The 70405-nt window shown below is 45.0% G+C and overlaps 1 protein-coding gene across 5 annotated transcripts; it reads left to right on the top strand.

Annotated features, from left to right (window-relative positions):
- Positions 1 to 17371: 17371 nt before the first annotated feature.
- PTGS1 (prostaglandin-endoperoxide synthase 1) lies at positions 17372 to 42146 on the top strand. Of its 5 annotated transcripts, none has more exons than XM_023198603.1 (12): positions 17372 to 17390; positions 17646 to 17732; positions 18064 to 18285; positions 24418 to 24534; positions 24952 to 25092; positions 25294 to 25437; positions 27770 to 27951; positions 28063 to 28146; positions 29928 to 30174; positions 32831 to 33117; positions 36963 to 37110; positions 38635 to 42146. In XM_023198603.1, exons 3-12 carry the CDS (start codon positions 18267 to 18269, stop codon positions 38988 to 38990), a joined length of 1725 nt encoding a protein of 574 aa, XP_023054371.1. In that variant the 5' UTR covers positions 17372 to 17390; positions 17646 to 17732; positions 18064 to 18266; the 3' UTR covers positions 38991 to 42146. The 5 variants fall into 5 exon arrangements, with proteins under 5 accessions (XP_023054371.1, XP_023054369.1, XP_023054372.1 ...); XM_023198602.1 differs by lacking the exon at positions 17372 to 17390 and adding an exon at positions 17494 to 17546; XM_023198601.1 differs by lacking the exons at positions 17372 to 17390; positions 18064 to 18285 and adding an exon at positions 17460 to 17546.
- The last annotated feature ends 28259 nt before the right edge of the window (positions 42147 to 70405 follow it).

Raw genomic sequence — 70405 nt, 5'->3', positions numbered from 1 at the left:
ATATATATATATATATATATATATATATATATATATATAACATGAAATATGTGTTAATCAACTGTCATGTTATTGGTAAGGCTTCTGGTCAACAGTAGGTTATCAGTGGTTAGGTTTTGGGGGAGTCAAAAGCTATATGTGAATTTTTGACTGTATGGGGGTCAGTTTCCTTAATCCCTGCATTATTTTTATTTTTTTTGCGACAGAGTCTCATACTGTTGTCAGGTTGGGGTGCAGTGGCGTGATCTAGGCTCTCTGCAACCTCTGCCTCCTGGGTTTGAGCGATTCTCTTGCCTCAGCCTCTTGAGTAGCTGGAATTACAGGTGCCTGCCACAATGTACAGATAATTTTTGTATTTTTAGTAGAGAGAGGGTTTCACCATGTTGGCCAGCTGGTCTCAAACTCCTGATGTCAAGTGATCTGCCTGCCTCAGCCTCCCAAAGTGCTGGAATTACAAGCATGAGTCCCCATGCCTTGCCACCCCTGAATTGTTCAAGGGTCAACTGTACTAGCTGTTATCCACTTGAGATGTAATCTACTTCTCACAATTCCTCAAAAGGGGAGCTCTCTGTCTCTGGGCCTTTGCACATACTGTCTTCTCTGCTAAGAACACCTTTTCTCTGGGAAGACCCTGGGGACTGAGTTAGGTGCCCTGCATGTACCTCACCTGCCTCCTCTTCTCCTCTTTCCCAGGACTTATCTCATGGTCATTGCCCGGTCAGTGGTCAATGCCTGTGTCCCCCATCACAGTGTGGGCACCTTGTGGGTACAGAAGCTTCTGTCTTATTCTTCCTTGTTCCAGGTGCTAAGCACAAAGTAAGCACTAAGGAACTGGTTATTTTATTTTTATTTTTATTTTTGAGATGGAGTCTCCCTCTGTTGGTCAGGCTGGAGTGCAGCGGCACAATCTCAGCTCACTGTAACCTCCACCCCTCGGGTTCAAGCGATTCTCCTGCCTCAGCCTCTCAAGTAGCTGGGATTATAGGCGCATGGCACCATGCCCAGTTAATTTTTGTATTTTTGGTAGAGACGGGGTTTCACCATGTTGGCCAGGCTAGTCTCGAACTCCTGACCTCAGGTGATCCACCCGCGTCAGCATCCCAAACTGCTGGGATTACAGACGTGAGCCACTGCGCCCAGCCAGCAGGCACTGGTTATTAAGTTAAACTTTGAACTCCGTGCTATAGGATGTAACTAAAAAACTAGATTAGACTCAGAAAGGATTTGAAAATAAATAATACAAATCTGGTGAAAAGCCATGGCCAGAACAGGGGCATTTCCTCTACTTCATAATGACATTAACCATTTAAATGCTAGGTTCTGTGCCACGTGCTTATCCATGCTATCTCTTTTCTCTTTTAAAGCCCATGCACACAGTTATCTCCATGTTAGTGATGAGGGTTTGGCCATTTAGGGAGGCAAAGTGACTTGCTCAAAGTCACACAGCTCGTAAGGGCTGAGGCGGGACTCATGCCTCTTGGAGGAGCTTGCCTCCAAGAGCTTGTCGCCTCTGGAAACAGTGATGCTGGCAGGGAGGGTGATTGCTGCTTACCTGACTCTGAGGGCCCATTGGGCAGAGAAAATGACCTGTGCTGTGGGCCCTGAGCAGCAGCAGGGTCAGCGGGAGACTGAGGAGGTGGATTTCAGTTTCCTGGGTCCAAGAATGCAGACTGCCTGATGGGGTGGCTGCAAATGAACTCTTGCCTTGCACGTCTGCCACCCATGTGCCTCAAGGTCCAGGCCTGGGTTAAGATCCCTCCTCTCTGTCTATCCCCAGTGCTGTTGGGGGTGGGGAGAGGGGTTCTGGGGAAAGAGGAAGGAAGAGCCAGTCCAGCCAGAGGTCAACAGGGGAGCCAGAGGAAGAGGGAAGGAAGAGGAAGGAGGGAGGGCTTGGAGTGTGCTGGGATTCCCAGCTCCCTCCAGCGCCTGAGTTCGTGGGTTCTGAGAAACAGGACACTCTCTGGGTTGGAGGTGGGCTGCCTGAATTTAACCTTTTGGGCAGATGGGGCAGAAATCAGGGCCCCAAACAAACTTCATCTTGAGACCCAACTGGAGAAGGACCCTGGCCTGGGGGCCAGGAGCCCTGGATTCCAGCTCCTTCGCTGTTTCTTGTTCTCGGGCAAACTCCTTCCAGCTGTAGGCCTCAGTCTCCAGATCAGTTGAATGGAGGTTTGGGCTCAATGACTTGAGGCACCCCCTACAGAAAGGTGGGAAGCTGGGGCTCAGAGAAGGACTGAGGAGGGAACTGGAGGTTGGGTCAGGATGGGTGCTAGTGGTGCCTGTCCATGGGCCTAGAGCCTAGTTCCGCAGCCACCCCACCCCCTCCCAGCTTCTCCTCTGCCCACCACACAGACCACGTGGCCTTCTCTTCTCCTTTTCTATATTCAGATATCCTAGAGTTCTGAGGAAGGCCCAGGCTGGCACCCGGGAACTCTGAGCTGCTGAAGGAGGCAACTCTAGCGGGAAGGTTTGCAGTTAGAGATACAGCAGGTCACAGGCTTGGGAGGAGATAGCTGGGTTGCAGGAGGGGCCACCCTGAGTGCTGTGGGAGCAGTGAGGGGTCTTTTTGTTACCCTAGCCTGCCTCTGGCCCAGTAGCCACCCCCCCAGCACTGGTTACTTCTGGAGTCTGGACTACCCAGCTGGCTGATAGGGGTCAAAGGGGGGAAGGTGAGTGGGAAGGAATGCAGCCCTGGCCTTGTCTGAGAGCTCACCCTGACCAGCAAAGTCATGGAGGCTGTGCCTGGCTGGCTGGGGAGCCTGTGGCCAAGGGTGCAGTGGCTGGATTCTATGTTCAGTCTAGACTAGAACTTGGTTTGACTTGAACTGAATTTAGTAGAGTTAAACTGAGTTGGGTTGTGTTGGGATGGGTTTGGTTGGGTTGAGTTGATTGGAATTGAGTTTGATTGACTTGGGTAAGGTTTGATTTGGGTGGGTTGAGTGGAAGTAAATTGAACTGAGTTGAATTTACGATAGTTGAGTCATTAAACCCCAGCCCTATCCCTCACAAGCAGCCACTCTCTGGTGGGAGGCCAAACCCCTGCTTCCTCCTCTCCCCTGGGCCTATGAGGCCTTCCCCCTGGTGTTCTCAGAATGGTGCCTGCAGTCCTGACCCCAAGAGGTGGAAGGGCTGGGGTCAGTGGTGGATGACTCTCATCAAAGGGACACCCAGAATCTTCTTGGCTCTCCTCCTCCCCACCCTCCAAACAATACATTTTACTATGAGAGAGGTAGAGAAAGACACAGAGAAGAGAGAGAGATGGAGGAAAAAGCGAGTCAGTGAAGCACTGCTCTGAGACAGTAATGGCATGGCGATTGATACTTCCGTTCGCAAAGATGGCTTCTGGGGACAGACACTGTTGTTTTCCTACCCACCTCCCAGCCTGATGCTCAAATCTCCTTAATCTGGGTTCAGATTCTGGGCTCTCCAGCCTCAGGAGGGCCTCATTCTGATTCCCCTAACTCCGTATGATCTGGGGCAGGCCCCCTCCAGTCTCTGGGTCTCAGTTTCCCTATCCATAAAATGAGAAGATTGGCCTCAGTTTCCTCCAGCTCTATTGTGTCTAATGCTAATTTTGTGACTGGGGAAGTAGCTTTAGCTCCTGGTTCTCAGGCAGTCGGGGCTGACCTAGGGCTCCCCTGGTGGAGAAAGGGTGGAGGGGATGAAGGGACAGGGGCATCTCCGTTCAGGAGGAATAATTCCCCACCCAAAGCTTAGAACACGAAGCAGATTGTGCCGGAAACAGAGACAGAGGGGGAAGAGTCAATGAGAGGAAGACAGCAATACAGAATTATTGAAAGAGGAGGGGAGTCCAAGACAGCCACACACAGACAGAGCAGAGATAATGAGAGAGAGGGAGAGAGAAAGAGAGTGAGTGAGAGAGTGCAAAGCTGATAAAGGCAGGCAAAGGAGGACTGGGCCACAAAAAGGAGGGAAGACAGTGCCAGGCAGATGGAGCAGAGAAGCCAGGGACAGAGTTTTCTGCTCCCTGGAGGTCAACTCAGACCCTACTTTTCCCTGCAAGGTATCCAGTCTGGTGGTCCCTCTTCTGCTCATCAAATCTTCTTTTGGAATTTTCCCTGTCCCCCAATCTAAATCTCCTCCAGACCTCACCTCCCTAGAGGTGGTGTGGGCAGAGGTGAAAGCCCTCACAGGCCTAAGGCTTCGTGGCCTTGGGGCTTCATTAAAGGGTAGTAGCAAATGGCAAAGTCAGGGAGGAATAATAGTTATTATATGTATGGGGATGTGGTTAGAGTTGGGAGAAGAGCAAGGAGAGGCAAAGTCTAAAGAAAAATCTCCCCTTTCATTAGATCAGGTATTAACTCTTGTGTTCCATTTCCCTACCAGATATCCTGTCGTTTAGGGATAAGCATTACTTTTTGTCATTTAGGGAATGACAGGATACCTGGTGGGGAGGTGGGAGGAAGGTCTTTATTGTTGGAAGGAAGGAGGAGATATAAAGGAAGAACTGAGCTGGACAGGGATGAGTTTAGTTGAGTTAAATTATGTTGAGTGTAATTGGTTTTGTTTGGGTAGAGTACAGTGGAGTAGAGTTGCGTTGTTGTGTCATGTCAGGAAGGGTTGGGTCAAATTTATTTTAGTTTGGTTGAATGAGTGGAGTTTGGTTTGGGATTGGTTGAGTGGAGATGAGTTGGTTTGACTTGAACTGAATTTAGTAGAGTTAAACTGAGCCAGGTTGTGTTGGAATGGGTTGAGTTGACTGGAGTTGAGAGTTTGATTGACCTTGCCTAACGTTTGATTTGAGTGGGTTGAGTGGAAGTAAATTGAACTGGGTTGGCTTGAGTTGAATTTAGGATAGTCAAGATGCATTGAGTTGAGTTGAATTAAGTTGGGTTGGTTGGGATAAGAAAGTTAAAAGACTCCTAGGAGACAGATCCAGGAGAATCGTGCCTCAGGAAGGTGGTGTGAGATTCCAGCCAAGAGAGACCTGGTGAGGGGAGGTGTCCATGGCTGTGATCTAAGCAGACTGTCAGTACGACATGATTTGGCATATAAATGATTTATCTCAGTGCTTCTCCATTTTCTTTTGTACTCTACACTCTCATTGGTAATGGAGGCTCATGATTGCATGGGAAGAAAGCAATATCAGAATCTCATTGCATGTGCATGTATGCTCACATGTGTGTGTGTATGTGTGTGTGTGTAATTTGAAAAAATACCCACAGGTGGTTCCTTTTTTATTTTTAAAATTAATTTCTTTTTAATTGACAAATAATTATGCATATTTATGTGATACAATGTGTATTAGTTTGTTTTCATGCTGCTAATAAAGACATACTCAAGATTGGGTAATTTATAAAGGAAAGAAGTTTCATCGACTCACAGTTCCACCTAACTAGGGAGGCCTCACAATCATGACGGAAGGCAAAGCAGAGCAAAGGCACGTCTTACATGACAGCAGGCAAGAAAGCTTGCAGGGGAACTCCCATTTATAAAACCATCAGATCTTGTGAGACTCACTACCGTGAGAACAGTATGGGGGAAACCACCCCCATGATTCAATTATTTCCATCTGGCCCAGCCTTTGACACATGGGCATTATTAAAATTCAAGGTGATATTTGGGTGGGGACACAGCCAAACTGTATCAAATGTGATTTTTTTTTTGAGACAGGGTCTTGCTCTGTTGCTCAGGCTGGAGTGCAGTGGCATGATCGCAGCTAACAGCAGCCTTAATCTCCTGGACTCAAGCAATCTTCCCATCTCAGCCTCCTGAGTAGAACTACAAGCACATGCTACCATGCCTGGCTAGTTTTCTTTTCACTTTTTTTTAAGAGACAGGGTTTCACTGTGTTGCCCAGGCTAGTCTCAGACTCCTAAGCTCAGATGATCTGCCCACCTTGGCCTCCCAGAGTGCTGGGATTTACAAGCGTGAGCCACCGCTCCTGGCTAATGTGATGTTTTGATCTGTGTATTTGTTGTGGAAAGATTCAATCAAGCTAATTAACAAATCCTTCACTTAACTGACTTGTAATTTTTTGTGTGTGATGAGAATGTTGAAAATCTTTTAGCAATTTTGAAATATATGACAGATTATTATTAACTGTGGTCACCATGCAGGTATAATAGATCACTAAAACTTCTCCTTCCTAACTGAAACTTTGCATCCACTCATCAACATCTCTCCTTTCCCCATCTCTCCTCCTCCCCACCTCCCTCTGCCAGCCTCTGATAACCACCTTCCTATTCTTTGCTTCCATGAGAGTGACTTTGTAAGATTCCACATATAAGTGAGATCATACAGTACTTGTCTTTCTGTGCTGGCTTATTTCACATAGCATAATGTCCTCCAGTTCCATCCATGTTGTGAATGTTTCCATCTTTTTAAAGGCTGTGTAGTATTCCAATGCGTCTACCTACCACATTTTCTTTCTTTCTATTTTTTTTTTTTGAGACGGAGTCTTGCTCCATTGCCCAGCCTGGAGTGCAGTGGTACAATCTCGATCTCGGCTCACTGCAACCTCTGCCACCTGGGTTCAAGCGATTCTCTGCCTCAGCCTCCCGAGTAGCTAGGATTACAGGCGCCTGCCACCATGCCCGGCTAATTTTTGTATTTTTAGTAGAGATGGGTTTTACCATCTTGGCCAGACTGGTCTTGAACTCCTGATCTCGTGATCCACCTGCCTCAGCCTCTCAAAGTGTTGGCATTACAGGCGTGAACCACCGCACCCGGCCACCACATTTTCTTTATCCATGTATCTGTTGATGGACACTTAGGTTGCTTCCATCTCTTGGCTATTGGGAATAATGCTGAAATGAATCTAGACTTGCAGATATCCCCTTGACATACCCCAAAGGTGATTCGTAAATGCCTCCCAGGCTACAGCATGTTCCAGGGGAGAGTCAATATCCCTCAGAATCTTCACTCTTGCCGAGAAGTTCTGTTTGGATGAATCCTTGGCTGGAAACAATTTTTTTAAGGAGAATGAAGGGGAGCATAAAGGTCAGAAAGTCTCCCCTCTCCGTTTCTTAACCCAATTCTTAGGTAGCAGCCTTTGAAGAAAAGAAAATGTAATATTTATTGAGCACCTAATATGTGGTAAGTATTTTTGCTTCCATTGTTGTATAGAACACTCACAAAATATTTCTATTTTATAGTGGGGGAACTGTGGCCCAAGGAATTGAAGCAACAAGGCCAAGGTCACACAGCTAGTTTGATGTAAACCCAGGTCAGTGTGTCTCTTTTTGCCAAGAGAGTGACAGAAAACCATAGATGGTTTGGGGTGACAGAAACCAAAGGATGGTAGGGGAAGTGAACGGGAGTGATGAGCTAGGGTGGTGGTGGGGTGCTGGGGGACTCAGAGTGAGGGTCAGAGGAGACTGGGGTGCAGACAATGTGGGCTGAATGGTCTGTCAGAGAAGAGGTGAGAAGATAAGGGAGTGGGCAGTCCAGAGACATTTTGCAGGTGGAGGTCTGGTCATGGAACCTGTGGCCTCAGCAAGGCAGCAACAGGTCAGGTGCTGGTTTGTGCACCTTCAGCACTTGGGAATTGAGACCCTCCTAAGAATCTGGCAAGTGAGTCCCTGCAAGGAGGTTCCCAGCATTCTCCTCTCTCCTTTGTCTTCTGTTCCTGAGGTTCATCCCATCATCTCGGAGCTCCTTGACAGCTGAGGACTCCCAGGGCCTGTCTGGAGGTAGGCCAAGATGTCATGTTCTGAGTGTTTGCAGGATGGGTGCAGTGGAACTGAAGGAATCACAGAGCAGCGAGGTCACTCCTGTGTGCTGGGTGTTGGGTGCCCCTAGGAGGCTCCCAGTTTCTGTCCTGAGGGTGGCCTGGGGGAGGGGTTCAGGTTTGGAGTCTCTGGGGTGCTCACAGAGCTGGTGCTCCTCTCCTCCGGAGTGGGTGGTTGTGGGCAGCCAGCTGCACGTCCTACTCACCACCTGGTTCTTTCTTGTGGTCCTGTGGTCCTGGCTGGATGGCTGGGCCTCCTCCTTCCCCAGTGCCTTGATGACTCACATACCCCTTCCCCACCACAACACACACATACCTCCTCCCAACACAAGCACACCACACTTACCCCACACGACCACTGGGCAGCCCCACGAGAGAGTCCCAGGTTGGATGGAGGGAAGACTGACTCCTCCCAGCTGTGGAGCTGGGGCAGCTCTCCCCGTCAAGCTGCTCTGAGGGGCTGGGATCAGGATTCCAGCAGCTCCTTCATTCACTTGCTCATTCTCGGCTTACAATATGTATATTTGTGGGGATAGCATGCATAGAGAGAAGCCAGAGCCTGAAATTTTAGAACTGTAGTTCAACAAGCAGAAATCTCCAGCCAAGTCACCTCATCTCTCTTTGCCTGAGTTTCCTTATCTGTAAAATGTACATAATGCTCTCTTGCAGGGTGATGGAGGGGATCAAACAAGATAACAAAAGCCAAAGTGTGTGTGAACTGTAATCAGAGTTTATAGTTTACAAACATATAAATAGTCATTCATTCATTCACCCCATTGAACAAAGGCTGATGAAATCCTTGAGCACCAGGCAGTGTCCTAAGCCTCCAGGCTTTTACAAGCATTAACTCATTTGATCCTCCTGAAAACCCTATGAGGATGATGCTATTATTGCCCCCACTTTATAGACAAGGAAACTGAGACACAGAGGATTTAAGTAGTTTGCTCAATGCCATCTGGCTAGCAAATGGTACAGCTGGGATTCACACCTAGTCCTTTTTGATCGACTCAAGAGTATTCCATTCATTCATTTAGGGAACATTTATGAAATACTTTCTCTTTTTTTTTTGAGACAGAGTCTTTCTCTGTCACCTAGGCTGGAATGTAGTGGCACGATCTTGGCTAACTGCAGCCTCCACCTCCCGGGTTCAAGCAATTCTCCTGCCTCAGCCTCCTGAGTAGCTGGGACTACAGGCACGTGCCACCACGCCTGGTTCGTATTTGTATTTTTAGTAGAGATGGGGCTTCAGCATGTTGGCCGGGCTGGTCTTGAACTCCTGGGCTCAAGTGATCCTCCCTCCTTGGCCTCCCAAAGTGCTGGGATTACAGGTGTGAGCCAACACACTCAGCCAAATGCTTTCTCTATGTGTGTCCCTGGACCCATGGAAAGGAACCAGAGTTGGTGAGTTGGTTGAGGTCATCACCCAGGGGCAGAGGTAGCCTCCTGAGGGTGGAGATTGGATATGCGGGGTACAGGAAGGGTTGCAAATTTTGGTTGTTAGCCAGCTAAGATTTCTGCCCTGTGCAGGACAGTCCTACACACGTTGTCAACAGAACCCCATTGAGAAAACATTCAAGAAAAGAGCACAAGCTTTGGAGTCATCCCAGACCTGGGCTGAGTCCGAGCCTTACCATTCCAAGACTGTGTGACTTGGACAAATCGCTTTATGTCTCTTAGCTTCAGTTCCCACCTCTGAAAAACATGATTGAAGACATTATATATGTGAAGTACCAGAAGTATCTAGCATGCCTTGGTTGCTCAATAAACATGAAGGTCTTTTCCTGCTCAAGCAAATACCAAGAAGTATGGAGAAGAAGCAGTTTTGGCTTCCGGCATCCTTGCAAACCCCTTTCCCTCTCTTGTGAGGAGGTCTGAAGCAGGCTGGGTTCTGGACATGCAAGAGCACTCTCACCACATGGCCCTCCCCCTGCTCTCCATCCAGGCCCAGGGCCCAAGGCCAGTAAGGCTCCTAACCTACCAGCTCTGAGGCTCCAGGCAAAAGCCACTTCCCCTCTTGGAGCCCTGGATTCTTTGTCTGTCAAATGGAGAGACGCAGTGCTGATGGCCATCAGTTGTTCCTGCCCATCTGGCATCCCTTCCCTCTTCTTTGGGTGACTGCAACCAGTTTTCTATTGGGGAACATCTTGCTCCCACTTTCAGTTGTCTGGGCATGTGGTCTGGGACTGGCCAGTCAGCATGTGGACATTCCATCTTCCTGTTCACAGCCATTGGTTCAGGTACAAGTGTGTGAGCTATCCCTGGAGCAATCACAAGTGTCCCAGGAACTCCTGGTACCAAGAAAAAGGCTAAGAAAGAGGCATTCTCTTCCCATGTGGGATTGGGGCATGAGAAGAGCATAAACCTGGAGGTGCCTGAGACCTCTGTAACATCACTTGGGGAGAACCTGCCTGAGGATGAAGCCAACAAGAAGAAAAGAGAGGGGAAAAGGAGAAGGAGATGAGAGGGAGGAGAAGAGAGGTGGGGTGGAGAGAGAGGGGGGCAGGGGTGGGTAGGAGAGAGAACCTGATATGATTTCTGGATATAGCCTTGCCTGTCCTTGGATTTTCAGCTTGAGAGAAAATACCTCCCCTTCTTTTGCAAAAATTAGTTAGAATTGTGTCTGTTGCTTGTAATAGAAATAATCTTCACTTATTCAGGGGCTAAAAACACTTATGTTGGCCAGGCACGGTGGCTCACACCTGTAATTCCAGCACTTTGGGAGGCCAGGGCAGGCAGATCGCTAGAGCTCAGGAGTTCAAGATCAGTTTGGGCAACATGGTGAAACTCTGTATCTATAAAAAACAAACAAACAAACAACAACAACAAACAAACCAAAATCAGCCAGGCATGGTGATGAGTGCCTGTATTCCCACCCACTTAGGGGGCTGAGGTGGGAGGATTGCTTCAGTCCAGGAGGTTGAGGCTGCAGTAAGCCGTGATCATACCACCGCACTCCAGCCTGGGCAACAGAGTGAGACCCTGTCTCAAAAAAAACAAAACAAAACAAACACAAAACATCTACATCAAAAGATTGCTGAGTAGATCAAAAGGGAAGATAATGTAAGCAAAAATGTTTCTCTATACTGTATATGGCTGAATGACGATAAGTTATTAGTGAAGTGTTAAAGCAGGAACACACATTCCATGCAAATGACGAGTCAGTCAGTCCAGTTCTGTTTGAAAGACTTGAGAAAATGGACTTTTACGGTTCTTGCCTGAGAACAGAAGGAATTTTTGGAAGTGCAAATTCTTGTGCCCTAAATTTTCAGTTCATTGGGTGCAAGTTTTCTAAGGATGGGGTGTCCTTGCATTGGGTCACACTGTTTCTTATGTGACTTGTTCCAAGGTTGCTTACTTTACAAGAGGCCATAGTACAGTGAGGAAAGATACCTGGCCTGTTGGGGCAAGTCCCTGCCTGGCTCTGAGTCTCTGATTTTGTCACCTGAGTGGGGCTGGATTGGGCCTTCGAGAGAGCAGCTGGCTCTGACCCACTGTGGTCCTGCTATTCCCAGACCTTATCCTGGGACAAGAGAAGTCTGCTCACCTCTGTTGTCTGCAGCATGCGCTGGTTACTGAATTCTCCAGAGAAGCCACCCGTCCGAAACCACAGCCCATGCCAGAAAGAGGCTCTTTCTGGAGTCTGGCAGACATTTCCAACTCACTGTCTCTTCCCTATCTGTTCCAGAAATTCGATTTCTCAGCCTGCTTTGCAACCAAGTGAGGCCATGTGACATGGTTCTGGTGAAAGAAATGTAAAGTGGAAATCTCCTGGGGCCGTCTCTTCTTCCCTTTCCAACCTTTTCCTGTTTGGAACATGGGCATGAAGTGCTAAGTGCAAGGACACAAACTATTTTGAGGATGACGGAGCTGAAAGATGGAAAGAATCTGGACTCCTGATGGCGCTGCTGAGATGCCGAGAAGCCACAACAGGGCTGGGTTGCTTACCTTTGGACTTCTTGTCATCTGAGAGAAATAATTCTCCCTCCTTTTTGGGCTTAAGCCTCCATATTTGGAGTTTTTGATATATGTAACCACATGCATTCCTGACACACCAAGCTAGCACTTGCCTACAACCATTCTGTCTCTTTTGTTTTTTTAGAGAGATGAAGTCTTGCTAAGTTGCCCAGGTTGGTCTTGAACTCCTGAACTCAAGCAATCCTCCCACCTTGGCCTCCCAAAGTGCTGGGATTACAGGCATAAGCCACTGCGCCTGGCCACTATTCTCTCCTAAATTCTTTCTAGGTGTGTAGTCCAACTTTTTTTTTTTTTTTTTTCTTTCTTGCATCTGGGGCCATAATGACAGAATTGGAGTAATTTTATACTTATTAATTATAATAATTCTACCAGCAATCATTATTTACTGAGTGCCTCCTGAGTGCCAGGAATTGAGCTAAGTGATTTTATCCTCACAACAGTCCCAGGAAACAAATACTGTTATTTTTCTCATTTTCAGATGAGGAAACTGAGGCTCAGAGATGACAAATGACTGGTTCAAATTCACACAGCTAGAATTGAAGCTGGCCTCTGAACCCAGGTCTGCCTTACACCAAAACTCCTACTCTTCATCCTCAGCATGCCTAGTTCACCATGCTTAGCTAACAGGTAGGGAAACTGAGGTCCAAGAGGAAGAATTACTAGCCCAAGGTCACACAGTAATTTCAGGGGGTCATTTTACAGGAAATCAGATCAACTGGGTACCTGTTCCAGGGCTCTTCCTATGATATCCTGCTGCTTAGCAAATGCCAGGGTCTGAAGTCCAGGCTGAGGTCTGGGGATGGTGGGAGCTATTGAAGGTTCTAAACAGAATTAGGAGAGTGTTCCACATGCCAGAGGAGGGCTGTGGAAACACTTCCTCTCCCTTCCACTATGGTGGAGAAGGAAGTGGGGTGAGAGGACTGATGTTTTACAGCCCATAAACTTCCTGAGCAACGTCTCCTAGCCAGATAATGGCTCTTTCCCCTGGTTTGTCCGTCACAGGTGGCTGAGTCCCCTGATCCCAGGAACTGATATCTGATGCTCTGCAGATTACACTGATGGCGGGGGCTGGCTGGGGAGGATGCCATGGCATGACCACTCAGCCATCCTGTGCCAATCATATGGTGCTGGCTGTCTAGTGGAGAGGTCTGTGGGGCAGAGGGCCCTGCAGTGGAAACTCCCCAGATGAACTTGGGGACTCTCCACTTAGGGTCTCCCACTTGTTTATCTTCTTGGCCCATCCCTGGCAGGATCTGGGTGTTTGTTTAAGGATTCAGGGTTTGGGATCCAAGATAACCAGCGATGAGTGTCACAGGGAGTTATGCTTGTAAATGTTGAAATCATACAGGCCAGGGCTCAAATCCCAACTCTACCACCTATATGTAGCCTGTGGTATAGGCTATAGCAAGTCAGTTAATTTTCCTGTTTATAAAAATGGGGACAAGAGGAAAATCTACCTCATGGGGCTGTTAGGAGTTATAAAGGAGATGATGCACCAAAAACCTTTAGCATAATGTCTGCCATATGGTAAGTGCTCCAGAAGTGGTTAAAACTCCTCCCACTTTTCTTCCTCTCTGCATAATCTAGGGAAATCTTTGAGCCTCATTTTCCTGTTTCGCAAAATGGGGATCATGATACCTTCTTCTTCCAGCTATTGTGAGGGTTTCAACGAGAAAGGGATGTAAACACATTTGGTGGGCCGGGTGTGGTGGCTCATGCCTATAATCCCAACACTGTGGGAGGCCAATGTGGGAGGATCACTTGAGCCCAGGAGTTCAAGATCAACCTGGGCAACATAGTGAGACCCCTGTCTCTACAAAAACAAACAAACAAACAAAAACAAATAAAAAAATTAGCTGGGCATAGTGATGTGCACCTGTAGTTCCAGCTACTCAGAAGGCTGTGGTAGGAGGATCACCTGAGCTCAGGAGATCAAGGCTGAAGTGAACCAAGGTCGCACCACTGCACTCCAGCCTGGGCAACAGAGTGAGACCCTGACAAAAAATAAACAACAACAAAACCAAAACATTATTTTGTGACTCTCAATTTTCAGCTTCTCAGCTGAACTATATTCCCCAAATTGGATCCCCCACATCGCCCCATAAGCAACTACCATCCTAACAGAGCATTTCTGTTCCCTTTTAACTTCAAATACTGGTTGGTTATGCTGGGCCTTGGGTACAGGTACCCGATATTCCAGAACAAAGGGGTTGGGCCTTGAAACCTGACCCTTACTAGTTGTGCATCTTGGACAAGCTGCTTCAGCACTGGGCCTCAGTTTCTTTCTCTGTAAATGGAAGTGATAATACTGACTTTATAAGGTTGTTGAGAAAAATCACATTTAACAGTGCATTTAAAACACAGAGCATTCTGCCCTGCACATAGTAGATATTCAAGAAATATTAGCCATTATTATTATTACCTCCAATGGTCAACCCTAACCTGGTTCTGAACAGGTAAAGAGGAGGAACCCTCTTGCTCAGGTAGGGAGTAGAAGCAAGGGCCAGTAAAGAACTAGCATTGAGCTCCTACTGAATGCTGGGGATGCCCACAGGGACTATCTGACTTCATCCTCACAACTCTTGCAAGAGTGGCATTATTAACCACGTTTTTACAGTTGGGGAAACTGAGGCCCACAAAGGGCAGTTCACTGCTTAAGGTCACACTGAGAGGTCAGGTGGGGTGGAGGACTGGGATTTGAAGAGATGTTGGATTGAGTCCAGAGCCTTCCTGCCTGACTGCGAAGCTGCCTGCGGAGGTGGGGCCGGGTGGGGCTGGGTCCATGAGTGATTCAGGTAAGAGTCAGCTCTGGTTTTCCAAATAGTGGGTGGGGCCCAGCAGGAGTGAGGCCTCTCCAGAAGCATTACAATCCAGGCTGTAGCTAGGGTGAGCAGGAGGGCACATGATTGGTGTGGATAATGGGGAGGGGGCTATGTAAAGAGAAATCTTACCTCTTGTCACCAGTGGGGTATAGGGAAGGAGGTCCTTGCTGCCTTAGCTGGAAAGGGCTCAGGGCCTCGGGTGAAGCTGGACCTGTGGGACAGTTGGGGGCGCTGGCCCATGGGACAAGCTGGAGAAGGCAGGGAAACTGAGGTAGGCAGTGATACTTTTGGTGGTCATCACAGCAGATGGGTGATTGGCAGTCACTTCGATGAGGCTAGTGCTGGACCTGTTTTTTTAATGCATTCACTACTCCTTTAGATACTCATTCACTTCTTTGTTCAAGCAACCAACATTCCCTGGATGTCTTGTATCTGCCAGATCCTAAGCTTGGCCTTGGGGCTACAAGAGTGAGTAAGACTCTCATAGCCTCATAAGGTTGGGGGAGCAGAGGGACAGTGTGATCAGGTGTGGCACTGCTGTGGCCAGGGAAGGCACAGGGGCTTCCTAGAGGAGAGAAAGGGGAGGAGGAGGTATGTTAGAGGAGGCCTCCCAGGGGACATGGGAGGTGGACTTGCCTTATGAGTGGAAGCTCACCATCTTGAGGACTAGCATGGTGACACCAGTCCCAGACATTTAGACTATAGGCTGCGCAGTAGGGAGCAGGAAAAGGTGGCCCTGTGCTGTTCTCTCTTTCCCAGGTCTGGTGCAAGGGCTGCCCCAGACCTCTCCCCTATGTATCCAGCTGTATGCTGGGGCAGTTGCGGGTTCTGGTCCATGGGCCAAGCTGGAGAAGGTTTGATCCTCTTCATCCCCTGAGGTGGATCAAACACAAGAAACCCAAACCCAAATCCAAATCCCACCCACCTACTCATGCCAGCTCCCCTCCCTGGGTATTACCACCAGCGTTGAGCCAGAAAGCTAGGTGTCTTCAGTACCTTTCTTCCCCTAAGCTCTAGTGCTAAGGAGTCACCAAGCCCTGGCACCTTTGCCACCATTTCTGTCATCTGCCTTCTCCCCACTCCATGCTCTTGGTCCTGCCCCATCCCTGGAGGGCTGCCCCGGCACCCTGCCTGCTCTCTCAGACTCCATCCTCTCCTGTGTTGAGATCTGCGGTGCCGGTCACAGAGCCTGGCTGCAGTGAGGGCTCAATTGCTCCATGCTGGAACTGGACCAGTCTTCAGAGACCTGCTCATTCTGTTGTTCAAATGGGGAAACAGAGGCCCAGTGAGGCCTAGAGGCTTGTCTGAGGTCACACCATGGAAGAAGTGACTTGAACTCACTTCTGATTCTGAGGCGAAGGCTCTTCCCATCAGTGCCAGGGCCACACAAGTGTTTCTTGTTTTGAGTGCAGATGGGTGGCTTGGAAGTCAGCAGGAGGCACAGGTGTGGTGACTTGATGGGCTCAGGGCCTAAAGGGAGGGAGAGCCTGGGAGTGGAAGATGGAACCTCATTCAAGCCCATTTCTCCTTTCTTCTCACCAGAAACTCCCCCTTTCTTTGGACAACTGGACCCCCACACCTCCACCCTGTCCCCATCCCTTTTGCTGATAATCCCATCTCCTTGCCCTGTAAATGCCAGGGGGCACTTGGTCTGGGGAGGTAGGGAAGGCTGAAGCCAGTCCTGGCACCCTGAGAGCCCCAGGCCCTCCGCCTGCTCCACTTCTTCTCCAGGTCTGCCCTGGCTTGCTCTGTCTCCCTAGGGCAGCTGGCTTTTGTCCCAGGGGAGCATGGGAACAGCTTGGGTGAGAATGGGGGAGGGGCTTCCCAGCAGATCTCACCTTTCCCACCTGGCATAATTTCTACCCTGCACCCAGCGATGCCCAAGAGCCAGCACAAGAACCTCTGAGCCCTCTTGCCGGCCTTCCCCACTGTGGGGCCCACAGGATGGCTGGGTGTGCTGGAGTAACTGAGGGAGATGACTTGTGGGTGCCAGGACCAGGGGACTTTGGGTGATTTTGGGCCTATTCCTTCCTCCTTCTAGGTGTTTCCTGAGCTGGAGAAAAGGAAAGCTGGGTGCTGGGATTCTGCAAATTCGGTGGTGGATGTGAGACTAGCTAGAGCATGGACCCTGGCCAGCCCTGGAATCTGAGTTCAGAGATCTTTGGAAAAAAAAATGCCTTCTGATAACTGAGCACCTACTACATGCTGGGCACTGCACCAGGAGATTTGTGTGCATTCTCTCATTGAATCTTACAACCACCCTCTGGGATGGTTTTTGCTATTAAGCCGAATTTGTAGATGAGAATACTGAGGGCTAGAAAAGATAAGTACCTTGTCCAAGGTGACATGGCCAGTAGTAAGCTGTGGAGTCTGGATTTGAACTAGGCTCTCTTGGACTGGAGCCCGATCTCTTCATTTCTGGCAGAGACCTGTGGCTTTAGAGGGCCAAGACCAACCCATGGGGGAAGTAAGTCCTTCCTGTTAGATCTGTCTAAGGAGTAGTGAGTTTTTCATGTAGAAAACCACATGCAGGCCAGGCTGGACTGCCCCATTTCTAGCCCCCTTTCTTGTCTGCGAACTGCGCCGTTTCTAGGCCCTTTTCTCTACCCTTTTCTGTAGAGTGTGTTAGACCCATTTTACAGAAGGGGACTCTGAGACCCTTTCTTCTCTGCGGGGCAGGGTGTGTGGTTCAGACGAGCCTCTTCCATCCTCAGTTCTGTCCCTAAGCCCTGAGTGACCTCAGCATTGCGCATCGTCTCTGAGCCTCAGTTTCCTGTCTATATCTAGTGCCACCAGGCATTAGAAACGTAAGTGCTTCAAGGATCTCGGGTGAATAGCCGCCTTAGCAGCGATCATACACTAATTAATAAAATGCTCTTGGCCGGGGCTGGGCAGAGGAAGTAAGCGGGCGGCTGAGGTGACAGCTGGAGGGAGGGGCGGGGTGGAGCCGGGAGAAGGGTGGGGAGGGGAGGGGCCGGAGCTCCGGGCAGTGTGCGAGGCGCACGCACAGGAGCCTGCACTCTGCGTCCCGCACCCCAGCAGCCGCGCCATGAGCCGTGAGTGTGACCCCGGTGCCCCGCGCGGCCAGGAATTTTCTTGGCCTTCTGGCGGAGCCTTGAATGCCAGGCTCAGCCCCTCGTCTCTCTCCTCTGCAGGGAGTCTCTTGCTCCGGTTCTTGCTGCTCCTGCTACTGCTGCCGCAGCTCCCGGTCCTGCTCGCGGACCCGGGGGCGCCCACGCCAGGTAGGCGGCCCATCCCTCCCCATGGGAACCCCCAGTCTTGCGCCCCTGGTCTGGTTTCAACCCCCTCCCTTCCCCTCCAGCGGGCTCAGCTTCCCCTTTCTGCTCGCGATGCTGAGAAAGGGGACTGAGGCTGAGTCTTTTGGTGGGATGGGGGCTCTCTGAAGCCCCCTGGGAGTGTGGCCTGGCTAATGGGCCTTTCAGGGGAAACAGCAGAGTGGGATCTGGTGCCGACTTGGGGAGAAGGGACAGTCCCTATCCACCCCCCTCACCTGTTCTGGGCCCCAGATGTCTAAGTAGCCTCTGCACCCAACAACCCCACTGTTTCCTATAGGGGCCTCTTTGGGAGGAAGCCGCAGGCACCAAGGGAAATGAGTTCCCTTTCTCCAGCCGCTAACCGTCTGGGAACCCATCCTGATTCCCATTGCCAGTGGAGAAGGTCTCCCCTGGTGAAGACTTCGGGAGAACAGGGGAGATGGAAATACATTTAGGAGCTGCGATGTGTCCTCTGGGGTTTAAGAGATCCCCGTTGAGCAGATGAGGAAACTGAGGCTCAGTAGGTGCCATGATCCCCCAAGTTCACACAACACATGGTGGGCCTAGGATCTGAACTCAGGTCTGTCTGCCTCCATACACTTCACAAGGTCTTTCCACAGAAAGCTGCTTCTACCCACAACGGACCCTGAGCCACTCTGGGTTTCATGGGGGAGGTTGATGGGGAAATTCCGCCCCTCCCTCCCACATGCATGTGCCAGGTTCCAGGTGAAGGAATTCAGCTCCTCCCTCAGCCAACCTTCCTCCCCCAGCTTACTGTTTCTGTGTGTGTGCATGTGTGTGAGCGTGTGTCCCAGCTGGACGTCGTTTCCTCCACCACCTAGCTGTGTAAAATCTCTAAAATGAGACCCAGAGAGGGCAGGAGGGGGCAGAAGGGGTCTGCACTTTCTGCTGTGATGCTCTAAGGATCTGGTGCTTAGGGGAGAGAGGAAAGATATGCACATGGACTTTGGATCCGACCAGGTTTCCTGAAACAGAGGCTTTGGGTGGGTGGCATTTAGGGAACCCAAAGAGAGGATGGAGGGTGCTCTAGGAAAGGGTTTGGGTTGAATGAAAGTCTGGTTTATGGGAAGAAGAGGAGGAAGACTCATGTGACCAGCACTTTAAAGTTTACAAAGGTTGGTTGTGGACATCCACTTCTTTGGTGCTCTCAACAGCCCTGCCAGACACGTGCGTTAGACCCAGTCTACAGAAGGGGACTCTGAGGCCCAGAGGGAGTGAGGCCACTTGTCTGAGTCCTCACAGTGAACTGGTGGTGGGGAGTAGAAGGGGCTCATCAGGCTGCCTGGCTGAACCATCTTGTCAGTCCCTGGATCAGCCCAGCACTTCCTCTGAGCCCCCAGCTGGCTCCATCCAGGCACTCTTGGTATACAGGGCCACTCGCCTGTGTTCTTTTTTAGTCCATTCACTAATAATGCACAATGAGCCACGGTCTGTGCTATTTTGTTCTTTGTCTTTTCTGTTTCCTTTTATATAATAAATGTTTACATGGAATTGCTTTTTTTTTTTCATTCCCAAGGGCTAATTTATACCAGTCTTTGGCTGGGGCCTGGAGACACAGAGCTGGGAGGAGCTGACAGGCCAGAAATGCCAACAGACTGTCATCCAAGGGGACCAGGGCTGTGTGGAGCTCATGGGAGGAAGCAGGGGTGTGCAGAGCCCAGGGGAGGGAGCAGGGGTGTGGGGAGCCCAGGGGAGGGAGCAGGGGTGTGGAGAGCTCAAGGGAGGGAGCAGGAGTGTGAGGAGCCCAGGGGAGGGAGCAGGGATGTGCGGTGCTCAGGGGAGGGAGCAGCTGCCTCTCAGTGCGAAGAATTGTGGGAGGCTTCTTGGATCTGATGACATTTGGACTGGACCTTGAAGGAGGTGGCGGGTGGGGGAAACAGTAAGAGACTCAACAGTGAAACACCATAAGGGTAATTGGGAGCAGGAGGCTGAGAATGGACGCATAATGTGGGGATGAGACTGGAGGCCGGAAAACTGGTACTGAGGCTCCTGCAAGGATTTAGGAAAGAGCGAATGACAGGTGGAGTGCAGGGGTAGAAGGTCTGGGTTGCCCTCATATTTCCAAGTCTGCAAATAAACTGAGGGTCAAGCTACTTGGGCATCTGCCCCAGGAAGCCAAAGCCTGTGTTTTGCCTCTAGAGGCAAAGGAGATGAAGAGATGAGGGCTGCACTCACCTGAGAGGGCAGGCGGAGGGAGAGAATGCTGCTTTCCCTCTGTTAGGGGAGGAGATGGAGGCCAGCCTGGAGGCAAGGCTGTACCGGTGAACCCTGAATCCTCAAGTACTTCGCCTCTAGTCTCTGGACCTGACTCAGTGCCCATCTTCTAGATGGGGATAGGGCACGACCTGGCAACTAGAGCTGCGTGCTAGGCAGAGGAGCCCCAGGCCAACTGACCTGGGTACATGGGGCAAGATCCCAGCCATGCCAAGGCTGCCCAGGCGCCTGCACCTGCTCTGCCAGCACCAGTTGGGTCTGTGGACCAGGAAGGGGCTTCCTCTCCAGCAGGCTCTTCCAGCTGCTGGGCCTAGTTGTCTCGGTCTGGTGCGGTGGTGCTTAGGTATGGGAACTGGGACCCAGGCCAGACCAGTCGGGGTCCTCCACCCTTTTTTTTTCCTTCTGGCTGCCAGGTCCCCAGAGCCTCTCTAAATATTATTGTTTAGGGGATTTGGGTCCTGCCTCTTCACTGGGCAGTCTTGCAGCCTGACGCCTCCGCATCCTGGAGGACCTGGTGTTCCCTGGCTGTTCCTGTCCCCTAGTCACGCTCAGTCCTGGACCTGGAGCCCTGACTTTTGGGCTGGGGGATGTTTTCTTGCCCAAATCCTTGGAAAGGTTCTGGAACCAGGCAGTCCTGGACAGTTCTCATCTGTGGGGGTGGGGACTAGCAGCTTGGCCTTTCAGCCGCGTGTGTCTGTCATGCAGTGTGGTGTGCTGGTCACGTCTGCCTCCACGTGTCTTGGGGACACAGTGAGAGCAAATGGGAAGGTTCTCTGATGATGGGACAGTTGTGGGAAGGTTGTACTGACACAAATAATGGAGAGGGACAGATTGGTTCTACCCAGAGTAGAAGGCCTGGATGTTGAATGGAAGGCCTCCTTTAGCCTGCCTGCTGCACCCCCTTCATGGGATATACAGAAAAATGAGGCTCCAGAGGTGGGAGGGACTTGAGCAAGAATGCACAGCCAGTAAGAGCATCCGCTCTCTAATACAGCTCTCCTGAGCAACTACTTGGTGCCTGGCCCTGTGCTGAGTGTGGGGGACTCAAAGTGAATTAGATTCGGTGCCTGCATCTCCCTGGTTCTCTTTCTTGATGAACAGGGATATCCTCCACTGAGCGCAGAACTGAGTTGGCATGAAAACATGCAGGATTGAAGTTAGACCAAAGGAAGGCCTTCCTGTATGAATACTTCCTAAAGGTCTGGTTGTGGCAGGAGATGGTGATTCCCCCTGGGGTCCTGGTTTCATTCGTTCTGGATTTTCAAGGTTCACTTTGCAGGAATGTGACAAATCCACCTCACCTGGGTCATCCCCAGTCTGTGCATCAAAACGACTCTCCCTTTCCATCCCTTCCCCACATCCAGTCCTGGGCACCTCCAGGAGTAGGAGGAGGAGGAAATTTAAGTCTTGACTCCGCAACTTCAAAGCAGAGGGATCTGGGCAAGCCTCCTGCTTTCTCTGGGCCTCACATTCCTCATTGTGCAATGGGGAGTCTCACCTACCTCTCCTAGGGAGTGCTGGGGAGATAAATGAGTGTTGGTGTGGAAGGTTGTGGACTTGGTCAGCTAGAGCCCTGGCTTTCTGGCTGGCTGTAGTCTAGGGGCACCCAGTCTCCTCTCTGCCCAACCTGACACCCTGGGGCACCAGCAGCAGACCCACTGTTGTCCTTCCTGGGAGAACTTTTCCTGTCCCAGAGCAGCTGGTGTTTATGGAAAGAACGTGGGGAGCGGGGGGAGGAAGGGGGAAGCTGGACAGGCCGGCCTGGGAGGGAGGAGCCTCAGCTCTGTACAGCTTCTCTTGGTGGGGAGGGTGTGGGCAGCCATTCCAGCTTCAGCGTCTGGAGCTTGTGGCTTTTCTGCCTGCTGAGGCAGAGCTCTAGGGCCACGGCGGGAGGCCTTCTGGCTCCACCTCAGATAGCTGTTGAGGGTCTGGAAGATGAGGGACTCCCTTTGGTCAGGGTGGAGGTGGCCAGTCTTCTCACTTCATTTTATTTATTCCACGAACATTCGTTAAGCTCTGGCTACCACATCTGGATCCCAGACCTGGGTTAAGCCCCTGTTGTGTGCATAGCCTGTACTGGGGGAAGAGAAAGCTGGGGAAGGGAAGGGGTGGGAATCCCTTCTCCTGGAAGCTTATGGTGGAGAAGAGCAGGTTGAATTGGAACCTGGAGCCAGGACAAGGGAGAGTGGGAGGAGGGAGTGTGGACATTCGGGGAAGCCTTCTTGGGGAGGCAAGGCGTGGGCTCAGCTGATTTGGAGGAAATGTATTAAGGAGGCTAACAGCCTGGATAAAGGATGGAGACGCTGAGGGTTTGGGGCTAAGGGAGGGGCTGGCACAGAGTGTTTGAACTGCAGTGACCTCTGGAGTTCATTTTGAGATCCCTGCTGTGGCAGGGATGGGGAAATTGAGCCTAGGGGAGGCCTAACCCCTGTGCCCTTAGAGTGGTAGAACTGGACCCTGAGCCCTAGAGGGCCTTGTGTGCCAGGGTTGGGAGCTGGGCAGTGGGTGCTACAGGGGCTCCTGGGCAGTTGAGAGAGGCCAGCAGGAGGGGCAAGAAGGAGAGTTCCAGCAAGGGTGACAAGTCCTTTCTGGGGGGACCAGACCTCTGAGCCAGCACAGGGGCTGATCCAGAGGACTCTTGGCCTTTCTGGGCCTGTGGCTGGGGGAGGCGGGGGCTGGGGTACTGCCAGGCCCTTTCCCTGGATCCTGCCTGCCAGGTTCGCCTGTGGCTGCCTGATAAAGCCTTTTTGTCCAGCCTTCTTCCCCCGACCCCTCCCTCCTACACCCCTGCTGGGGCCATTGTGGGGCTCTGGGGAGTTGCCAGGGCTTAAGCAAAACTATTTGCATGATTCTTGTGGTCCTTGCTTGTGTGTGTGTGTGTGTGTGTGTGTGTGTGTGTGTGTATGTGAGGTGGTGTTTCTGTCTTCGACGTGGGGACTAAGAGGACTCTGCTGCCCGGGTCAAGCCCTGTGCTGTGAAGTGAGGAGACTGAGACCAGGGCAGGGGATGGGGGCAGGTCTTGCCCAGGGTCATGCTCTCTGATCCTAGCACCCCAGTATTTCATCCTCAGCTGCTCTTGCCTTTCACTACCCTTTTGACCTGCAATAACCAGTTGCACAAAGAATACATGTTCCCTATAACGTTGGCTCTGAGCCCAGGTAAGGAAGTATGTTTGCAGAAAGGAGCCCGGCGTTTTCTGGTTAAGGTCAGAGATGGAGCCTCCTGCCAGGAGCTAGGAGTTTTTGGTCTACCCAGCTCTGTTCTGTTTCCTTGGCCAAGTTGTCACCTCTCCCTGAACCTCAGCTTCCTTCACCGAGCAGTGGTGGTGGTGGGGGTGATAGAGGATCCTACTGAACCTGAGGAGTCTGTAACTTTGCTGCTAAAGAATCACGGAGGCAGATTTAGCAAGGGCGTGGTGGTCTGAGGGATCTGGGTTAGATGCTGAGAGGGACTTCCTCATAGAGTTTCTGCAGGAGGCAGCAGGGCGGACGCCAGAGTTCCACGCACCCTCCCAGGAGATCTTTCCAGTCCTCTCTCTCCTATTCCCTTGGTCTATGACCTTCCTCTGGATCCTAGAGCCCAGACCCCACCCTGATGCGGGCCAAGTCTGATTCCATCAGGAATGGGGGCTGAGGCAGCTGAGACCTTGGAGTCCCCCTCCTTCTGGACACCCATCCTCTGTCCCCAGGGTTCTGGAAAACTTCTTTCCTTAGACTTGGCTGCTGAGGCTGTGGGGGTAGACTGGAAGTGAAGGGATGGGCATTTGGTCTGGTGAGACTTGTGGGATGATAGGTCTGGCTTTCCCTTTTTCTGGCTTCAATTTCCCCATCTGCAATGTGGGCATAGTGATACCTGCTCTTCTCTACCTTCTGCAGAAATGGAGAGGTGGTGAGGGATCTCGTTTTCCTAGTGTTCAGGTGCTCAGAGCCTGGGGTGGTGGTCTGGGAGAAGTCCCCTTCCTCATCTTTGTCCCTTTTCTGACTGCCCCCCCGCCCCGGCCTGCCCTTGCTGCTGGACTCTGACTAGGCAGGAAGTGAACGCTCTAGAAGCTGGTGGCTGTGGAGTTTTATCAGCTCTTTCTTAACCTTCAGTGTCACGGCCGGGGCTCTGGAATCTTCTCCTGCCGCCATTTGGTGGCAATAGGGAGGGAGGGGGCACTTCCGCTGGGGGCCTGATGTGGGCTAGGCTGGAGTTCCAGAGCAGGGCGTGGAAATGTCAGGATGGGGGCTTTATGTTCACAGAGGTGGGAATGGTGGGGGGCTCTTGGGGGAACCCTGGAGCTCTGGTACCCGGTGATTCAGGACGGAGCTGCAACTTAAGTCTATGCCTCTGGCCCCTCATTCCCCCATCAGGGGCTAGATGGGGGTTAGGAGGCCACTGACTAGCATGGTCTCTGACCTCTATTTCTCACCCACAGTGAATCCCTGTTGTTACTATCCATGCCAGCACCAGGGCATCTGTGTCCGCTTTGGCCTTGACCGCTACCAGTGTGACTGCACCCGCACGGGCTATTCCGGCCCCAACTGCACCATCCGTGAGCTGGGCCTTCAGCCCTCACTCCTGCCCTCTTGCACCCTCCTGTTCCCTGGGCCCCTTCTCCTAGACCCTAACTTCCTACCCTCCTCTCTGGCCATGGCCCTGTTCTCCTTCCTTGCCTGGCTCTGCCCCTCTCCCTGACCTGGCTTCAGCATGAGCTCTCATGCTTGGTCCACCCTTACTCCCTGCTTCTGGGTTCCATGGTGAGTCTTCACCACATGCCCTGGCCCCTGTCCTCACGCCTGGTTCTGGCTCTGTCATGTGTCATTGCTCCCAAGGTTCCATCCTTACCCACTTCCCCATAGGTGCTACTCTGTTCCATCCCGGCCCTTGTCCTCAGTGCCTCATCTTCCACCCTGGCTACTTCTGGTCCTGCTAGGAGGGATGAACTGAGTGACTCCCATTGCTCCTGCAGCTGGCCTGTGGACCTGGCTCCGGAATTCATTGCGGCCCAGCCCCTCTTTCACCCACTTCCTGCTCACACACGGGCGCTGGTTCTGGGAGTTTGTCAATGCCACCTTCATCCGAGAGATGCTCATGCGCCTGGTACTCACAGGTGGGTGTGGGGCAGGGCCCCCTGACCTGGGGGAGCAAGCAATCCTGCCAGTCCTTTTGAATTCTTGACATCTGATAAGGGTAGTGGGTGGGGAGAGTCTATGATGCCAGATAAAATAAGCCCCAATCCAGGAGGAGGCAGGAACTGGGGTGGAGATGGGGGTGGAAACACCCTTGTCACCATTATTTTTGCTCTCTGCAGTGCGCTCCAACCTTATCCCCAGTCCCCCCACCTACAACTCAGCACATGACTACATCAGCTGGGAGTCTTTCTCCAACGTGAGCTATTACACTCGTATTCTGCCCTCTGTGCCTAAAGACTGCCCCACGCCCATGGGAACCAAAGGTAAAATGGGGTGAGGAGCTGGACCTGGGGATCACAGGAGGTGCTCAGTTCTCCTCTTTGGAAAAAATCAGGCAGAAGAACAATTATTGACCCAATTCTGCAGATGGCTAGACCAAAGCAAGACATATGACATGTCCAGAGCCTGGGCTGAGAACAGGAAAGGGCAGCACAGGGTCTTGCCTGAGGTCACCTAGAGTCAGACGGATGTTTCCATAGTTCCAGGGTGCCTCTTTGCTTGATCCTTTTCTAATGATGAGTTAGGTCCTGCTGAGGTGGATGTGACTTGGAAGTTAAGATGTAGGAAAGAATGAATAGTGAGCTATTTATTGGGTGCTGTCTCTGTGTTTGGTTCTTTACAAATGTAAATAGTTTCACATGCTTCACCAGTGTAAGGTACAAATAAGTCACATTTTTTTCTTTCATTGCTCAAGACTCCACTTAGCCACACTGGCAGGGTTCTTCCTTGTAAGACTTTCCCATGCCACCTGCAATTATCCAAAAACCTGAGATATTATTCATTTCAGATCCATCAGTTCATTGTCAAGTACAGAGAGGACAAGAGAGGCTCATTAGTTCTCTGCTTCTATACTTCAGTTCCTGCCACATGGTGGCACTGTTAAATGCCAGTCCTGTGCATCCTCATGGTTGTGTCCTTTTTTGGGTTCAAAACCTTGCACCCTGTCCCTGCTTGGGGCACTACTCTGATGGTTTTCAATCACATGGTTAGCTGCTATTCCCAAAGCATGACCGTTCTACCAGGATAGCTAGGTCTTGCCAACTTTACTGAAATCAATGCTTGCCCAGTGTCAGTGAGTGATGATTCCAAATTACGGTTGATGGATCACTCCTCTAACTTCCCTTTTGGTGGATTTTCTTTAGGGGTACTTGATATTTTTTGCTGCCAGAGGAACCCCGTCAGCCATCTTAATCCAAATAATTTCCATTGATCTTGAACCTTCAACATCAGGGCTCACATCTTGATGCATTGTGAAGAGATGCCTTTACCAGAACTCAAAAAATTCTATTCCTTTCTGTGAGGGCATTGGGTGACAACTCATTTGACACTGACATAATTAAGGAAGGCCTCTTAATACTTATTCTAAGGATGACTTGTCTTTATGCCAGACATAGAAAGATTGGCATCATTTAAAATAGGTTGACAGGGCCAGGTGTAGTGACAAACGCCTGTAATCCCAGCACTTTGGGAGGCTGAGGTGGGTGGATTGCTTGAGCTCAGAAGTTCAAGACCAACCTGGATGACATGGTGAGACACCTTCTCTACAAAAGAATACACAAGTTAGCTGGGTGTAGTTGTGTTCTTGTAGTCCCAGCCACTCAGGAGGCTGAGGTGGGTGGATCAATTGAGCCCAGGAGGTCAAGGCTGCAGTGAGCCAGAGTGCAGAGTGGCACTGCATTCTGGCCTGTGCAATAGAGTGAGACCCTGTCTCAAAAATAAATAAATAAATAAATAAAATAGGTTGGCAAACTACAGCCTGCAGGCCAAATTCAGCCCACCTCCCCATTTTTGTAAATACTTTTATTGGAACACAGCCACATGCATTTGTTTATGTGTCATCTGTGACTGCTTTCCTGCTACAATAGCAAAAACTGAATAGATGTGACATGTCCGTATGGTCTGCAAAGCCTAAAATGTTTACTATATGGCTTTCTCTAGAAAAAGCTTTCTGATCTTTGATTTAAAAAAATTATACCCACTGGTTCTCTGCCATGCTTACATTATCTCTTGCAATCCTCAGATTCACTGTATCAAATGGGCATCATTTGCCCCTTTTTAAAGATGGAAAAATTGACACTCAGAGAGATGAGATGACTTATCTGTGTTCACACAGCTAGCAAATGGCATAGTCAGTTGCAGACACAGGCAACCTTGACTCAGGGGAAGAGAGTTCATGTTTGTTTTTTTCTGTTTCTTTATTTCTTTTTGGTGAAATGTTTCATTATGGAAAAATTGCAAAGATGCACAAAAGTTGAGAGAAAAGCAGAATGAACTATGTACCCATCTTTCAGTTTCAACATTTACCCACAATTTCTTCATCTTATTTCATTTCTGCCCTCTCATACTTTTGTAAAGTATTTTAAATCAAATTCTAAAAATCATGCCACTTAAAATTCTAAGAATCATGCCACTTCACCCATAAATACTTTGAGGGTCTCTTGGTAGAGTGAGTTACTTGGTGGTGGTGGGGAGGTGGTCCTGAGGAGGCCACTCTGGGCTTCCTGCTAGGGCCAGTTTGCCTGGTGAGCCCAGATGTCCCTAGGGCAGCAAGATCCAGATAGGAGAAGGTACTGCTGTTTCCTATCCCCCAACCAGGGAAGAAGCAGTTGCCAGATGCCCAGCTCCTGGCCCGCCGCTTCCTGCTCAGGAGGAAGTTCATACCTGACCCCCAAGGCACGAACCTCATGTTTGCCTTCTTTGCACAACACTTCACCCACCAGTTCTTCAAAACTTCTGGCAAGATGGGTCCTGGCTTCACCAAGGCCTTGGGCCATGGGGTGAGTACCTAGGAAGGATTCAGAATTGCTCTGGACCTAATTTGGCACACGCATGTCATCGACAGTGGGCCGGAACCCTGGTGACCTGAGGGAACCCCTCTCTATCCACAGGTAGACCTCGGTCATATTTATGGAGACAATCTGGAGCGTCAGTATCAACTGCGGCTCTTTAAGGATGGGAAACTCAAGTACCAGGTAGTGCTGGGCCAGGGGGTAGGGCAGAGGGAAGGGTCTCCCATGGTCTTCCCTGGCAAAGACTGCTTGGGGCAGGGGGGCCTCTGGTCATGTCCTAAGAGGGCCAACCACGGTAGTGGGAGGTGTGTGCCAGGAGTGACAGTATACCCTAGGAGGAGGCAGCAGGTGTGAGAAGCCAGTGAGGAGCAGACGTGGCCTCCCATGTCAGCCAGGGAGGTGGATTTTGGAGCTCAATAGGAGATGAACATTTGTAGTCTGCATGTATTTATTTAATTATTCCACAATATTAATTGGACATGAGAGTATACCTGGCACAGGTGATTGAGTAGTGACCATTATAGTTATGGGCCCTGCCCTCAAAAAACCACAGACAAACTCTAGGATGCTCATTCTACGAGGGCTTTTGTCTAAATCAGAACTGTCCAACAGAAATACAATGTGAACCACATACATAGTTAAAATTTTCTAATGTCCATATTAAAAGAGGGAAACAGAAACAGGTGAAATGGATTTTAATACTACATTTTACTTAATGCAATATGTCCAGGTGATTAGCATTTTAACATGTAATCAATACATTGTTAATAAAATATGTCACATTCTTTTTTCATGCTAAAGCTTCAAAATCTGGTGTATATTTCACATTCACAGGACTTCTCCATTTGGATGCTCAGTTTTCGCTAGAGTGATCTAATCTGTATTAAGATTTCATAAAATGTACAGCTGAATAAGTAGAGTGACATGTCCAACTGTGACATGTCCGACTTGTTCCATGCATCCTTAAAGGTTTTCCAGTAGCTGAAGTATCAGTTTTAACATTCAAATAGAAATTAAGAAAAACCTAAATAAAATAAGTTAAACTAAGTAACATTCAGTTCTCCATTCACACTAGCCAAGTTTCTAGTGCTCAGTAGCCACACATGGCTAGTGGCTACCATATTGGATCATGCAAATCTTAGGCAAGCACCAAAGCAAAGTTCGATGCTGAATCTTTAGGATTAAGAACAGGACTTGGCATGTAGTAGTCTCTTGGCATGTATTTACTGAATGAATGAAGAAGTTGCCAAATAATTAGGTACACTTGTAGCTGCCACCAAGGAGAAGCTGTGAGTGCCATTAGAGTGTTTGGATGGTGGGTAAAACTTCCCTAGGAAGTTACAAATAAACCCAGAGTTGCATGAAGGATGAGGAGGAATTAGGGATGCTAAGAATGGGAGAGGACTTTCCAGGTAGAGGGTTTAGCAAGTACAAAGGCTCAGAGGTGGAGAGCAGCTTGGTGACTTGGAAGGAGTATAAAAATGGGAGCATTTGTTGAGCCTAGCGATCGAGGGTAACAATGACTTTACGGGAAGGTGGAGATGTCTGTGGGGACCGTGTTAAGGAATTCTACTTTCTGCCAAGAGCAGAGAGAGTATTTGGAAAGGTTTTAAGTCAGCTCATGATGCAATATTTTTTTTTAAAAGGTTTTTTTTTTTTTTTTTTTCTCTCTTTTTTTCTTTTTTGCTTGGGTGCAGTGTAGAGACTGGCCTGTCTGGGGTTAGGAGTGGACATAGGGAACCCGCTTAGGGAAAGGAGTCAGAGTGGAAGATGAGGGTGGGTTGCTTGAGGTAGTGGTGGTAGAGATGGAGAGCAAGGGACTGATTTTAAGAGACATTTTGGAGGTGGAATCAACAGCCTTGGCTAAGGGGAACTGGCAGCTCCAGCAGGAGTGGGAGGGAGTTGGTTGTGGGCAGCTGGGGGTGACCCTCAACTTTAGGTTGCCAGGTGGCCCCATCCCACAGGTGCTGGACGGAGAAATGTACCCGCCCTCGGTAGAAGAGGCGCCTGTGTTGATGCACTACCCCCGAGGCATCCCGCCCCAGAGCCAGATGGCCGTGGGCCAGGAGGTGTTTGGGCTGCTTCCCGGGCTCATGCTGTATGCCACGCTCTGGCTACGTGAGCACAATCGTGTGTGTGACCTGCTGAAGGCTGAGCACCCCACCTGGGGTGATGAGCAGCTTTTCCAGACGACCCGCCTCATCCTCATAGGTGAGGACTCCAGACCTGCCCTGCCCTGGAAGGTCATGCCCTCCATCCCGAGAAGCGGGGGGCTGGAGGGTATTTAGAGGTGGAGGCTGGGATTAGAATCCTTGCTTTTCTGCTTAGTGGCCAGAAGACCTTGAGCAGGCCCCTCAACCTCTGTAAACCTCTGTCTCCAAATCTGTACATTGGGGTGAATGATGATTGTAAGGATTTATTGAGATCATGGATGGGAAGGCACCTAGCACATAGCAGGCCTTCAGAAAAATGGATGACTGTGATGGTTGATTGTTAGCTGGGTGACTCAGCACATTTGATTACCCACCCTGAGTCTCAGTTCCCCCATGTGCTGCATCCAGATGCACACTTGTGGTCCCCAGCATGTGCAGGGTCAAACTCTAGCTTGCCTTGCCTTCAGGAATCTTCATGTTCCCTTCCCTGCATGTATCTACCTTCCTGCAGTTTGGTAGCTTCTAGATGACTCAGGGAAAGGATATTTTTGTGTTCCCTACGGGGGCGAGTCTGCAACCTAAAATGTCAGATGGTTTCCTGCCTGGGAGCTTGGCCCCTGACATCCCTGTCCAGACCATGTTCACTCTGAGTCACCAGTAACTCCCTTCCCCCACCTCTGGGCACCACTGGGCCTGGCTGGTCCCAATTATAGAGCCTAATTCACTGGAGCCACAAAGAGCCAGGCACTGGGAATAGGAACAGTCACTAGAGGGAAGAAGGGCTGGTTCTGAAGTTTCAGCATCGCAGAGACCTTGACCAGAGAAAGCTGGAGGCTGCCCAGCACACTGGCTGGAGATGAAGCTGTGACCAAAGGCAGGACCCTAGGGCACCACACATCCAGTGCTTCATTTAACTCCCCTACAACCTCATGAGCCGGGTATGATTACCCTATGAAAATCAAGATTCAGGGAGGTTAAGTGAATTCTCCAGGGACACTCAGCAGATGGAGACTTGAGGTCTGGTTGCCACCAAAATTTATGCTACTTCCACTTCATCACGAAGGGGGCTCTTCTTGAATGGGAAGGGGAAAGGGATTCCCCCTCACGTCTATACTTAGTATTCCTACTTTTGGCCGACATATATGGACACCCCCTCTTATGCCAGGCGCTGTGTCAGCAATTTCGCTGTATTCATTGTCTGCTTTTCTCAACAACCCTAATATAGTATTGCACTGATGTTATTATTATTATTATTATTTTTGAGATGAAGTCTTGTTCTGTTGCCCAGACAGTAGTGCAATGGCGTCATCTTGGCTCACTGCAACCTCTGCCTCCCGGGTTCAAGCCATTCTCCTGTCTCAGCCTCCCGAGTAGCTGAGATTACAGGTGCCCACCACCACGCCTGGCTAATTTTTGTACTTTTAGTAGAGACAGGGTTTTGCCATGTTGGCCAGGCTGATCTCGAACTCCTGACCTCAGGTGATCTACCGCCTTGGCATCCCAAAGTTCTGGGTTTATAGGCATGAGCCACAGCACCCGGCTACACTGATATTATTATAACACACATTTGACAGTTAAAGAAAGTGAGGTTTTGAGAGATTAAGTAACTCAGCCCAAGCTCAGGTGGCTCGAAATGGTAAAGCCAAGATTTGAATCCAGGTCTACTGATCCCACAGTCTGTAGCTCCAGGTCAACTTCCAAAAGCCAATTTGTCTAATGGCTAATTGGCCTAAATATCAGTTTCTTTCAATATCTAGTTGCCCAGTTTTAATTTTGTTACAGAATATTCAATTTGCATCTTCTCTGGCTTTTTGCTTTCTAGCTTGTTATAGTTACAAAGGGGGCAGAGTAAAAATTTATTTATAAGAATCCTGTTATGTAAGAACATACAGGAAATATGTTTTTTGAAATATATTTAGGGCTGGGCTCCCCTTCTGTCTTCAGTATTCCTTTTTGCCACGGCAGCAGCTCTGAGTGGTCTCCTTGAAGTCCCCCTCTATCACCGAGGGTGTCAGCATGATGACAGCTCTCACCAGTAAATCCTCCACTCTTCCATCTTTTGTAGTCTCTCCACCTTCTTTTAATGGGCTTCAGGAGGGAGGTCACGAGACCAATTCTTGGACACCTCCTTTGCATGTCCCGCTTAGCTGGGCCTAGAACCTCCCTCTGAAATGTGGGAGTAGCTGGTGCTCTTGTCTTGAGACCTCAGTCAAAATAGACCAAAAGTTCTATTTTCACATCCTGTTACAAAGAGACAAAATGGAAGAGGCAAACAAAATTAAACATCAACAGCAAGGCCAGGTATGGTGGCTCACACTTGTAATTCCAGGGCTTTTGAGAGGCTGAGGTGAGAGGAGGGCTTGAGGCCTGCAGTTCAAGACCAGCCTGGATAACATAGCGAGACCCCATCTCTTAAAAAAAAAAAAAAAAAGCTGAGTGTGGTGGTGCACGCTTGTGGTCCCAGCTGCTTGGGAAGCTGAGGTGGGAGGATTGCTTGAGCCCAGGAGGTCCAGGCTGGAGTGAGCTGTAATTATACCATTGTGCTTCAGCTTGGGTGACAGACCAAGACCTTGTCCCCCAAAATAAAAATAAACATCAACAACAACAATAAACAGACCAAAAGCAAGCACCTCTCATGAACTGGCCTGCTTTCCAAGCTGGGCATCTAAATCACTCTGCTTGGCTGACCTTATTTCCAATCCTTCCCTGCCCAGGGGAGACCATCAGGATTGTCATCGAGGAGTACGTGCAGCAGCTGAGTGGCTACTTCCTGCAGCTAAAGTTTGACCCAGAGTTGCTGTTTGGTGTCCAGTTCCAGTACCGCAATCGCATTGCCATGGAGTTCAACCATCTCTACCACTGGCACCCCCTCATGCCTGACTCCTTCAAGGTGGGCTCCCAGGAGTACAGCTACGAGCAGTTCTTGTTCAACACCTCCATGTTGGTGGACTATGGGGTCGAGGCCCTGGTGGATGCCTTCTCTCGCCAGAGTGCTGGCCGGGTAAGCCCCAGAGGAGTGCTGGTGAGGGCAGGTGGGCTGAGGGATCCAGCAGACCTGGGTCCAAATTCCAGTTCCTCTTCTGTAAAATGGGGCTAATGTCACTTCTACAGGGCAGTTGTAAGCATTCCTGCATGAATTCTTTGGTTCATTTGTTCATTCCATAACACCAGACATTACGCCAGGTACTGGAGATGTAGTGGGAACAAGACCTATGTGGTTCTTGGCTCATCTTTTAGTGCTTACACCCTAGAAAGTGATGGCAGTCATATGACAGCTAACAGCATTCGGGCCCTTATTGTGTGTCAGGCACTGTTTTAAGAGCTTCTCCTATGTTATCAGAATTCTAAGAGTGTGCTATAAACCACAGTACAAAAACCCACCATGCTCTGGGAGTCAGGGAGGGACATCTGACCCAGAGTTGTGGGTTATGGGAAAGAAGTGATGTCTGAGCAGAAATTGGAAGGAGGGATAGAGATTTCCCAGGGTAAAAGGTGGTGTTAGTGACAGGGGATGGCTGTGTTCCAGATAGAGATGACAGCATGGGTGAAAGGCATGAAAGTCAGAGGACATGGCAATTTGAGGAACATAAGGACATTCAGGGTATGGTAATATATGTAATGATGCCTGCCTATGGTGTTTGTTAAATCATAAGCCTCCACTATGGGCTGAATTGAGGGTCCCCTAAAGTTCATATGTTGAAATCCTAACCGCCAGAACCTAGTATGTGACTGCATTTGGAGACAAGGTCTTTAAAGAGGTAATTAAGTTTAATTGAGGTCATTAGGGTGGGCCCTAATCCACTGTGACTGGTGTCCTTATAAGAAGAAGAGATTAGGTCACACACACAGAGGGAAGGCCACATGAAGATGTAGGGAGAAGACAGCCATCTACAAGCCAAGGAAAGAGGCCTCGGAAGATACCAAGCCTGCCAACACCTTGATCTTGAACCTCCAGTCTCCAGATGGAGGAAATAATTTCTTTTTTTTTTTTTTTTTTGAGACGGAGTCTCGCTCTGTCGCCCAGGCTGGAGTGCAGTGGCCGGATCTCAGCTCACTCCAAGTTCCGCCTCCCAGGTTTACGCCATTCTCCTGCCTTAGCCTCCAGAGCAGCTGGGACTACAGGCGCCACCACCTTGCCCGGCTAGTTTTTGTTTATTTGTTTGTTTGTTTTTGTATGTTTTTAGTAGAGACGGGGTTTCACCGTGTTAGCCAGGATGGTCTCGATCTCCAGACCTCATGATCCGCCCGTCTCGGCCTCCCAAAGTCCTGGGATTACAGGCTTGAGCCACCGTGCCCGGCCGGAGGAAATAATTTCTATTGTTTGAGCCACTCAGTCTGTGATACATTGTCATGGCAACCCTAGCAAACAAACACATTCTCTTTCCCTGCAATTCCCAGCCAACTCCTTCCTCAATCTCCCCTTCTCCACATTTGGAAGCTCCCATCTGCTTCATCGCAGTCTCTGGCTCCCCTGTTGCCTCCCAGTCCTCTGCTTCTCTCTAATCCTTGTCCCTAAACCCTGTCATGAAGTTGTGGCATACATGGATTTCCATTTCCTTCTGATAATTTGACTGAAATTAGCTTTTGCTGCCACAGGTGGTCAGCTGCTGGCTGCTTTATGGCCTCTTTATGGGTTTCTTTATGGTTCTTTGTGGGGACACAAGACATGATCAGAGACAGTAACCTTTGTGTGAGGCTGGACAGTTTTCAAAGCATTTTCAAGGAATGACCATGATGATGCGTGTGAAGAGCCCTGGCACCGTACCTGGCACAAGGCAGAAAGACCACAGAGATGTATTGACTCTCAAGATTTTTTTTTTTTTTTAAATAGAGATGGGGTTTTGCCATGTTGCCCAGGCTGGTCTTGAACTCCTGGGCTCAAGTGATCTGCCCGCCTAGGCTTCTCAAAGTGCTGGGATTACAGGCGACTCTCAGGATAATAAGAAGAGTGAGTGATGTTAAGACAGGCTTCCCCTGATAACCATTGTGCATGGCTACCCTCTCAGGGATTCCCATGTGACCGATACTGAGATAACAGCTTTGCATAGTTTATCCCATTTAAATTGACCACAGCCATATCAGGTAGATGCTTTTCCCTTCCCCATTTTTACATATATGGGAACTCAAACTTAGCTCGAGGTCCCTATATTAGTTTCCTTAGGCTGCTGCAACAAAGTACCACAAACTGGGAAGCTCAGAGCAACAGATGGAGGCTAGAAGTCTGAATTCAAGGTGTCAGCAGTGCCATGCTCCCTCTCAAGGTTCTGTGCCTCCTTGGCTTCTGATGGTGGCCGACAGTCCCTGGCATTCCTCGGCTTGCAGAGGCATCGCTCCAGTCTCTGCCTCTATCATCCTGTGGTGTACTCCCTGAGCTTGTCTTTCCTCATTTTATAAAGACATCAGTTATTGGATTGGAGTCCACCCTAATCCAGTAGGATCTCATCTTAAATTGTTTACTTTTGCAAAGACTTCATTTCCAAATAAGGATGCATTCACAGATGCAGAGAGTTAGGACTTCAACACATATTTAATATTTTGGGGAACACAGTTCAACCCTCAACAGCCCCACAGCTTGTGAAGCTGTAATTGGCACCATCCTTTACTTGCTTTGCTCATATGATTTCATCCAATCATGCCTTTCTTTTTTGCCCAATTATAGTTGTTCTATTAAAATGACTATCTCTTAAGCATGAACGTTATTGTTTCATCCTAAGCACCAGAGCCTTCTTTTCTTCCTTCCTTCCTTCTTTCCTTTCTTTCTTTCTTTCTTTCTTGCTTTCTTGTTTGCTTGCTTTCTTTTTGAGATGGAGTCTTGCTCTGTTGCGTGGGCTGGAGTGCAGTGGTATGATTTCGGCTCACTGTAACCTCTGTCTCCTGGGTTGAAGGGATTCACCTGCCTCAGCCTCCCAAATAGCTGGGATTACAGGCACCTGCCACCATGCCCAGCTAATTTTTGTATTTTTAGTGGAGACGGGTCTTTGCTATGTTGGCCAGGCTGGTCTTGAACTCCTGGCCTCAAGTGATCCGCCCGCCTTGGCATCCTAAGGTGCTGGGATTACAGGTGTGAGCCACCATGCCTGGTCAGCACCAGAGCTTTCTTTAGACTAATGCGCCTTAACTGTTAGTAATCAGAATCTTTTTCTGCAGCCTCTTTTATCTCACCAGGTTACCTGAGATTTGAGTCCTGTTTTCCCTCCCTTCACAGGGGGTTACAGTACCTGTTGGTGTAATTCAACGGACTGGGGAGCAGTGTGAACCACAAGAGAGGTCCTCTTGGTCCATTCCACACTTCAAAGATGAGGAAGCTGCAGGGTGTGATGGCTCATCCTATAATCCTGGCAGTTTGGGAGGCCGTGGTGGGAGGATCATTTGAGGCCAGGAGTTTGAGATCAGCCTGGGCAATATAGTGAGACCTCACCTCTACAAAAATAAAATAAAACAAAATTAGCCAGGCATGGTGGCATGTGCCTGTAGTCCTAGCTACTTGAGAAGCTGAGGTGGGAGGATTGCTTGAGCCTGAGGAAGTTGAGGCTACACTGAGTCAAGATCATGCTATTGCACTCCAGCCAGGGCAATGGAGTGAGACACTGTCTAAAAAAAAAAAAAAAAAAAAAAAACCCACACACAAAAAATGAAGAAGCTGAGACTCAGAGGGGCTTCCTGAGACAGCATGACAGCAGCAGGCCCAGGGGCAGGTCTACAGCATCACAGCTGCTAGGCGGTCCAGCACTCTCCATCCTAGCTCAGAAGGGACTCCCATTGGAAGCTGTTGTCCCAGGAACTTACCCAGGCTCCAGGACAGCCTGGCCTGGCTCTCAGACCACTGCTGTACTTCTCTCTCGGCAGATTGGTGGGGGCAGGAACATGGACCACCACGTCCTGCACGTGGCTGTGGATGTCATCAGGGAGTCTCGGGAGATGCGGCTGCAACCCTTCAATGAGTACCGCAAGAGGTTTCGCATGAAGCCCTACACCTCCTTCCAGGAGCTCGTAGGTGAGCAGTTGTTTCCTGGATGCAGTCCCTGCCCTTGAGAGACTGGCAGCAAAGTCAGGGAGACATCAAGGAAATAGAACGGGACCATACATGCGGCAATGTGTAACAACAGACTTACAACGGGCGTGGAAGTGCTGTGCCAGGGTGGTAAATAATCCTGCTTGGGGAGAGAAGGTGACTTTTCAGCTGGGTTTGGAGAACAAATGGCAGTTTCCAGTGGGAGAAGAGAGGAAGGAGCATTTTAGGCAGAGCCATAGAAAGTACAAAGGCATAGAGGTCAGACAGCAGGTATCTGGGGAAACAGTCGTAGATGTGGCTGGGGCAAGGGGCTTATGCTGTGGGGGTGATTAGTGGTGGGAGGTTGGGGCCAAACCGTGTAGAATCTTGGCTTTCATACTAAATATTTTGGGTTTTATTCTGTCTAGTGCTTTCTAAGTACCCACTTATGGGCCAGCTGCATAAAAATCACTTAGAAAGCTGATTAAAATACCAAATCTCAGATGCCTGTCCTGCAGATTCTGATTCAACCATCCTGGGTGGTGCCCAAGAATCTGCATATTCATATGAATAGAGTATATATACATATATCTGAATATATATGAATTGAGTATATATACATATATATGAATATATATGAAGAGTATATATACATATATATCAATATATACATATACACATGTATACATATATACATATACACACATCTATATAAATATGTATGTATATATAAATATATGTGAGTGTGTGTGTGTGTGTGTATATATATATATATATCCCCCAAGATCCTCAGATATTGGGCAGCCAAGTTGCCAACCCTTGTCACATACAGTGGGGAGCCACTGAAGCAGGGTGTGACATGGCCCATGAGAGTTCCCAATGGAGGATGGATTTGAGGAACCGGGCAGGGAAGCAGGGAAGCTCCACATCTGTCTCCCCTTGGCCACTATCCATGAATATGTGGGTATTGCAGAGTGGAGCAGATTCTGTACCTAAGTTCCCTGAGATCCTGAAACAGCAATCTTTGTTATTCTTTAGTCTCCCATGGGAAATGGTCCCCGGGGCAGAAGGAACACTGCCACTGAATTTCTGTGTGAGCTCGGACATGTTACATCTTTGAGCTCTAGTAATAAAAGGGCTTGGCCCAGGCTAAGGTCTTGAAATCTGTCTGTGAAGGAAGCAAGATGGGCAGCATTCTCCTTTCTGTAATCATCAGATAATTAGGGCCCAGAGTTGCTCAAGGTTACAGGCTGTTTGGGGGCAGATCTAGGCCTCTGACTTTCTCTTTAGTAGCATTTTCCTTCCCTAGACCCAGTCCCTGAGGAGGAGCAATTTGTGATTTTCTTCTTGACCCTTTTCCCCAGTGCCAACCAGGCCAAATTCTAGGGCACATGCTCAGTTGCTCAAGTTATTCTCCTGGAGTCCCTATTATCCCCAGAAAAAGGTGGACAGAGAAGGGTCACACCCCAGGTTGACCTTAATGGCATCATGGATCTGACGCTAGCATTTCCCCTTATCTCCTTGCAGGAGAGAAGGAGATGGCAGCGGAGTTGGAGGAGCTGTATGGAGACATTGACGCGTTGGAGTTCTACCCTGGGCTGCTTCTTGAAAAGTGCCATCCAAACTCTATCTTTGGGGAGAGTATGATAGAGATTGGGGCTCCCTTTTCCCTCAAGGGTCTCCTAGGGAATCCCATCTGTTCTCCGGAGTACTGGAAGCCGAGCACATTTGGCGGTGAGATGGGCTTTAACATCGTCAAGACGGCCACACTGAAGAAGCTGGTCTGCCTCAACACCAAGACCTGTCCCTACGTTTCCTTCCGTGTGCCGGATGCCAGTCAGGATGATGGGCCTGCTGTGGAGCGACCATCCACAGAGCTCTGAGGGGCAGGAAAGCAGCATTCTGGAGGGGAGAGCTTTGTGCTTGTCATTCCAGAGTGCTGAGGCCAGGGCTGATGGTCTTAAATGCTCATTTTTTTCTGGTTTGGCATGGTGAGTGTTGGGGCTGACATTTAGAACTTCGAGTCTCACTCATTATCTGGAATATTGTGACTCTGTTTGTTTTTCCAGAATGCTGAATTCCTTGTTAGCCCATCAGATTGTTAGGAGTAGGTCTCATTTGGTCTGCCAGAATACTGGGTTCTTAGTTGACAACCTAGAATGTCAGATTTCTGGTTGATTTGTAACACAGGCATTCTAGAATGTGGAGCTACTGATGAAATCTGCTAGAAAGTTAAGGGGTTCTTATTTTGCATTCCAGAATCTTGACTTTCTGATTGGTGATTCAAAGTGTTGTGTTCCTGGCTGACGATCCAGAACAGTGGCTCGTATCCCAAATCTGTCAGCATCTGAGTTTCTAGAATGTGGATTTGATTCATTTTCCTGTTCAGTGAGATATCATAGAGTGGAAGATCCTAAGGTCCAACAAGAATGCATTCCCTGAATCTGTGTCTGCACTGAGGGGGCAAGGAGGTGGGGTGTTCTTCTTGGGACCCCCACTAAGACCCTGGTCTGAGGATGTAGAAAGAACAGGTGGGCTTTATTCATGTCTTTGGTTGGAAGCTACCAGGGCTCTATCCCCATCCAGGTCTTGACTCATGGCAGCTGTTTCTCATGAAGCTAATAAAAATTGCTTTCTAAAGTTGCCTGTTATATCTCTTTTGGTCCCACCCCCCAAAGCAGAGGCAACAGAGTGTGGCTAGCCTTTCTCTTAGCCACAGCTGGGCATGCTAGAGGTTGCAGCATGAGATTTTCTGCTGGGATCCTTGGGCCCATCACTGTGTACACATGTTACCACTGGAGCTTTCTTTTTCCCTGCAGGCCAGGCACTGCCCTTTTCAGGATGCTCTCCTAAAATATCCATTGCCCCAGCCCCGGGAGATATAACTTCCAGTTCTCATCATCTGATTAAAACAACTTCCTCCCTTACAGAGCAAACAACAGAGGGGCACCCGGGGAGGAGAGCACATACTGTGTGCCAATTTCACACTTTCAATTCTCATTTGTTCTCACACCAACAGTGTGAAGTGCGTGGTATAATCTGCATTTCAAAACCAAGGAAGCAGCCTCAGAGTCGTTGTATGACACGCCAAACGCAGGCTGAGTCCAGAGCTTGTGCTTCTCTTGATTCCTGGTTTGACTCAGTTCCAGGCCTGATCTTGCCTGTCTGGCTCAGGGTCAAAGACAGAATGGTGGAGTGTAGCCTCCACCTGATATTCAGGCTACTCATTCAGTTCCAAATATGTATTTTCCTAAGTGCTTACTATGTGCCAGTTCCTGTAACAGGTGTGGGGACACAGCAGTAAGTAATCAATACAGACAAGGCTCTGCCCTTATGGAGCTCACACTCCAGTGGCAGAGAAACAGACCATAAATAAGGAAACAATGAAATGAGAGATATATATATACAAGGTAAGTGTGACTTCCCTTCTAACCCACTCTGCTCTGTCTTCCCCTACTGCGCTCTCAAGACCAGAGACCCAACAGCAGTGATCTCAGGGCAGACGCCCTCCACCCCAGTCCCGAGACCCTTTTCTCAGGACCTCTGTAGGCAGCAGAGAGAGAGGACAGAGGGGTAAGATGAGGGGTTGAGGGAAGGTTCTTCATGAACCATACTTTGGGCTTAGCATTTCTCAGGAAGAACTATGGCCCAGAAACAACAGGGGAAACTAGAGTTCAGTCTGACAGTCCTTGGGGTTAAGTCTCCTGTCTTATAGTCCAGAAAATCCTGTTTCTCCTTAGTTGCCTGGAAACTGCTCCCATCATTCCTTCTGGCCCCTGCTGAATGCAGGGAATGCAATCCTTCCCTGCTCTAGCAGTGGCTCTGATGTAGAAAGATCCTTTGGATGCTGGAAGTGTCCATGAAGAGCTTGTGTCCTGTCCTTTCTTGCAGATTATTTCCCCTCTTCTGCTAATACCTCTTACTTTGCTTGAGAATCCTCTCCTCTCTTACTAATTTCAGTCTTGGTGGTTCTATCAGGGTTGCATTCTGGCCAAGGGGTGGGCCTGTGAATCAATCCTGGGCAATCAGACACCCTCTCCTTAAAAACTGGCCCATGGAGACTGAGGTCACTGACTCTGATTCATCCCCACAGCTGGCTCTGACAAGATGGTCCATTTGTTTCTGCTTCTGAGATCCCCAGGGCAGCCTGGATCCCTGCCCTTCTCAAGACTTTAGCTTTTCCTTCCATCTGGTGGCCTATTCCAGGAATTCCTCTTTTGCTTAAATCAGTTGGAGTTTGTGTCTGTTGCTTGTAATCAAGCCTTTATGGCTGCTGGGCTGAGTGACACAAGCACTTTAATGGCCTGGAGGGACTTTTAATCAGTGAAGATGCAATTAGATGAGTGTTTTGGAAAGAGCACCCTCGGGAAGGGTGGACAACAGAGCAGAGCAGGATGGACAGGAAGCTGGCAGAACTGAGGAGGCTACAGCTGTGGTCCAACCAGGAGCTGACAGCAGCTGGGGCTAGGGGAAGGGCTTTGGGGATGGAAGAATGGGATGGGTTCCAGAGTATTCCTCTCTTGAATGCAGGTGCCTAGATTAGGTAGACTTTGCTTAGCATGGACAACTGCACACGAAAGTTTTGCAAAGGGAAACAGGCTAAATGCACCAAAAAGACTTCTTTAGAGTGAATAATCTTAATGCTTGTAATTTGAACATTTGTTCCTGGAGTTTTGATTTGGTGGATGTGATGGTTGGTTTTATTTGTCAGTTTGGCTGGGCTATAGCACCCAGTTATTTAATCAAACATTAATCTAGGTGTGGCTGTGAAGGTATTTTGTAGATGTGATTAACATCTACAATCAGTTGACTTTAAGTAAAAGAGTACTTAAATAATTTGGGTGAGCCGCACCTAATTAGTTGAAAGACCTTAAGAATAAAAACTGCAGTTTTGTGGAAAAGAAGAAACTTTGCCTCAAGGCTATAGCCATCAACTCCTGCCTGAGTTTCCAGCCTGCTAGTCTGCCCTATGGATTTCAGGTTTGCCAACCCCAACAATTGTGTGAATTAATTTCTAAAAATAAAGCTATATACAGCCATTCTTTGGTATTTGTGGGGGATTTGTTTCAGGGATCGCTATAGATACCAAAATCTGTGGTTCCTCAAGTCCTTTATATAAAGTGCTACAGTATTTGCATATAACCTATGTGCAGTCTCTGTATAACTTCAATCATCTCTAGATTACTTACAATACCTAATGCAGTGTAAATGCTAGTTCTTATACTATATTTTTTCTTTGTATTATTTTTATTGTATTATTATTTTGAATATTTTGATCTGCATTTGGTTGAATTCACAAATATGGAACCCATGGATATGGAGGATATGTGCATATATATGTAGAATAGTGTATCCTCCATACATGTATTCAAGATATATATATGTTTATATTTATATATATTCTCTCTCTATATATATATAGAAATATATATATATATATTTCTACTTCTCTCAGTAATAATGCAAGAACAGAAAACCAAATACTGCATGTTCTCACTTAATCGTGGGAGCTGAATGATGAGAATACATGGACACATGGCGGGGAATAATGCACACTGGGGCTTGTTGGAGGGTGGGAGGCGGGCCATCAGGAATAATAGCTAAAGGATGCTGAGCTTAATACCTAGTTGATGGGATGATCGGTGCAGCAAACTACCATGGCACATGTTTACCTGTGTAACAAACCTGCACATCCTACACATGTAACCAATAGATGTATATTATTATTTGAGTTCCAATAATCAAATAATACAGAAACCCTTGTATTATTTGATTATTGGAAATTAAATAATAATAATAATATACATATATTCTATTGGTTCTACTTCTCTGGAGAACCCTGACTAATACAATGGATGATTCATTCAGGACTCTCAATGCAAACAACAGAGCCTTCTCTAGACTGCATAAACAGGAAGGAATTTATTATAGGACATTACATAGCTCATGGAGCCACTGGGAGGACCAGGGAATTAGGCTTGGAGGCTTTGCACCTAGGAATGGTGGCCACTGTCCAGTGGAGATGCCTCTACTACTGCCATGGACACAGCTATCTCAAATGACACCTTTGCTGCCCAAACCCCACTACTGCTGCCCCCAAAACAGGCTGCTTCTACAGCCACTCTTGCTGGAAAATGGATTCTGTGCAATATTTGCTTCCTCTCTTTTCTCTACTTAGAATTAAAATTATTTTTATTTTGTGTCTGATTAGTGGAGTCCAGCTCATGTGTCTGTACTGCAGCTACAAGAAAGAATGGGAAAGTGAGTTTTCTGGTTTGTACCTTGAAAAGGAGGAACCCATAATGAGGAAAATTCGTCATACATAGGAAAGGTATTCAAAGGGGCTGGGAAACATGGAAAGTCTACTTCAGTGAATCTGAATTTTCTTACTTCTGTTCTGCCTCTGTAGACCCTATCCCTAGAAGGCTACAAAGACCATCACAATGGCCTTACTGTTGACCTGGTAGCAGCTCAATATGGTTGCAAGCAAAGAGCTTAAGAAGTGAAGTTATGTAATTACAGAACAACAGAGAAACAAAGACTGTTGAGTACACACAGTCCACTCTTTTAGTAATTTTTGGGTTAAAAAAAGTGTCAAAAACGCAGGAGGCAGAGCAAGAAGGCAGAATAGAAGCTTCTACCAATTGTCTTCTCCACAGGAACACCAAATTTAACAACTATCTACACAAAAATGCACCTTCATTAGAACCAAAGTTCAGGTAAATTATTGCAGTACCTGGTTTTAACTTTGTATTACTGAAAGAGGCACTGAAGAGGGTAGGAAAGATGGTCTTGAATTGCCAGAGCCATCCCTCCCCCGATCCCTGGCAGGAGCCATATGGCACAGAGAATCTGTGTAGGGAGAGTGTAGTGGTTGTAGGATTTTGTGTTAGAACTCAGTGTTGCCTTGTTACAGCGGAAATCAATACAAGGTCAAACTCAGCTAATACCCATGAGGGAGAATTTAGACCAGCCCTAGCCAGAGGGGAAAACCATCCATCCTAGTTGCTGAATGGGCTAAAGGGCTCTGGGGTTCTAAATAAACTTGAAAGGCAGTATAGGCCACAAGGATTACAACTCCTAGGAAAGTCTGATCTGTGCTTGGAGCCAGTGGACTTGAGGGGCATGTGACCTGCTGAGATAGCCAAGAGAGTGCTTGCACCACCCCTCTCCCAACCCTTGGCAGTGCAACTCACAGCTCTGAAACAGAGACTCCTTCCTTCAGCTTGAGGAGAGAAGAGTAAAGAGGACTTGTCTTGCAACTTGGATACCAGCTCAGCCACAGTAGATTAGGGCACTGGGCAGAGTCCTGAGGCACCCATTCCAGGACCTAACTTCCAGATGACATTTCTAGACATACCCTGGGCTTATATGGGCCATATAAGGCAGAAGGGAACCTGCTGCCTTGAATGAAAGGATCTAGTCCTGATAGTATTCACCACCTGCTGACTAAAGTGCCATTGGGCCCTGAATAATCAGCACCTGTAGCCAGGTAGTACACACTACGGCCCTTGAGTGAGATTCTGAGATGTGCTGACTTCAGGTGTGACCTAGCACTTTCCCAGCTGTGGTGGCTATGGGGAGAGACTCCTTCTACTTAAGAAAAGCAGGAGGAAAAGTGAAGGGGATTTCGTCTTGCAGCTTAGGTACTAGCTCGGCCAGAGTGGGGCAGAGCACCAAGTGGGCTCTCAGGGTCCCTGATTCTAGGCCTTGGCTCTTGCACAGCATTTCTGGATTTGACCTGGGCCAGAGGGGAGACCACTGCCCTGAGAGGTGAGTCCCAGGCCTGGCAGCATTCACCACAAGCTCATTGAAGAACCCTTGGCCTTGCGTGAACATTGGTGGCAGCCAGGCAGTACTCCCCATGGGCCTGTGGTGGTGGTGGCCATGGGGAGAGACTCCTCTGCCTGTGGGAAGGGGAGGGATGAGTGGGAAAGACTTGTCTTATGGCTTTATCTGCAGCTCAGCTGCAGTAGAATAGAACACAAGGCAGATTCTTAAGATTTTTAACTCAAGGCCCTGGTTCCCAAACAGCATCTATGGACCTGCTTGGGGGAACTTGCTGCCCTGAAGGAAAGGACACAAGCTTTGGCTGACTTCACCACCTGTTAACTGTAAAGCCCTAAAGCCTTGAGTGAACAAAGGTGGTAGCCAGGTAGTGGTTATAATGTGCCTTGGGTAAGACACAGTGCTGTGCTGGCTTCAGGTCTGACCTAGTGCAGTCCCAGTGGTGGTGGCCACAGGGGTGCTTGTGCCACCCCTCCCCCAGCTGCAGGCAGCTCAGCACAGAGACAGAGACTCTGTCTGTTGGGACTCTGTCTGTTGGGAGAAAGTAAGGGAAGAGAAAAAGAATATCTGCCTGGTAATCCAGACCTTATCCAAGATCTTATCCAAGACCACCAAGTGGTACCTCTATAAGTCTGCAAGAGCCACAGCATTTCTGGGCTTGGGGTGCCTCCTAATGCAGATATGACTACAGTGACCAAAAACTTAGATAACAACACCCAGGTCTCTTCGAATATCTGGAAAACCTTCCCAAGAAGGATGGGTACAAACAAGCCCAGAATGCAAAGACTACCATAAATATCTAACTTTTCAATGCCCAGACACCAGTGAACATCCACAAGCATCAACATCATTCAAGAAAATATGACTTCATGAAACAAAGTAAGTAAGTCACCAGGGATTGATTCTAGAGAGATAAAATATGTGATCTTTCTCTATCTCTCAGAGAAACGTCATATATCTACACCTCTAGACCTTTCAGATAGAGAATTCGAAATAGTTATTTTGAAGAAACTCAATGAAATTTAAGATAATACAGAGAAGGAATTCAGAATCCTATCAGATCAACTTATCCAAGAGACTGAAATAATTAAAAAGAATCAAGCTGAAATTCTTAAGTTGAAAAATGCAACTGACTACTAAGGAATGCATCAGAGTCTCTTAATAGCAGAATTGATCAAGGAGAAGAAAGAATTAGGGAGCTTGAATGTAAGCTATTTGAAAATACATGGCCAGAGGAGACAAAAAGAATAAAAAACAATGAAGCACATAAACAAGATCTAGAAAACAGTCTCAAAAGGGCAAATATAAGAGTCATTGGCTTCAAAGAAGTGGTAGAGAGAGAGAGAGAGAGATAGGGGTAGAAAGTTTATTCAAAAGGATAATAGCAGAGAGCTTCTCAAACCTAGAGAAAGATGTCAATATTTAAGTAGAAGAAGGTTATAGAACATCAAGCAGATTGAACCCAAAGACTACCTCAAGGCGTTTAACAATCAAACTCCCAAAGAGCAAGGATAAGAAAGGAACCTAAAAGCAGCAAGAGAAAGGAAACAAATAACATACAACAGAACTCCAATGTGTCTGGCAGCAGTTTGGTGGAAACTTTACAGGCCAGAGGAGAGTGGCATGACATGTTTAAGGTGCTGATGGAAAAAAACTTTTACCCTAGAATAATATATCCAGAAAAATTATCCTTCCAGCATTAAGGAGAAGTAAAGACTTTCACAGACAAAAACTGAGGGATTTCATCAACACCAGACCTGTCCTACAAGAAATGCTAAATGGAGTTCAATCTGAAAGAAAAGAATGTTAATGAGCAAGAAGAAATCAACTGAAAGTACAAAACTTGTTAGTAATAGTGGGTACACAGAAAAACAGAGAACACTGTAATTTTGTTATACTTAAAATATATATAAGTGGTGTACACCTAAGATATATGTTAAGTATACTTAAGATATACTACTTGTATCTTAGGTAGAAAGACTAAAAGATGAACTGTTAAAAATAATACCTACAACAACTTTTTAAGACCTAGACAGTACAATAAGATATAAATAGAAACCACAAAAAGTTGAAAAGTGAGGGGAACAAGCTGAAATGTAGAGTTTTTATTAGCTTTCTCTTTGCTTATTTGTTAGTTTTTTAAAGTAATCAGTGTTAAATTGTCATCAATTTAAAACAATGGGTTATAAATATTATTTGCAAGCCTCATGGTAACCTCACATAAAAAAAATACAATGGATACATAAAAAATAAAAAGCAAGAAATTAAAACATACCACCAAAGAAAATCACCTTCACTAACGGAAGACAAGAAGGAAGGAAAGAAGGAGGAGAAGACAACAAAACAATCAGAAAACAAATAAGAAAATGGCAGGATAAGTCCTTACTTATCAATAATGACATTTAATGCACATGGACTAAACTCTACAATCAAAAGACATAGAGTGGCTGAATGAATAAAAAAACAAGATCCAATGATCTGTTGTCTACAGGAAATACACTTTACCTATAAAGACACATAGACTGAAAACAACGGGATGAAAAGGTATTCCAGGAAATGGAAACCAAAAAAGAGCAGGAATATCTATACTTAAATGAGACAAAATAGATTTCAAGACAAAAAGTTTAAGGAGAGAAAAAGAAGATTATTATATAATGATAAAAGATTCCAATAAACAAGCAGATGTAACAATTGTAAATATGTATGCACCCAACACTGGAGCACCCATATATATAAAGCAGTTATTATTAGAGCTAGAGAAAGAGACCACAATACAAAAATTGGGGTATTCAATCCTACTGGATTCTTCAACACCCCACTTCAACATCCTGCTTTCAACACACCCCACTCTTAGCATTGGACAGATGGGGACTTCAACACCCCACTTTCAGCACTGGACACATCTTCCAGACAGAAAATCAACAAAGAAACATTGGACTTAGTCTGTACTATAGACCAAGTGGACCTAAGAGATATTTACAGAACATTTCATCCAGTGGCTGCAGAATACACATTGTTTTTCTCAGCACATAAATCATTCTTAAGGACAGACCATATGATAGGCCACAAAACAAGTCTTAAAACATTAAAAAAAAAAAAAAAAAGGAAATAATGTCAAATATCTTCTCTGACTACCATGGAATAAAATTAGAAATCAATAACAAGACGAATTTTGTAAGCTGTACAAACACATGGAAGTTAAACAATACATTCCTGAATGGCCTGTGGGTCAATGAATAAATTAAGAAGAAAATTTAAATTTTTCTTGAAACAAATGAAAATGGAAACACAACATACCAAAATGTGTGAGATACAGCAAAAGTAGTACTTAAAGGGAATTTTATGGCTATAAGTGCTGACATAAAGACTTCAAATGTATCCAAGGATACATCCTAAAGAACTAGAAAATCAAGAGCAAACCCAAAATTTAAAAAAAAAGAAAAGATCAGAGTAGAAATAAATGGAATTGAAATGAAGAAAACAATACAAAAGATCAACAAAATGAAAAGTTGTTTTTTGAAAAGATAAATAAATACAATTGAGAAACTTTTAGCCAGACTATGAAAAAAAAGTAGAAGGCCCAAATAAATAAAATCAGAGATGAAAAAGGAGCCATTACAACTGATACTACAGAGATTCAAAGGGTCATTAGAGGCTCCTATGAGCAATTATATGCCAATAAATTGAAAAACCCAGAAGAAATGGATAAATTCCTAAGCACATACAACCTGCTAACACTGAATCATGAGGAAATCCAAAACCTGAACAGACCAATAACAAGTAATAAGATGAAAGCCATAATAAAAAGTCTCCTAGCAAAGAAAAGCCCAGAAAACTGTTAGAATTGGTGGACAAATTCAGTAAAGTTGCAAGACACAAAATCAACATACAAAAATTAGTAACATTTCTATATGAAAACAGTGAACATTCTGAAAATAGTAATCCCATTTACAATAGTTACAAATAAAATTAAGTACCTAGAAATTAATCAAAGAAGTGAAAGATCTTGACAATGGAAAATAAAACACTATGAAAGAAATTGGAGAGGACACACGAAAAACAGAAAAATATTCCATATTCATAGATTGGAAGAATCAACATTGTTAAAATGTCCGTACTACCCAAAGCAGTCTATAGATTCAATACAATCCTTATCAAAATACCAATGACATTCTTCATATAAACAGGAAAAACAATCCTAGAATTTATACAGAACCACAAAAGACCCAGAATAGCCAAAGCTGTCCTAAGCAAAAAGAACAAAACTGGAGGAATCGCATTACCTGACTTCAAATTATACTACAAAGCTACAGTAACCAAAATAGCATTATACTGGCATAAAAACAGACACATAGGCCAATGAAATAGACTAGAGAACCCAGAAATAGATCTATACATCTACAGGAACTCATTTTTGATAAAGTTGTTAAGAACATACATTGGGAAAAGGACAGTTAATCTTCAATAAATGATGCTGGGAAAACTGAAAATCCATGTGCAGAAGAATGAAACTAGACCCCTATCTCTTGCCATATACAAAAATCAAATCAAAGTGAATTAAAACTTAAATCTAAGACCTCAAACTATAAAACTACTATGCAAAAACTCTGGGGAAACTCTCCAGGACATTGAAGTAGGCAAAGATTTCTTGAGTAATACCTCACAAGCACAGGCAACCAAAGCAAAAATGGATAAATGGTATCACATCAAGTTAAAAAGCTTCTGCACAGCAGAGGAAATGATCAACAAAGAGACAACCCACAGAATGGGAGAAAATATTTGCTAACTATCCATCTGACAAGGGATTGATAATGAGACTATATAAGAAGCTCAAACAACTCTACAGGAAAAAAAAAACTAATAATCCAGTTTAAATTGGGCAAAAGATCTGAATAGACTTCTCTCAAAAGAAGACATACAAGGTTGGGCACAGTGGCTCACACCTGTAATCCCAGCACTTTGGCAGGCCAAAGCAGGTGAGTCATCTGAGGTCAGGAGTTCGAGACTAGCCTGGCCAACATGGTGAAACCCTGTCTCTACTAAAAATACCAAAAATTAGCTGGGCACCTGTAACCCAGTTACTCGGGAGGCTGGGGTAGGAGGATCGCTTGAACCCCAGAGGCAGAGGTTGCAGTGAGCCGAGATCATGCCATTGCACACTGGCCTGGGCAATGAGAGTGAAAATCAATCTAAAAAAAAAAAAAAAAAAAAAAAAGAAGACATGCAAATGGCAAACAGGTATATGAAAAAGTGCTGAACATCATTGATCATCAGAAAAATGCAAATCAAAACTACAGTGAGATATCATCTCACTCCAGTTAAAATGGAGAGAGATGAAAGAAGGACAATAACAAATGCTGGAGAGGATGTGGAGAAAAGGGAACTCTTGTATACTGTTAGTGGGAATGTAAATCAGTACAACCACTGTGGAGAACAGGTTGCAGGTTCCTCAAAAATAAGAATAAAAATTAAGAGCTACTCTACAACACAGCAGTTGCACTGGTGGGTATGTACTTACAAGAGAGGGAATCAGTATATTGAAGAAATACCTACACTCTCATGTTTATTGCAGTACTATTCACAATAGCCAACATTTGGAAGCAACCTAAGTGTCCATCAACAGATGAATGGTTAAAGAAAATGTGGGACATATACACAATGGAGTACTATTCAGCCATAAAAAAGAATGAGGTCCTCTCATTTGCAGCAACTTGGATGGAACGAGAGGTCATCAGGTTAAGTGAAACAAGCCAGGCGCAGAAAGACAAACTTTGCATGTTCTCACTTATTTGGAAAGCTAAAAATTAAAACAATTGAACTCATGGAGGTAGAGAGTAGAAGGATGGTTACCAGAGGCTGGGATGGGTAGTAGGGGATTTGGGGGAAAGAGGGATGTTTAATGGGTACAAAAAATAGAAAGAATGAGTAAGATCTTATATTTGATAGCACAACAGGATGATTATAGTCAATAATAAATTAATTGTATATTAAAAATAAGTGAAAGAGTAGAATTGGATTGTTTGTAACATAAAGTATAAATGCTTGAGGTGATGGATACCCCATTTACTCTGATGTGATCATTATGCATTGCATGCTGGAATCAAAACATCTCACGTAACCCATAAATATACACACCTACTATGTATCCACACACAAAATATGTCACACACAAAAATACGTTAGACATGCCTACAACTCACTTTTCAACTTTATCATGCTTTTCCTATAAAAATGAACTCTAACTTAAAACAGTTATGGGTGAATGACAGAAAGAAATACTAAAACTTAAAAGATACTTTTATTGAGTACTATTAAGAGTAATCACAATGAAGCACTTTCTTCACTATCTTACCTGTTATTCGTGTTTCATTCAAAGTTGGTTTCCCTCCACATTTGGTCAAGATACGTCTTTTGCTTTCAATCTTTTTTTTTTTGAGACAGAGTCTTGCTCTGTCGCCCAGGCTGGAGTGCAGTGGCCGCATTTCAGCTCACTGCAAGCTCCGCCTGCCGGGTTTAGGCCATTCTCCTGCATCAGCCTCCCGAGTATAGCTGGGACTACAGGTGCTACCACCTCGCCCAGCTAGTTTTTTGTATTTTTTGGTAGAGATGGGGTTTCACCGTGTCAGCCAGGATGGTCTTGCTTTCAATCTTTATCCTTTAGCCAAAAGGGATTTTGGGCCATTTGTACAACTGAAGCTAGAGTTTCAGAACAACGCGGCAGTACACCTTTGCAGATTTCTGTGGCAGTTCAGTCTCCCTTCGACACATTTTTACACATGTATAAACCGCCAAAGAAATCAAGATATAGAACATTCCCAGCATTCTAGAAGGCTCTTTTGTGCTCCTTCCCAGTCAAAAACCACCGAAAGGTAACCACTATTTTCGCTTTTATCGCTTTTGATTAGTTTTGTCTACTCATGAACTTCATTTGACTAGCGTCATAAAGTATGTACTTTTTTTGTGTGTTTGACTTCTTTTGCTCAACATAACATTTGTTGACATCCATGTTGCTGTGTATATCAGCAGCTTGATCTTTTTATTGCTGTGTAACTCACGTATATCACAGTTGATTTATCTCGTCTCCTGTTGATGGACATTTGGGTTGTTTCTATTTTTTGACTATTATGAATAAATATCATGCCCTCTATGGTAGATTTTAACTCTTTCTTTTTTTTTTTTTTTCGGACGGAGTCTCACTCTGTCGCCCAGGCTGGGGTGCAGTGGCGCTATCTCGGCTCACTGCAAGCTCCGCCTCCCGGGTTCACGCCATTCTCCTGCCTCAGCCTCCCAAGTTGCTGGGACTACAGGCGCCTGCCACTACGCCCGGATAATTTTTTTGTATTTTTAGTAGAGACGGGGTTTCACCGTGTTAGGCAGGATGGTCTCGATCTCCTGACCTCCTGATCCGCCCGCCTCAGCCTCCCAGAGTGCTGGGATTATAGGCGTGAGTCACTGCGCTGGGCCAATTTTAACTCTTTCAATGAGGGCTATAATTAAAACATCATCCTTAAACACACTTATTAGGGGAAATGGTTCCACTTCTCTTCAAAATTTCTTTCTGTGTCTTATCTTGCTTCATGGACTGATGGAAAGAGAAAATAGATTCATGAGTGTACATGTACCATTACAGGAGAAAGGGAGCATATATTTATTAGACATCTACTCTGGGGCATGTATTTTGCCTGCCTATTTTATTAACTCTTCCTAACAACTTTGTAGGTAGGTTTTCCTGTTTCACAAAGGATGAAATTGAGACACAGAAAAATTGGGTGACCTGTCTGGAGTCATACAGCTACAAAGTGGTTGGAGGTCACATGAAATTTCAAAGCATGCCCTTTTTCCACCATGCACCCTGTCCAAATCATCTAGAACAAGAACCACAGTAGGGATGGGGGAGTGGAGGGTGGTGGGCATTGTTGATATTGATGCACTTCCAGATGATTCTATCCATAAGCCTCAGAGGGAGCCCTCTGCACTGTATCATGCTGCCTTTGGTCATTCTTTTTCTCTTTAGATGAATGACGTTTTCTTTCCTCCCCCATGACTCACTTTTTCCAGGCTTGCTGTCTCCTTTCTGATTTATGACTCACACTCTGCCTTCTCAGTGACGTTCACTGCACATAACTGGTTATCTGAAATCTCAAAGCAGTGCCGTCTCTCTTCCGCCTGCTGCCCACTTGACCTTACCCCTTCCCTCACCAAGTGAGCCACACTCAGTGAGGCCCCAACCCAAGCTCTGCCTCCTTCACCAGGCTGATGCTCAAGGACCTGCTCTTGTCTTGATTCTCAGTTTCTGCCCTTATGGGAGGGATTCAGGACAGATCTAATTTCCTCCTCCTCCCCACTCACCCTATGGGATAGAAAAGACGGTCTAGCAGTTATTTTTCTTTCATTGTGGTAAAATACATGTAATGTAAAGTTGATCATTTTAAACACCTTACAGTGTGCAATTGAACGACATTTAGTATATTCACAATGTGGTGCAACCATCACCAATACCTAGTTCTAGAACATTTTCATCATTCCAAAGGAAATCCCCTAACCATTTTCAGCAGTAACTCTCCATTTCCAGCCCCTGTCAACCTTTAACCTTCTTTCTGTCTGACAATGTTGAGAGCACTCATTACATGCCAGGTACTGTGCTAATATCATGATACACACACCTTATTAATTCTCATGCAAGCAGCTCTGTGAAATTGGGGTTCTTCCTTCCATTTCACAGATGAGATATTTGAGGCTCAGAGAGAAAACATTTATGTGAGGTCACAAAGCCTGTAAGTGGTAGATCCTGGATGAAACCACCCCCCAATCCAGCCCAGCGCTGTTTCCAATGACTGCTAAATGATGACCAAAACCTAAGAGTCTTTCCTGTGATAAACATGAGTGATGCAGGTGTGGGTAACTCCTAAGCACATGTATTTTCCATTCCAAAAGAATATTCTTTCCATTCCATCCTGAAGGTCAGTGGTAACAAAAAACAAACAAACAAAAAATGCAGTGAATACACATTCAAATGACTTACACTCTAGGAATTTTCTGGGATCTGTGACCCCAGAAACTGTCAGTTGACTTCTCAGATCTTGGGATGGCACACAGGGCAAGCAGAGTAAGAAATAAAGTGACTCCAAATGCGTCACAGGCTGAGGGGGTCTCACAAAAGGAAAGGTTCTAACATCTACCAGATGGCTGTTTCTCATGCCTTGTTGTCTAAGATTCTTCCTTCAAGAGCTTGGGCTTTTGGTTGCTAGGACCATGTAGGCTGACTTCCATTATGGTTCCAGAAATGAAGGAAGCAATTGAAATCTCCATGTCCACAAAAAAAAAGAGGACCTTATTAGACTTAACAGAAAAGCTACCATATGACATGCAAGCAAGGCCACATTTTCCTGACCTTCATGCAATTAAGACAAATCTGTGTTGGATGCCTCTTCCTACCTCATATCAAACATGTTAAAATGTAGCCATATAGCACATTTAGTATAATTTACATATATATGTTGAGGTAGGTTTTAGTTGACTAACATAATGCATTTTGTAGACATTTAATTAAATATTTATAATTTTCATTTTGTAAGTTTTTGGGACACTACATTATTTCTTCCAAGTCTCAAATAATTCCATAAGCCTTTGAAAAGGTCAGTGACCATCAGGCATTGTGCATTGTGTGGGTTTCTTGAACAACCTTGCTTTGTGAGCCTCTCTGCATGATCGCTGTGGTTGAGTAGCATTCTGGTCATTGGTCTGAATCTGATTACCTTTATCATTCAACTAGACAAGAGCTCAGAGGTGGAGTCTCTGCTGATTTGGAAAAATATGGAACATAAGTTCACCAACTAAGTGTTCCAGTAGATTATTTTTACATATGGTGCTTCATAAATATAGCTGAACTTGTAGCTGCCATTCAAAATGGCAGCTGGTTTTGACCCTAATTGTTAGCAATTTAGGGAGGGAGCAGGGAATCTCACCATTGAATGGACTTTGAGCAGTGTAAAACTTGGTAAAGTATAGGGTACCTGTGGGCATAAGCTTGCTAGTAGAAGAGTAGTGACCGAAAAATCATCAAAGTCTTAATAGTGAGGTGTCTTAAAAATAAATTTACAATGCAAATTGAGGCATATTTGACTTACATTAAAATGCACACATCTCAAGTGTACAGCTTAAACTTTTTTTTTTTTTTTTTTGAGGCAGGGTCTTGCTTTGTCATTCAGGATGGAGCGCAGAGGTGTGTGATCACAACTCTCTACAGCCTTGATCTCTGAGCCTCAAGTAATCCTTCTCCACAGCCTCCCAGGTAGCTGGGACCACAGGTATGCAAAACCATACCTGGCTAATTTATTTTTTATTAATTTAATTAATTTATTTTTTTGAGACGGAGTCTTGCTCTGTCGCCAGGCTGGAGCGCAGTGGCACAATCTTAGCTCACTGCGACCTCTGCCTCCCAGGTTCAAGCGATTCTCCTGCCTCAGGCTCCCAAGTAGCTGGGACTACAGGCACCCATCACCGTGTCTGGCTAATTTTTGGTATTTTTAGTAGAGATGGGGTTTCACCATGTTGGCCAGAGTGGTCTCGATCTCCTGACCTTATGATCCGCCCGCCTTGGCCTCCCAAAGTGCTAGGATTACAGGCATGAGCCACTGTATCCGGCCTATTTTTATTTTTATTTTTTTGTAGAGATGGGGTCTCCCTGTGTTGCCCAGGCTGGTCTTGAACTCCTGAGCTCAAGAAATCCTCCTGCCTCAGTTTCCCAAAGTGCCACAATTACAGGTGTGAGCCATGGCACCCAGTCTACCTGAACTTTTTTTTAACCTAAAGAGGTAACTACTAGCCTGACTTCCAGCACTGTAGATAGTTTAGCCTGTTCTTGAACTTCATACAAATGGCATCATACTATATATATTTTTTATTTTTAATTTAATTAATTTTTTAAAGAAACAGGGTCTCATTCTGATGCCCAGACTGGAGTGCAGCGGTGCCATCATAACTTGCTGCAGCCTTGAACCCCTGAGCTCAAGGGATCCTCCTGCCTCAGCCTCCTGAGTAGCTGGGACTACAGACACACACCATGCCTGGCTAATTTTTAATTTTTTTTTTTTTTATATGGATGGAGTCTCGCTGGTCTTGAACTCCTAGGCTCAAGTGATCCTACTGACTCAGTCTCCCAAAGTGCTGACACTACAGGCATGAGCCACCACACTTGGCCTATATATATTCTTTTGTTTCTTACTTCTTGTGCTGAATGTAATGTCTTGTGAAATTATACATGTTGCTGTGTTTATCAGCCGTTTGTTCTTTTTCAGTCCTGGGTGGCATTCTGTTGTGTAAACATACAGCAATTTGCTTGTTTATCCTTGCTTATCCTTGCTGATGGACATTTAGATTGTTTCTTGTTTGGGCTACTGTGAAAACAACTATTGTGAGTATTTGATACAAGTCATTTGTGAATATAAGTCTTCCTTTCTCTTAACTAAATATCACAAATATTTGTAATACTTATAACTTCTAATAGGGATAAGACAAACAACCCAACAAGAAGGCAAAAGATTTCAGCAGACACATCATAAAAGAAGATATGCAAACAAATAATGTAATAATTTTCTCTAAATAAATATTTGGAGTAGAATTTCTAGATCATATGGTAGATAGGTATTTAATTTTAAGAAACTGCCAAATAATTTTCCAAAGGGGTTGTAATGTGCTGCACTCCCTCAACAATGTATGAGAGTCCTAGTGGTGCCACATCTTTGGCAACACTTGGTTCTCATATGTTTTTAATTGAGCCATTTTCCTGGTGGCTGTTAAGTGGTATCTCACTGTAATTTTAATTTTCATTTCCCTGACAACTGATGACATTGAGTATCTTTTCATATATCATTGGTCATTTGCATATCTTCTTTTATGATGTGTCTGTTTGAACCTTTTGCCCTTTTATTGGGTTATTTGTCTTATCACTATTATAAGTTATAGGAATTGCAAATAGTTTCTCCTAGTCTGTGGCTTGCCCTTTTATTTTCTTAACATAACTTTGAAGAATATGATTTAAAACATTTTAATAAAGCCCAACTTACCCATTTTTCCCTTATGGTTAGTGTTTTTATTTTTTATCCTGTATAAAAAATTATATTTACTGCAATGTTACAAAGATATTCTCCTGTTTTTTTCTTTAGAAAGTTTGTAGTTTTACGCTTAGGTCTCCACTCCATTTTAACTTATTTTTTGCATAACATATGATAAGGCCATGATACACATAGCGCCAAGGTTTATTTCTTTCCATTTAGACATCTAGTTGCTCTGGCATCATTTATTGAATAGACTACTCCTTCCCTCATTTAATTGCACTAGCACCTTTATAAACAGCTAAGTGACTGGATATATGTGTGTCTATTTCTGGACTCTCCATTATGTTTCACTAATTTATTTATGCTTATGACAACATCACACAGGTTTGTAGCTTTACAGTGAGTAGATAAGTAGCTATTTAGTAAGTCTTGAAAATGTTCAGTGTAAGTTTTCCACTGTGGTTTTAAAAATTTTTTTGAAGATGATTTTAGCTTTTCTAAGTCCGTTGAATTTCCATAAAAATCTTATAATCACCTTGTCAATTTCTATAAAAACAGCTGCTGGGATTTTGATAGGGACAGTGTTGAATCTATAGATCAAGTAGGGAAGAACTAACATCTTAATATTGAGAATTCCAATTTAGGAGCATGGTGTATTTTTTCCTTTACTTAGGTTTTTAATCTCAGTATTGTTTTGTAGTTTTCAGTGTACAGATTTTATATGATTTTGTTAAATTTAGCCAGAAGTATTTTAAAGTTTTTGATGATAACGTAGACGAAATTCTTTTTTTTCCCTACATTCATTTTAGGATCAAGGGGTACATGTGCAGGTTTGTTATGTGGATAACTTGCTGAACTGTTTTTTTTTCCTTTAAATTTACTTTGGCTTTTTTTTTTTTTTTTTTTTTTTTTTTTGCCTAGTATATAGAAACACGTTTGACTTTTTGGATCCTGGAAACTCACTAAATTTACATATTGACTTTAGTAGATTTATTTTCCTTTCATAATCTTTATGGCCTTCCTATGTATGTGATAGTGTTATCTTTGAATAAGAACAATTTTACTTCTTTCTTTTTAACATGCATGCCTTTTTACTTCTTTTTCTTGCCATGCTGTATAGCTAGGATCTTTAGTACAATATTTAATAGAATCAGTGACAGAAGACATCCTTCCCTTGTCCCTATCTTAGGGTGACAGCATTTAGTCTTTCGCCATTAAGTGTAATGTTAGCTGTGTTTTGTGGAAAGACCTTTCATCAGTTTGAGAAAGTTCTTTTTTATTCTGAGCTTAAAATGAGAGTTCTATTTATTGTTGATTTTTTTTGTCATATGCTTTTTCTGCATCTATTGAGATATTAAAGTTGTTTTTCTTTTTTACTCTATTGATATGGTAAATTACATGAATTGATTTTTTATTTATTTATTTATTTATTTATTTATTTATTTATTTATTTATTTATTTTTTTCAGACGGAGTCTCACTCTGTTGCCCAGGCTGGAGTGCAGTGGCTGGATCTCAGCTCACTGCAAGCTCCGCCTCCTGGGTTCACGCCATTCTCCTGCCTCAGCCTCCCGAGTAGCTGGGACTACAGGCACCTGCCACCTCGCCCAGCTAGTTTTTTTTGTATTTTTTAGTAGAGACGGAGTTTCACCGTGTTAGCCAGGATGGTCTTGATCTCCTGACCTCGTGATCTGCCCATCTCGGCCTCCCAAAGTGCTGGGATTACAGGCTTGAGCCACCACTCCCAGCCATGAATTGATTTTTAAATGTGGAAACAATTTTGCATATCTGGGATAAACCATCCTTGGACATAAGGTCTTATTCTTTCTATGTATTGTTGGATTCAATTTGATAATATTTTAAGTAGACTTTTTGGTTTATATTTATGTTTTTATGTTTATTTTTATGTTTTATATTTATGCTTATGTTATCAGGGTAATGCTGGTCTCATGAAATGGATTGGGAAATGCCACACCGCTACTTTCTGAAAGAGTTTACATAAGGTTGGTATTATTTCTTCTTTAAATGATTAATAAAACATTAATGAGTAGATCAGACAGAAAGCTGAGCAAAAAAAAAAAAAAAAAAAAAAAAGAATTATTAATGAGGTCATCTGAGGATGGAGGATCTGTTTTGGGAAGGTTTTAAGTCATTAATTTGATTTTAAAAAGAGATACAGAGTTATTTATGTTTTCTGTGTTTCTTGAGTCTGTTTTCATAATCGTGTCTTTCAAAGAATTTGTCCTTAGGTCATTGAGTTTATTGGTAGAGAGTTGTTCACAATATACCTTTATTATACTTTTTTATTTTTGTTTCTTTGAGACAGGATCTTGCTCTGTCACCCAGGCTGGGGTGCAGTGGTACAATCACGGCTCACTGCAGTCTCGACTGCCCAGGCTCAGGTTATCCTCTCACCTCAGCCTCCTGAGTAGCTGGGATTGCAGGTGTGCACCACCATGTCCAGCTTATTTTTGTTTTTTCTGTAGAGACGGAGCTTTGCCATCTTGCCTAAGCTGGTCTTGAACTCCTGGGCTCAAGCAATCCTCTCACCTTGGCCTCCCAAACTGTTGGGATTATAGACGTGAGCCACCATGCCCAGCTCCTTTATTGTACTTTTTTTTTGGTGAGGGGGAGACTGGAGTTTTATTATTACTCCAATCAGTCTCCCCAAGCATTCAAGGATCAAAGTTTTTAAGGACAACTTGGTGGGTAGGGGGAAGCCAGTGAGCCAGGAGTGCTGATCGGTTAGGTCAGAGAAGAAATCACAGGAAGTAGAAGCTGTCTTCTTATTCTGAGTCAGTTCCTGTGTAGGGGGGCACAAGATCAGATAAGTCAGTTTATCGATCTGTGTGGTACTAGCTGATCCATTAAGTGCAGGATCTGTAAAATATCTGAAGCACTGATCTTATGAGCAGTTTAGGGAGAGTCAGAATATTGTAACCTTTAACTGCATGGCTCCTAAACCATAATTTCTAATCTTTTATTTATTTATTTATTTATTTTTTGATTGCAATCGCACAATCTTTGCTCACTGCAACCTCTGCCTCCTGGGTTGAAGCAATTCTCCTGCTTCAGCCTCTTGAGTAGCTGGGATTACAGGCACTCACCACCACACCTGGCTAATTTTATATTTTTAGTAGAGACGGGGTTTAGCCATGGCTGGTCTTCAACTCCTGAACTCATGTGATCCACCCACCTTGGCCTCGCAAAGTGCTGGGATTACAGACATGAGCCACTATGTCCGGCCCATAATTTCTAATCTTGTGGCTAATTTGTTAGTCCTAAAAAGGCAGTCTAATCCCCAGGCAAGGAAGGAATTTGCCTTGGGAAAGGCCTGTTCTCATTCTTTGTTTTAAACTATAAACTAAGTTATTCCCAAGGTTAGTTGTGCCTATGCCCAGGAAATGAACAAGTACAGCTTGGAAGTTAAAAGCAAGATGGAGTTGGTTAGGTCAGTTCTCTTTCACTGTCTCAGTTACAATTTTGCAATGGTGGTTTCAATCTCTTCCTTTGGGTTTTATAACACCTTAAGAGGTGTTGGCTAAAGAAGATGGAAAACGGGTGAAGATCACTCTAACTTCTTTCTGCTGATCAGGGTGTAGTGGAGGTAGGTGTTGATCCCAATGTGAGAGGAGTGGAACCACTTTGCAACTGTCTGAGCATACTCATGCAGGCCTGGCTGGAGTTCCAAGGCTTGCATGGAAAAGGCAATGTATTGTCATCTATACTTTTGTACTGCGTTTAAGGGAACACCATATTATAAGGTAAATCATGAGTACTAGGGTAAGGACTGCAGTTCCCAGTTTTGAAAGTAAATATTTGAAAGCATTAGTTTGGAGACTTGTAGCCCACAAAGACTTTAGGATCTAGTGCAAACTGCAGAAAAAAGTCAAGAACAGCTAACAACAGGTGTACTATAGTTTTTTTTTAAGCGTAATTTTTCTCTCACCAGTTCCCATTTTTATTAAAAACAAATCATGATAGAACTGATTTGTTTGCAAAATAAACTTTAGTCTTATTATATTTTGCCTGACTATTTGCATAAAGTGCAGCAAGAATAATTATTCCCACATTGGCTTTTTAAATTGGCTTTGATGGAACTCTATTCCATAAGGAATCTCAGATAAGATTTTTTAAAAGCAGAGCCCAGCCATGGGTTTGTACCCTCAAATTACGATGAGTGGGGTATATTCCTCTCCTCTTGAGGTCCCAGGATAACTTGGGGCTCTTGGGCCTGTTAAAAAGTGACATGCTTTACTTACCAAAGGTCAGGAACCCTATACAGGGACTGTATAGACAAGGTATGAGGCCAGTTTTACCAAGGGGCTTTTATTGGCTCTGTAAGTCAAGTTAGATTCCTTAAAGGAAAACATGCCATTCCAGTCTTGGTAAAGTAACCAGTTTCTCCAATTGTGTCCTGTTACAAAAGAAAGCAGATTCTTATTGCACTTATGCAATAACTATACTGTCATAAGTTGAGAATGTTCAAGTAGTTTCCAAATTCTGGAGAAATCAGGTAGAGAGACACAAATATGCTCCAAATTTTGATCACAGGAGTATATTTTACTCAATTGTTAAAAGCTATACATAGCTCAAAAGATAAGTTTTCTTGGCTCTGGAAAGAAAAGGATCAGCAATGTTTTTAGCAAAAAAGTAAAAAAAAATGATTACTTCAGTTTCTTATTAGTTCGATCCATTCAGTTAACTCCTGTTCTGCTTGATATTCACGAACATTTCAGCTCTCCATGAGAGTCCCAAAAGTTTTTCCTCTATTCTAATGTCACAATCTCCAAAGTTATTCGAAACCTGCATTCAAGAACACTTCTCAAAGTCCTATAGCCTATTATAAAACACCTTTTGAAGAGGATTGTAATAAGACAACAATTGCCTGTGGATGACAGAAAGTCTTAGGACAGCCATTATTATAGCCACAGTTAACTAGGAATTTTGGTTGCCTCTGTGGCATACACTAATTTAACATAAAAATTATCATTATTACTGATAACATATACTGAGTCATATCAGAATTATAGAAGTTTCACATAATTTTGGAACATATACCAATACACATTTACACAAATATAGCCCAAAGAAAGTCAAACACCATTTTATATTCGACAATGCTTCCTATATGATTTTTATACCAAATAAGCCAAACATATTATTTTTGGACTTCAGGGGACTTAAAGTCTAAAGGATTAGTTAGATCAGAAAATGACATACTTTGTAATTTGATTTTGGAAAGGTTGTCAAATATCAAAGGTTTAAAACACTGGATATCACAAAATAGGATCATGGGTTGTTCATTTATCCAAAGTAGTAACTCAAAGAAGCTTTTTTAAAAGGCAAAAACCTTTACTTTGATAGAAAAGATACAGCTTTCCAAACAAGACCCAATGAAGTTAGCAAGAGGCCATCTGAATTTTTCTCTTTTCTCTTCTCTCTTTTTTTTTTTTCACTGTAATTTACCCAAAGGGGCAAACAAAAACCTTTCATTATCTTTTAATATTACATAAAGATATTTTTCAAAAGAGAAAACCGTATTTCATGTTTGCTTTACTGCATCTTTAATGCTAAAGCTAGTTTTTAAGTAAAATTTTATAAATCTACCTAGTTTTAATTAGTTTGACCCTAAGGTAAGATTTTCATAAACTTTTTAGAACTCTTTACAATTTTCTGTTAAACAGCAGATCGATTTTCTAAGAAAATCCTGTTATTTGGACACATGGGCCCAGATTCTGGCCCTGCATTAGTGTGCTTTTATTTTAATGTTCAATCTATGGAAAAAAGTTAAATAATCCCCTTCAAATCTTAGCCAACTTGCTCACACCCACAGAACTTTCTTTACAAGACCAAGCCTTCACAAACCCTTTTCACTTTGCTTAAACTTTCAGTTTTGTTCCATTACTCTTTTAGGTTAAGATGATCTTTAAAACCCTCTGAAGTAGATAAAATTACATTCCCTTTAACAAAAGCCATATTCTCATGCCATATTCTCATTATAAAAGTATAATCTTTTACCAAAAACACATTCTACTTTCCTACACATCTTGTACATAAAACTACTTCTCAAGTAGCCTCAATTACATGTTACAACATTAACTATTAGCAATGTTTACTTTTGGTGGAAAAACCTGATAAGTGATTTTAATTATGTACTAGGGATGGAACCTAGGACATCAGTCAGAAGTGCAGATAAGGTCTGACTCTTCCCAGCACAGCCAGAGGGTTGAGTGGGGGTGGGGGGCATGGCTAACTCCACATGTCTTCGGGCCTTATCTAGAACCTCATGCTACAAAGTAGGTAAATTGAACAATTATCAAAAGTCAAAGAAGCAGTCTATGATCTTAAAGCAATTAGCAAATCTGTTGTCTGACCTTAAATTTAGAACAAATGCCTATGTTTTGAAGACATTTTTATTTTACCAATAAACTTTAAAACTGTCTTTTCCCCCCAAAATATTAATAAAGTCGTGTGAACAAAAACGCATTAAAGTGTCTATTTTTCTGACAAAATATGATTTAAGCACTTATTTTTCTAAATCAATTAATCAGGGCTTTTTAAATATAAGCATCACACAAACAAGACATAAATACACAGACAGACAGACGGACAGACAGTCCAACAGTTGTAAGACTTTTCATTTGCTAGGTTTTAAAATTGGATTACTGGCTTCTGGGTGGAGTACTTGGGAGAACAGGGTCAGGAAAGCATGCAGTTTCTAGGGCCTAATAAGGAGGCACAGCTGGAAGGCAAAGACAGTTCCCCAAAATTAAGGGTGACATTTGTATGGTATGGTATGATATGGTATGGTATGGTATGGTATGGTATGGTATGGTATGGTATGGTATTGCATTGTATTGTATTGTATTTTGAGACAGAGTCTTGCTCTGTCACACAGGTTGGAGTGCAGTGGCACAATCTTGGCTCACTGCAACTTCTACAACTTCAAGTGATTCTCATGCCTTAGCCTCCTGAGTAGATGGGATTACAGGCACCTGCCACCACGCCCAGCTAATTTTTGTATTTTTGGTAGAGACAGGGTTTCACCATGTTGGTCAGGCTGGTCTCGAACTCCTGACTTCAAGTCATCTGCCCACTGCGGCCTCCCAAAGTGCTGGGATAGGGTGTTATTTTATACTGGATCCTGGATCCCCAAAAAGGAGGGCAATCCTATGGAAGAAGATAGTGCACTGCTTCTACCATGCATTTCATTGCAAGGCAACCCAAAGCCAATCAGCCCATTTTGTAATCAGCCCATCCTGCATGGGAGTCTTATGTCTCAGTGGGGATGTTGCCATATCTTCCGGGTGGCCAAGAGCATGCTTCTGTGTTCGAGGAGTACAAAGAGCCAAGTATCCCTCCATGACTGCCATTAGCTATACCATAAAGTGTATTGCCTACCTAGTTAATTACACACCAAGAAATGCCAGAAGAATGAAATGACTTTTGATGACCCTGCTTGCTGTACTATAGCTGTAGGGGTTAAGCCCCTTTACAACAGAAAAATCACCCTTTTCTGTTTTATGGAAACAGAGATAAAAGATTCTCAATTTTGCAAGATGTTGCACAATGGGCTGCATAGAAAACTGTTGTCCTGCATAGAAAACATTGTCCATCCCAGCTGAAGCAAAATACATGTAACAAAACAGACACTAGTCACCTCGTTCAGGACCCAGTATCAACATGGCAAGGCTCAAACTTTCTCCCATTGGTCCCTGTTGTCCTTGGTCTACTCCAGGTGGGGAGGCATGATCTTTGAACAGTAATTCAGTGGGTGATCTCTGGGCAAGACAAAGAGTGGACAATCTCACCAAGTCAGGCCTGTTGAGCTTTCTTCAGGGCTCACTGAATGTGACCAGTCAAATAAGGATGGGGGATGTTCTCTGAGTTAGGCCTGCTGGACTTCTGTCAGCAATTCCTTCTGAGATCTGCTCCACATATACAAACACACACAATGATGAGATAGACAAAGGCCTTCCAAATCAGATCCCTAGCCAAGAACTCCAAGACTATCCCTTCTAACTATCCTCCCATTCTCCATCTGAGAAATCTCTCCAAAGTCTTCCTGATTGAGAAGTCTCCCAAACCAGGACTCTTCCTACTAGTTAGGGAGAGCCAAGCGAGACCCCTCAGGAACCGAACTGAGACAGACACCCTCAGTGGGACTACAGACAAACTGTGACCCCTGAAGGAGCTGAACCAAGACAGACACCCTGTGGTGGAGCTACAAACAGACACCCCACAATGGGGCTACAGACAGACACCCTACCATGGGTCCACAGAACCAGTCAGGAGAAGGAAGGAGGCATTGGCACTGTCTAGGATACTCACCAATGCAGACACCCTGCAGTAGGGCTACGGCAGACACCCTGTGATGGGGCTGCAGTTATGGGACATCTCCCCAGGACTTTTCCTCCATTGGAATTAAATCCATGCACATTGGGCTGGCAGCACCCTGACAGTAGAGAGAGTACCAGAATCAGTTCCAGTCCAAGAGAACTAGGTGGCTGCTTGGGCTGGCCTCTGGACTCGTCACTGGAGGGGGGCTACTGGACTATGGGCAGGTAGCCACAAGGGCAATCCCGGGCAAGCCCCCAAATTTGTAACCACCCAATGGGTTCAACTTGCCTGCTGCCTAGACAGAGCTGGTTTATTGAGACAGGAGAACTGCAAGAGAAAGAGTAATTCACACAGAGCTCCTGTGTGGGAGATTAGAGTTTTATTATTACTCAAATCAGTCTCCCCTTTATTATGTTTTTAATGTATGTAAGGCATGTAGTAATGTCCCCTCCATCAATCCAGATGTTGATATATTGGCTTTTTGCTTGAGTGTTAACCACCTTGCATTGTGTAACCTGGAGAATGCCCTCAGAAGAAAAGCCAGGTAAATATGAATCTCACCCAGGTGATTTCCTTCTTGCAAGGTTAATTCCTTCCATTTTGTACCTGCTTTTGGTTATGCTCAAAAACCTTCAAACAAATTTTTTTCCCCAGAGTTTCCCTCCCAATAATTTAAAATTATTAAAATGGGAGGCTCAGACTGAGACAAGATGCTTTGCCATTACTGCAATAGAAATTCTAGTATCTTGCTTTTTTTTTTCTATTTATCCTGCCTGTTTTTTGTTCCTTTTTCTCTGTTTTCTTTTCTTTTAAATTACTGTTAAAATTTTGCTCTTCTATTAGTTTGTTAGTTATACATTTTATTCTCTAAGTTCTTACCTTAAACATTATAATGTATATCCTTTACTTATTAAAGCCCAATATATTTTTATATTTTTACCATTTCATAGTAAATGCAAGAACTGTAGAACACTTTAACTCCATTTGCTCCTCTCCTGCCTTTTGAGTTAGAGTTTTGATGTATTTTAATTCAACACATATTTTAAACCTCACAAGACATCCTTAACTATTGCTTTTAGTAAGCAATATTCTTTCAGAGTATTCACATTATTTTTCTTTCCATTGCACTGCACTGCTTGCATTTTGTGCTTTCACCTGCGATCATTTTCTTTCTTCCCTTAGTGTTTTTTTAGTACAGGACTTCTGATGATATATGATTCACCCAGTTTATGATTTCTTCATCAATTCCCCACTCTGCTTTCAATATCATGGACTATTCTGTAGCTAACCCTCACGGTAACTTTAAGGAGGCATGTCTCTCATTCTTTCTCTATTCTTAGAGGTTCTATCTTTTGTCTTTCTATTTCTTGCTATAAATACCTCTATTCTTTTTGTTTTCCTTTTCCCACTAGAGAGTCGTTACCAGTCTCTTTTGTCTTCTCATATCATTCATCAAGAACTTCTCTCTAGGAGTTATTCTTGTGCAGCACTCCAATTACTTAGATCAATGCAGTAATTGCAACAGTAATCTGATGTTAAAAGTACAATGGAGAAAATTATTTATCCCACTTGAACCCAAGAATAAGGAAGGATGCTCAGAGAAAGCTATAGAGAAGTCAGGCCTCAGAGGATAGCAACTAGGCATTGACTGAGTGAAGAGAAGGAGTGATACCACAATAACCTACAAAAACATGGAGGTATGAAGAAGCGTTAAGTGTTCTGGGAATGCAGCATGGTTCAGGATTTGGTATAGGGCAGAGATGGAGAATATATAGCTTTCATCCTACAATCTCCCCCTTCCATGTCCATGACGGACATTGCTAATCTATCACAGAGCATTATTTCTCATGGGGATTGATTTGAACCTTTGAATCATCCTCAACTTAGCACTCCAGGGAGCTACTCTTAGTTAAATAGTGGCAGGGTAAGAGATGGAACCTATTTGTTATTTCTGGCAATAGAGAGAATGATAGATCATGAAGAGAAATGAGGCTAGAGAATTAGGCAGGGTCTGGCTGGGAAGATGATTTTGATAATGGTGTTGGTTGGTGATCAGAACCTCTTGAGGAAACCAGGAGGCTTTGAGTGTAAAATATCAGAAAAGTTTCAGTGTGCATGTAGCTGCCTCTGTGGGGTCTGCTCCATTCTTGTTAATGAGGCCCCAGAGAAACTTCATTTGAGAATCTCCTGGCTCATCTGCTTTGATACTAATTAGTCATGGAGAGAAGGTCTCTGTGGTTTAATTAAGTGGCATCTGTGGTTAAAAGTTTGTCTTCTCCTAAGGGACCAATAATTAAAAATTAAGCGTAGTCTCTCCGTGGATCAGTATCTTCATTGGAAACACAGACTTTGGCTGTCACCAACTCCGAATACTGGAGAAACAGGCACTTCTCTCTCAGGCTCATCTGCTCCCCTTCTTAGTCCAAAAAGTAGGGCCTACCTGGGTCTGGTCGGCAATGACACCTAGAGTTGAGGGACCAAGTTGGGGGAGATGGGTCTTGCATGGCCATAGTCAACCTTAATGATATCCTCTGTGTTGAAGGAGGCATAACATTATAGAATGGGATTGGTAAAGCACTGAGGTAGTAATGCACCTGATGTATTTAAGAAGTAACACACCAGTGTGGCTGGACTGGGCTTAATGAATAAAGAGGGGAAGGTGCTGAGGTCAGAATGGCCACAGGACCAGTTCACGTAGAGTCTTGTAGTCAGATTATTGCAAAGACTTTGGCTTTAATATGAGCCAACTTTATCAATATTTTGTTTTTCCTACACTTTGATTTTATTTAGAAAATATTTCCATAGCCCAGGTTCTAAAATATGATTACTTTTATTTTCTATGAAGCGTTTTTTTCTAAAATTAGGTTTTCTAAAGCATAATTTATGAACAATAACATTTATTCATAAGAAGTATTCCATTTGATGAGTTTTGACAACAGCATGCTGTTATGTAACAACTACAATGAAGATATAGAATATTCTTATTGCCACAAAAGTTCTCTCCTATCCATTGGTAGTCACTATCCTTCTCCCGCTCCCAACCCCAGGCAAACACTGATCTGATTTCCTCCTTCCTTTTCCTGAATGTCATACAGTTAGAATGATATAAGATGTAGCCTTTTTTTGGTTTAGTTTCTTTGATTTAGCATACTTTTTTCGAGATTCTTCCAAGTTGTTGCACATACAAGTAATTCATTCATTTTTATTGCTGCGTGTGGATGTGCCACAACTGGGTTATCCGTTCATCATTGGTGGGCTGTCTCCACTGTTTGGCTACTGTGAATAAAGCTACTGTAAACATTGGCACACAGTTCTTTCCGCAAACATATGGTTTCTTTTCTCTTGGGTAAGTACCTAGGGATAGGATTGCTGGGTTGTATGGTAGGTATGTGTTAAACTTTCAAAGAAACTGCTAAACTGTTTTCAAAAAGGGCTGCTCAATTTTGCAATGGATACAAGTTCCAGGTGCCTCTCTCACCAGAGCTTGGTATTAGCCGTTTTAGTGATGTGTAGTGGTATTTCATTATGGTTTTGATTTGCATTTCCCTAATGATCAGTGGTGTCAAGCATCTTTTCGTGTGCTTATTTGCCATCTGTATATCTTCTTTGGTTAAGTGTCTGTTCAGATCCTTTGCCCACTACTTGAGCTACTTGTCTTATAATTGATTGTTAGAGTTCTTTTTTCTAGATAAAGTTTTTATTAGGTATGTGTTTTGCAAACATTTTCTTCCAGCCTGTGGCTTGTCTTTACATTCTCTTAACAGTATCTCTCAAATAGCAGAAGTTTAAAATTTTGATGATGCTGAATTTAGCAGTTTTTTTCTATTATGGTTTTTGCTTTTTATTTCTTATGTGAAAATTATTTGCCTAATCCAAGGTGACAAAGCTTTTGTTTCATATTTTCTTCTATAGGTTTTACAGTTTTAGCTCTTACCTTTAAGACTATGATCCATTTTGAATTAATTTATATATATGGCGTGAGTTAAGGATTGAATGTTTTTATGTGGATATCCAATTGTTCCAGTATCAGTCGTTGAAACACTGTCCTTTCTCTATTGCATTGGAATTTTTGTCAAAAATCAGTTGACCATATAACTGTAGATCTATTTCTGAACTCTTTTTGTTTGATTGAGCTATAAAACCAAAAGTGTACTGTCTTGATTATTACAGCTTAGTAAGTCTTGAATTGTATGGAGTGAGTCTTCTTCCCCCCGCCAAAGTTATTTAGGTTCTTCTAGGTTCTTTGCCATTTCCATATAAATTTTATTTAAAAATTTTCAACTTACAAAAGAGCCCAATACAATTTTGATTGAGATTTCATTGAACCAATAGGTCAGGAATTGCCAAAAAACACTTTCACAGAAACACATAGAATAATATTTGACCAAACACCTTGTTACCATGGCTCAGCCAATTTAACACATGAAATCAACTGTATAGTCTCCCTCCTGAGGAGTATCACCATCTTTACCTTCAGTCTCCATTAATGGACTACACTTTTACCAATATTCCTAACAAAAAATTAGAATTTTACAGTTTATCTGTAATTAGAAATATATTTTCATACTTATAAAAGAAAGAATGTTTATGGTCAGGGCGTGAGACCCTTTATGAAGATGCAGATTTTAAAAAAAATCTATACTTCTGCTACCCAGAGGTAACCATTGTTTCTACATTTTGGTGGATTTCCTCAAATTTATTTATATTTATGTCAAGTCTTACTCCTGGAGAATTTAAGGAAAATACAAGATAAGATAAATTGAAAATAAGGTTAGAAAAGAACAAAAGAGGGAATAAACAAGGGTGGAGACATAAAATTGAGCCAAGAATGACTCTGAAAATGCAGATTATGATGACTGTTGTTATGGGTGGGCCTCAGATTTGGCTCAAGCTTTCTGATCAGTCACACAGTTCACAGGGACCAAAAGTAAAAATAAACCTCTTGGTTAGGTGAAATTATACCATCTGCGGTTCTAAGAACAAACACATTGCATGGGGTTTCTTTTAATCAGTCTTAATGTAGGCTTTGGCAATCACATTGGGGTGCAAAAATTCACGGTAAGCAATAGCTCAGAGGCAAAAAGAATGCTGTTTAGGTGCTCAGATTTCCAG

This window comes from Piliocolobus tephrosceles, chromosome 14 (assembly GCF_002776525.5).
Source record: "Piliocolobus tephrosceles isolate RC106 chromosome 14, ASM277652v3, whole genome shotgun sequence".
NCBI lineage: Eukaryota > Metazoa > Chordata > Mammalia > Primates > Cercopithecidae > Piliocolobus > Piliocolobus tephrosceles.
The sequence above is the reverse complement of the archived record's forward strand: the minus strand, read 5'-3'. Positions and strand labels throughout refer to the sequence as shown.

Bases quoted from the DNA above. Each gene is read 5' to 3' on its own strand.
- PTGS1 (XM_023198601.1), top strand. The intron at 25,093-25,293 runs GTGGGTGTGGGG...TGCTCTCTGCAG, and splicing joins CATGCGCCTGGTACTCACAG to TGCGCTCCAACCTTATCCCC. The intron at 30,175-32,830 runs GTGAGGACTCCA...TTCCCTGCCCAG, and splicing joins GACCCGCCTCATCCTCATAG to GGGAGACCATCAGGATTGTC.